Consider the following 72,089-nt stretch of genomic DNA (forward strand, 5'->3'; position numbering starts at 1 on the left):
TGCTCTAAACCTTTAACTATATTTTATTTGGTGTAAGTATGGTATCATGAATTTATGTGTAATAGTATGGCTGCGCTTCTGGTCCACTTTTTCACACAGACTCGGGCATGGATACTTTATTTGCGCAACTCTGCGAACCAAAATGGCGGCCATACCATCCTAAAATGGCGTGTGTGCAACTCGACTTTAACAGTCCACCCTTTGACAGTAAATATAAAACTGTCACAGTACAAACATTTTCATAACAATACAGAAATTCATAATCCTAACAGAGAAATTGGGATCAATGAATTAAACATATAAGGGGAGTAAACCATCTGCTCTTTGGCCGATCCAGGATCATGGATAAACGATGGGCCGCATTTATCGAACAATCTACTCAGGGTGACGAAGGATAATGTACAATTTTTGGAATAAAAATAAAAACAAGGGAGGTTACAACATATACGTTTTCACAAATATGGTATCTTTCAGTGGGTGGTGGTTTCAATTCTAGGGTCATATACCAAACCCTGGTCTTCCTCTGCATCTCTCGTTCTTACACTCATGATTTTAGTACGTTTTGTCTTTCCCCGGGTCACCATTTTTACACATTTAAACAATAACACAAAGACTATGATGGCACCACCGATACAGAGAAGGAGTTTTCCGATGTTAGCTATGATTCCTTGCGCCCATTCTCCTAAACCAGAGAACCAGTGCATTGGGTTCAACCAGGAGGTCCATTCGCTGACCTTATCACCTATTTCTGCCAGGCTGATATTGTGTTCCCTTCTAAATTCCCATTTAAGCTGAAGAATCTCATCCATCCGATGATCGATGATTTCTTCCGGGTCTTCAGTATTGTTGGTGATGTAGGTACAACATTTCACCCCAAACTGTGTGGAGAGGGTGACACAATATCCTCCTGTCATGGCTGTCAGATAGTTCAACACCATCCGATGTTGAACTAGCTCTCTCTTATATGCTTGTAACTCTCTCCCAGTGTATCTAAAGGTGTCATCATAAATCTCAGTGATGTTATCTACCAAGCTTGCTAATGCTTGGATATACTTAAAATTTATGACTCCCCTGGCGGTATGGGTGATGTCTAATGCAATGAGGAGTTGGATACCGAATGATTCGTGTATCAATTCAGAAGCTAGGGGTTCCTTCTTGATTGTTAAATCCCTTTTATGAATTTGGTCGTAATGGGTATGAGTGTAAGGAGGAGGTATACCTTTGTGTATGCTTACCATTTCATCATGCGTAAGGGTCATCACTTCGGGTAACACTCTACCTACATAACAAATTCCAACATAGTTCATGGAGAGCCATTTGTACGCCCTTTCATGATTTTGTCACACACTATCCATAAGAACATTCCCGTCCCCTTGTTCCTCACAGATTTCTGGCTGTAGGGTCATATTACAATAACCGGCGGATACTCTGACGGCCATCATTTTATTTTTTTTCACAGTGTAGACATATTTATAGTGTCTCCCACTGGTGCGGATCTTTAACAATAATTCCTTATCAATAGGCTCTCCATCTGGACGCTGGGAGTAAGTTATTGTCTGGTTGTGCCATGTCACTTCCCAAGTACCAATCTTTCTGGAACTAGCAAAGTTCATACATACCAGGGACTTATCCACTTGGTATGGGTGTAATCTAAGACTAGGGGACCTGGTATACAGGTATCTCTTATCCAGTGGCCTCCCTTTACTTAAGACGCTTATCTCAGAGATATTTAGCGGATATGGGACTAGGCCTACACTACTTCTTTTATGTAGTACTTGTGAACACACCCAGCATTCTGTTTGGTTTAAGACCTTACCCACTAGTGAGTGGTAATCACTCAAGGGATGTCGGCTCGTAGTTGCTTTACCCATCGACTGACATCGCTGGATGCATTCTTCTTCCATTTTTGGCTGACAATATCTATAGACACAGTACTCACCAGACAATAACTCATCACATTGCCCTTGAACTACGTTTTCCTCATACCTCTTACCCTCTCCTGTTATGGGCAAAGTATCAAGCTGGTTTAGGGATTCTACTTCACCCATATCTGGGTCCATTAGTACACTGTCAGAACTCCGCTCCGATCGCTCTAGAGTGTGGCAGCCACCGAGTATCCTTGGATGAAGAAGAGGAAACAGGAAGAAAACAAAGAAATAGATATATAACCATGAACCTGTTGCTTGGAGTCCTTCCATCATCTCTACCAGGGGACTTTTATTTGCTCTGCTCTTTGACTTTTTGCTCGTACAGGTTGCTTGACCTTGGCTGCCTTTCAGTCTTCCCGGAACAATGGGCCTTATTCGAGTTCACTCTTTCTGACAAAATCCTTCTTAGATGGACAAAACCATGTGCACTGCAGGGGGGCAGATGTAACATGTGCAGATAGAAATAGATTTGGTGATTTTTTGGTGATTCTTTGCAGGGTAAATACTGGTTGCTTTATTTTAACACTGCAATATAGATCTCACTTTGAAGTAAAACCCCACCCAAATCTAATTAGATCTGCACAAGTAACATCTGCTCCCCTGCAGTGCACATGGTTTTGTCCATCTAAGAAGGATTTTGTCTGAAAGAGTGAACTCGAATAAGGCCCATTGCCTCTAGCGATACTTCTTCTCTTTCGCTCTCTGCACACGGGAACTCTGGGTTACTGGCTTTCTTGCAGTGGGACCCAAGTCTCTCTCTCTGCGACTTTAATTGATGTAGTGCTGGTCAACAAAACTTGGTACGGTCCTTCCCAACGGTCTATCAAACAACCTGAGCGTAAAAAATTTCGGATCATAACAAAGTCTCCTGGTTTAAGATTATGACAGTTCTCAATAGGCATGTCAGGTGTCAATAAATTCAGCTCCTTTTGTTGTTTCCTCAGCTGTTTGTTTAGCTTTAGGATATACTGTACAGTTAGCTCATTGTTACACTTGAGATCATCCTGTGGGTCTATCATGACGTGTGGCTGCGACCAAACAATATCTCGAAGGGGGACAAGTTGAGCGGAGCCCTGGGAGTGGTCCTAATGCTATACAGCACAATAGGCAGTGCCTCTGGCCATAATAACCCTGTTTCAGCCATAACTTTACCCAATTTGTTCTTAATAGTACCATTCATTCTCTCAACTTTGGCGCTCGCTTGGGGTCGATATGGAGTATGAAGTTTACTATTAATCCCCAGGAGTTTACCCATGATTTGGAAGACCTCTCCTGTGAAATGAGTGCCTCTGTCACTCTCGATGACCTTTGGGATACCATATCTACAGACAAACTCTTGACATATTTTCTTTGCTGTAAAGGTAGCAGTGTTGGAGGCAGCGGGGAAAGCCTCCACCCAGCTGGAAAACATATCAACACATACTAATACATATTTCAAATTTCTACAGGGTGGTAACTGTATGAAGTCGATTTATATTACCTGGAAAGGGCCTTCTGTAGGAGGGATGTGGGATGGCTCTGTTGGGATGGCTTTTCCAATGTTCTTCCTCAAACAGGTGAGGCATGACATTGCCACTCTACCTGCTTGAGAAGCGAACCCTGGTGCACACCAGTAGGCCTTTACCAGCTTGCACATACCTTCCTTCCCAAGATGTGTCAGCCCATGGACGGCCTCGGCTAGACTAGGAAGGTATGCCCTGGGGGCCACTGGTTTCCCGTGTCCATCTCTCCAAAGTCCGGTGGACTCTTGGCCACATCCCTTCGACTTCCATACTGCTCTCTCCTGTGGGGAACACAAATTCTGCATGTCTATCAGTTTGGATGTGGATACCATGTTCAGTGTACAGAGGTTTGTAGGATGGGTGGAAATATTTACAGGGCATGCGGCCCTTTTCGCTGCCTCATCAGCGCGGCTGTTACCAAGTGACACCGGGTCCTTCTCTGATGTGTGAGCTTTGCACTTGATAACAGCCACTCTGTCTGGAAGCTGGATAGCTCCCAGAAGTTTTCTAATGTATGTCGCATGCGCCACTGGTGTGCCAGCCGCCGTCATGAAATTTCTGAGGCGCCATAGGGCTCCAAAATCATGTACTACTCCGAAAGCATGTCTGGAGTCGGTATATATGTTAACTGATTTTCCTTTGGCCAGTTCACATGCTCTGGTCAGTGCCACCAGTTCCGCTACTTGTGCTGAGTGAGGTGGTCCTAAGGGTTCAGCTTCCACAATACCTTCTCCATCTACTACCGCGTAGCCTGTGCACAGCTCTCCCGTCTCCGTTTGTCTATGACAGCTACCATCAGTGAATAAGGTTATGTCTACCTCACTTAATGGGCTGTCGCTTATGTCAGGACGTGCTGTAAAGGTCTGATTCAGGTAGGTCATACAATCATGTTTGTCCTCACCTTCACTAAACTCTGCCTTACCATTTTCAGCAACATTCCCATCACCCTCCACCCTTTGTGCCTTGGAGGGCACATGAGGTAGGAATGTGGCTGGGTTTAGTGTGTTGCATCTTTTTATGGTAATATTTACTGGGGCCATCAGCCCCAGTTCCCACTTGGTGAACCGTGCTGAGGACACATGTCGTGTTTGGGCAGAATTTAGGAGGGCAGAGACAGCATGGGGAGCATGAACAGTTAAATCGTGTCCTAACACCACATCCTCACTCTTGTTTACTAGTTGTGCTATCGCAGCCACACTTCGTAAGTAAGTTGGGAGTGAGCGTGCTACTGTGTCCAGCTGGCCACTGTAGTACGCTACTGGTCGGTTGGCATCACCATGTTTTTGGACAAGTACTCCTGCCGCACACCCAGCTGATTCTGTTCCGTACAGTTCAAAGGGTTTCCCGTAATCTGGCATTCCCAGTGCTGGGGCCTTTGTTAGGCTCACCTTTAGTTCCTCGAAAGCCAGCTCAGATTCCTCAGTATGAGAGACCCGGTCTGGCTTAGTTGAGGAAACCATCTCTTGTAGTGGTAATGCCAGAATAGAGAATCCTGGGATCCAATTGCGACAGTATCCACACATGCCTAGGAACGTACGGATCTGGTGCTGGGTCTGTGGCAGTACCATGTTTTGAATCGCTTGGATTCAGTCATCAGTGAGGTGTCTCAGCCCTTGGGTAAGGCCCAGATACTTAACCCTGGTCTGACATAATTGTAGCTTATCCTTTGATACTTTATGCCCTGTTTCTGAGAGATGCATCAGCAGCTGTCGAGTGTCATCTACTGATGACTCCAGTGACTCAGAACACAACAACAAGTCATCGACATATTGTATTAGTATCGAACCACTCATAGGTTGAAAGGATTGTAAACAATCATGCAAGGCCTGGGAGAAGATGCTGGGGCTGTCTATGAATCCCTGAGGGAGTCGAGTCCAGGTATACTGTACTCCTCTGTAGGTAAAGGCGAATAGATACTGGCTGTCAGGGTGTAAAGGGACAGAGAAAAACGCAGAACACAAATCAATGACTGTGAAATGAGTACAGTGAGGTGGGATTTGCATCAGGATGACAGCTGGGTTTGGCACTACGGGGAATTGGCTCTCAACTACTTTGTTTACCCCTCTTAGATCCTGCACTAGTCTGTAGCCCCTCCCCCCGCTCTTTTTCACAGGAAAGATGGGACTATTGGCCGTGCTGGAAGTTCTAACTAGGATTTCTTGTTGGAGCAATCGTTGGATCACTGGGTATACTCCTAGTTCGACTTCAGGTTTCAAAGGGTATTGCGGTATTTTTGGGGCTATCCTGCCTTCTTTTAAATGAATCTCTACTGGAGCTACATTTGCCATCAACCCAGCATCCTGTCCATCTTTAGTCCAAAGGGAACTCGGTATTTGCGCTGTAATTTCAGCTACCCTAGATGGATTTGACTCTACAACAGTTGAATACAACATTAGCCTCTGAGGACTGTCCAGCATATCTTGCACTTCTTGTGCAAGATCTCTGGGAGTGTCCAGAAATACCCCATCGGGGGTGCAATAGATGACACATCCCATTTTACATAGTAAATCTCTACCCAGGAGGTTAGTCGGGGCTGCTGCAGCCAACAGGAAAGAATGTTTGGTATGCAGAGGCCCGATTGTAACTTCTGCTGGTTTCGTCAGTGGGTAATGTTGTATTTTTCCTGTTACCCCAATTGCTGCTACTGATTGGTCAGTGAAACCCAAGTGAAGGGGAGTGTTGAGAACAGATCTGGCCGCCCCTGTATCAACCAAAAAGGTTTGCCTTACTCCAGCTATATCAACCTTTACCTGAGGTTCCTCTCTAAGGTGTTGTGTTAATCTAACTGGCTGTAGGATACAGGTATGACCTGTTTCCTATTGTCTTGCCTGGGTTGCCCTTAGTACAGTATCAGCCATCAGATGGGGAGGAGGCATGTTGCGTGACCTGTCTGTCTCCTCCCATTGTCTAGGGGTTGGGTATCTCCGCGTCTCACCCTGGTGAGGCTCCCAGTCTCGCTTATGTGTTTGGTAACTCCTGGGGTTTCCTGACCTGCAGTGTGATGAGTAGTGTCCTTCCTTATTGCAGTTGTAGCAAATTATTGGCTTTCTACCGGTGTCTCTGGTGTTGTGGGGTCTTGTTAGGGGCCTTACTGAAAGCTTGGATGCTAACCACCATCAATTTATCGGTTTGCAGCTCTCTGTGCTTCTTAATGTTACGGTCGTGGTCCATGGCAGATTCCCGTAGGGCATCTACTGTCATTCCACGCCAATTTGGGAAAGATGTTTGGACTCTAGCTCTCAGATTTTCTTTAAGCGCTTCCACCAGCACAGAGACAATCATTTCCCTCAGGTGGGGGTTGTCCTTAGGCTCGGAGACACCAGTGTATTTTGATACCGTTTTCAAGGCCCTGGAGAAATAATCACCAGCGGTTTCACCATCCTTTTGTTTGATGGTGAATATCTTGCTATATTCCACTGCCGCAGGAAAATATACTCCCAATTGTAAGTTGATTAGGCGTATATTTTCCTGGTTGATCTCATCATTTATTTCCCTGTCCGCTCTCAACCCACTATCCTGAATGAATTTCGGGATATCTATGTGGGTAGGGAGACAGGCCCTCAACATGATTCTCCAATCCTTGTTGGTGGGTTCATCAGAGTTTCCCAAATCCCTTACAAATTTCTGGCTCAGTGCCAGATCTTTCCTAGGATCAGGGAAATCTGAAATGATGGACCGCAGTTCTAACCGTGTCCATGGATTTAGCATGGTCATCTTTCTGGTAGGTATCACACCCTCTCTGTCTGCCTTACCATAAGGAACCTCCAGCGTACGTACAGGGTATGTTTGCACCACCTCCGCATTACTGGGACCTGGTCTGGAGTCGACTGTGTCTGTGCTGTGTGGTGCTATCTTACCTGAGTCCAACTCTATGCTGTTGGCATCAGCCGTCTCCTCTTCCTGTGCTGGAGCCCCAGCAGCAGGTTTTGCAGGTTCAGCCTTTCCTTCAAGCATGTTAATTGCATGGGAGACGGCCAATGCCAACAGCTGCTCGTTTTCTTCTCTGGTTTCCTTATAAGGGGATAAGACATGGTACAAGTTAGCAATGGTTAAATCTTTACGGATATTTTGCTTAGCAGTTATTAATCCCTCCGGCACATATGGAGGTGGGGGAGCAGTTGCGGTTGCATTCCTGTTGCGGCTGATTGTATCTGATATTGCTAGACATCCTCCCCATTGTTCCTGCCCTTCCTTCTGCCACAGTTTAAGAATTTCTATGTGCTTCACTCTCTTCTTACGACAGGAGAGTAGACATATTTCATCTTTTACTGCCAATAAGATTTCTGGATCAAAGCTACCAACACTGGGAAATTCTAACTTGCTGCCTTGTGTCATTCTTTTCCATTTCTTCTGGTAAACAACTGCTCGTTCACTGTGCTTACTGCACATAATGAAAGCTGCCGACCCTTTGGGTCAACTAGATTCCTCCCTAACTAGCACGGTATCCCTGTGCGACCCGTTATTACCCATGGTTACAGGAATAAACGTTCACAACTAGTAGACACCGGTGGGTCGTTTATATCGTGAGTAGCTCCCAAAACACTCCTCCTCAGCGACCTAGAACGGTCCCACAATCAAGTGAGGCGCGAAGGGTACAAGGTAAAATACTCAATCACCAAGTCTTTCGGCTAGTAGCGAACTACTATTCAACTTGCAAGGTGCGGCCAAATTTTTCCAGGACACAACAAAACTGTTTTTTCCTGTATCCCCAAAACCTGGTATTTCTAAAGCAGCTGATCAGATCACTGGGTTCCGATTTTGCTTCTTGTACCCTCCCGGTGGATCAAAATAGGTAGTTCCACGGAAGGGGCAGTTCCTATGGGCACGTCGTCACGTGCACCTTGTCCTACACCGGACTGTCCTACACCGGACTATGCTAACTGCGCTGAGTCGTGTCGACACACACCCGTTCACCTCAGTTTTGTTTCACACTGGGTGCTAGTTACACCTTAGTCTTACGCTTAAACTTGAAATATTTCTGTACAGAAAAATCTTCCCAGGTTGGTAGTTTCTCACTAGATACTTATGCAGGTATAAATCCCTTTTAAATGGCTATAGGAATCTATTAAAATAATGTTTGAGTTGTTTGCTTTGGGGAAAAATGAACAATAAAAGGAGAGAAAAAAACTTATTTTCTCTTTTTGATCACCGCCTTATCCACAGTATGTTACTATACTGTTTTAAATAAAGCTAGTGATTTAATACTGTTCACTTTTGAGTTCCTAGGTGTGCTGCATGTGTAGTGCCAGTGAACAGCCACGTGTGTACGTGCGTTTTGTTAAACCTGTTCACAGGCCGCCGATGAATCGGCCACCCACGTGTTCTACAGTGTATTTGCAAGGTCGCGCTCGGGTTTCGCTATACGCAGTAATTGCGCATAAATATGGAATAAATCCCTTAACTTCGTCCGAAAGTTACGTACAGAGATGCGAAATAAATCCCGCACTCAATCCGTAAATCACGTACAAAGATGCGAAAATTTCCCAATGCAAGCACGTGCGCGCGCACCTTGCGTAATACACAATAGACGCTTCACGTTACTGTAAAAAGGCCCAGAACTTATCGCCACGTGGCGGAGTACCTGGCCCTGCAGTAACTAACAATAAGAGTTATAGTTTTGCACAGAAGGGATCCTCTATGTACTATAATAAACACAGGCCTTTGTCTCCACGTGTGCGAACCTTATCGCAAGTTGCACATATACTGTAATGAACAAGCAACTCAAGACACTATACCCCGTTAAACTACTTGTGGCAGGAAGAAGTACAGTTTACTAAACACTTAAATATACTTTAAAACACGTGGCTTAATGTTTCCTTGGATTTCACTTATTGTACTTCGAGTTCAAACGCTAGCACCTCTCGAACCCTGCACCGGCGCGGACCTGGCCTATCCAGCAATGGAAAATAACTACTTCCACCCTTTTGCTGGTATAGGTCAGGCCGCGCGTTTGGTACTGAGCTCTAGAGTGTGAAACGGCCGGACGCAGCCCCCAATTATCAATGTCGATTTATTACGATCAAAGAACAATAAGTGAAAAGCGTAGGTTACGTATTATGTCCGTAACCTGCGTACCCTTTATTCCTAGTTACGTGCGAACAAAACGTAGCGCAGCGTAGCGTACCTTTATCGTGTGTTATACACGGTAGAACCAATGCATTAATAGGAGATCCCTTCGCAGTACTTTGTCTCTAATCTGCGAATACACCTTTAAGGACAATGTCCGTAATATACCTTATCGCTATATGCGAATAACAGACGAGACCACAGTATAAAGGTGAGGAGATAGAAACTCCGTAAATGATGTATTTAGTCCCTAATGGACAAAAGGGGATTACAGAAATAGGAAAAAACACAGTATAACACGTAATGCAGTTGTCTAACAAGGAATATACTAATTAAGCTCTACTTGGGAAAGAAAAACAGGCACAGGATACAATCAGCCAACAATACAATAAAAGTAAGTACAGTGAATGCAACCGTTTACCGTCTCATCAAATATGCGCAGCGCAGTCCGGTCGGAGCTCGCTATGTTCAGGTTGAACTATAGCCCGGTCAATGGTCAGGGAAAAGAAGCTGTGCCGAAGTGACCAAGGCCGCCCTGGGTCACCTATCTTATAGGGTCAGAAGGGGGAGGTCAAAGGCCATTCCTATTGGTCTGTGTTCGTATGTCAAGTCCTCTGTGATTGGGGCAAAATAATGCACCTGGTTCGGATAGGTGCAGGGGGAGTGAACTTTGGAGTCCTTTGTCTGTTGGCATCGTCGTCAGGGGTCGTAAATAGCAGTAAGAACCGGTTATAGCTAGATTCTTTTGTAATACACATTTTAACAGAAACTTGGGAATATGGATTTTGTCCGTAATTATCGGACCGTATGAATTGCCATTTATTCGCAATGACCGGAATACTGCGCATGAGAAACGGAACGTAACGGTACTAAACATTATACAGACGGAAGTATGTATTGCTGAATAAACTATGTGTAGTGCTCTAAACCTTTAACTATATTTTATTTGGTGTAAGTATGGTATCATGAATTTATGTGTAATAGTATGGCTGCGCTTCTGGTCCACTTTGTCACACAGACTCGGGTATGGATAATTTATTTGCGCAACTCTGCGAACCAAAATGGCGGCCATACCATCCTAAAATGGCGTGTGTGCAACTCGACTTTAACAGTCCTCATCGAAGTTTGAGTTAGAATCCATGTTTAAGGTTAATATTGAGATCATCTTCTTCAAAGTGGACCGTACAGCAACAGACTTAGGGGGTTATTCTAGTCCATTCTTTCTGACAAAATCCTTCTTAGATGGACAAAACCATGTGCACTGCGGGTGGGGCAGATGTTACTTGTGCAGAAAGAATTAGATTTGGGTGGGGTTTTTCTTCAAAGTGAGATCTATATTGAAGTGTAAAATCATGCAGTCAGTATTTTCCCTGCACAGAAACAAAATAACTCACCCAAATCTAATTCTCTCTGCACATGTTACATCTGCCCCCCTGCAGTGCACATGGTTTTGTCCATCTAAGAAGGATTTTGTCAGAAAGAATGAACTAGAATAAACCCCTTAATTTTTGCTGTAGGACTTGAAGAGCCGGAGCAATGCAATATGGGATTCAAAGAATCAGTATACTTGGAATATTCCCAGAATAAGTAAACAGGAAGGTAATACCCAACTATCATAGCGATGGATTCAGACTTATACATTGTTTTGATGATAAATGATCTTGGATGACTGATAAAGAATTGAAGGACTTGGCCACAGACAGACTTTTCACCATTTCAGGCCAGGACTGAATACTAAAAGATGATATTCCTGAAAATCGTAAGTATCTGCAAACATTGCCAACACCTATATATTTGTTTACATGATGAACACTGCAGTGGTTGCTGGGGCAATGCACACATCGTAATAGAACATTCTGTGTTCTTCTCTGCAAGCCTTGGGATAGCTCTAGGAGGTTCAAAACATGTTGGAATTAGAGGGGAGCCTTCAGCTGTGACGTGTAGACCACCATGGAGAGTTTTTGACCTGCAGAAGTTATTGATAAGAAGAAAGTCCTTACCTATTGCATAATGTTTTTCCATCTCCCTTTTGGTCCCATTCCTTGTGTGTATGTGTGCAGGGCAGTAGAGAGCTTGGCTGGGCCCAGCTGCTTGCAGGGATCATGTCCTAATTGTATGAGGCATGGACATGCACCCTTAGAATACAGAAAAAAATAGCATTTTAAGCACCTCCCTGGCACAATGTATGCTGGGCTGCAGTGTGTGCTTGGTTGTGCTGGGTTGAGAAAATCTGCTGCAGCATCTCCTGCCAGGTAATGGTGAGTCCCACTGGGCCACTCACTCAGACCTGAGCCCGAGTAATTAATACCCCCCCTTCTCTTGCACCACGGAGTGTGAGTGTGTGGGTGTGTATGAAGTGCACCCTTTATATATTTTTATGCTTTAATACTTTTATCAGTGTTATCTTTTTTTATTTTTGTATCAGACTTTTTTGTAAAACATATTCCCTCTTTCATTACCTATTTTTGGTCCAGTATTTCACAAGTGAAGTCATGAAAGAAACCTCTATACATTATCTTCAAACATCTTTGATTGTGAGCGGTGTACGCCCATCCTGATCTTACAAGATGTAAAAGAGCTTTTATACCTGTACGTGGGGTCTAGTCTTATCAGGCTAAAGAAACCTTAATATACACATTTCAATGTATCTTGATGTAAATTATATTATGCCCACTTTTGTAATCTTTGGACAAAGATACCTTGATACATACATTGTAGTTCATTTTTCATGTAGGTATGCTATACAGCTTACTAAAGTGCAAAGAAACCTCTGCAAATGTTCTGTAATTTCCTATGTGAGTATGGCATGCTACCATTTGCCTTTTAATGAGATGGTAAAGGAATCTTCCTCACTCGACACTCACTCGCCTTCTTCAGAAGAGCGGTCACTGGGACTTTGTATGTATGCAGTTAAGACTTACTACAACCTTTGGTTGCATATTCATCCTGGGCTAAGCATTTTTATATATACTATTCTGGATTCCAGTGATACAAGCACCACATCTTTGGCCTATTACAACTGAGTGCTTGCACTTAGTTTACCCCTTCATCTTATATTTCAGTATAATTTTACATCAGCAACCCTGCACCCAACCACCACCAGATGTGCAGGGAATAGTCCAGGCCCCATCCCACGTCTGGGGCATATTCGGGGGGGGGACTCATTTTATTGTACAGGTCCCAACTTCCTGACTAGTTAAGGGTGGATGTTTTTTTTTTTTTCATTTACAGTAAATCCTTGCTGCTATAAAATACTGTACATGAGCAGCTGCCCTAGGGCCCCAACATGCTAAGGGCCCAAAGTCTGCCAGCCCCATCGGCAATTTTAATACAGTATGGTGCCCTCAGCCCGCAGGCTGTTTGTACGTTGCGCCGCGCTCCCCATCAGGTAAAATTCGGCTCCCCAGCATCCCCTCGCTCTGTTAATCCCTTGATTGACAGCGCGCTTTGCCTGTCTGGTGTCAGCGCCCTTGAGCCTTTAGCCAGCGTGCTCAGCATGTGTCCCTGCACCCTGAGTGTATACAGTGTATACAGGAGATCCGGGCGCTGTGCAGCCTTTGCAGTGTGACAGTGGAAGAGCTGATAGCGCACCCTGTGAAGCTCCGGCTTACAGACCCACCAGAGGGTAGAGAGTGGAGCTGTCAATCACTGCCTCAAAATCCATGTGTAGCACCGCAGACTTCTACAGACAGCACACAGATAAGTACCTGTACCATACACCTGCTATCCATCACCCTCACATTGCTGTCACCCTTACACTGCTGTCATCCACTGCCCGTTACCCTCACCCCCTGCTCGTCAAACTCACGCTGCTGTCCCCAATGCCCGTCACCCTCACGCTGCTGTCCCAACTACCGGTCAGCCTCACGCTGCTGTCCCAACTACCCGTTAGCCTTACACTGCTGTCCCCACTACCCATCACCCTCACGCTGCTGTCCCCACTACCCGTCACCCTCACGCTGCTGTCCCAACTACCCATCACCCTCACGCTGCTGTGCCAACTACCCATCACCCTCACGCTGCTGTCCCAACTACCCATCACCCTTACGCTGCTGTCCCCATTACCCGTCACCTTCACGCTGCTGTCCCCACTACCCGTCACCCTCACGCTGCTGTCCCCACTACCCGTCACCCTCATGCTGCTGTCCCAACTACCCTTCACCCTCACGCTGCTGTCCCCACTACCCGTCACCCTCACGCTGCTGTCCCCACTACCCGTCACCCTCACGCTGCTGTCCCCACTACCCCTCACCCTCACGCTGCTGTCCCCACTACCCGTCACCCTCACGCTGCTGTCCCAACTACCCGTCACCCTCACGCTGCTGTACCAACTACCCATCACCCTTATGCTGCTGTCCCCACTACCCGTCACCTTCACGCTGCTGTCCCCACTACCCCTCACCCTCACGCTGCTGTCCCCACTACCCGTCACCCTGACGCTGCTGTCCCCACTACCCTTCACCTTCACGCTGCTGTCCCCACTACCCGTCACCCTCATGCTGCTGTCCCCACTATCCATCACCTTCACACTGCTGTTCCCACTACCCCTCACCCTCACGCTGCTGTCCCCACTACCCGTCACCTTCACGCTGCTGTCCTCACTACCCGTCACCCTCACGCTGCTGTCCCCACTACCCGTCACCCTCACGCTGCTGTCCCCACTACCCCTCACCCTCATGCTGCTGTCCCCACTACCCGTCACCCTCACGCTGCTGTCCCCACTACCCGTCACCCTCACGCTGCTGTCCCCACTACCCGTCACCCTCACGCTGCTGTCCCCACTACCCCTCACCCTCACGCTGCTGTCCCCACTACCCATCACCCTCACGCTGCTGTCCCCACTACCCGTCACCCTCACGCTGCTGTCCCCACTACCCGTCACCCTCACGCTGCTGTCCCCACTATCCATCACCTTCACACTGCTGTCCCCACTACCCGTCACCCTCATGCTGCTGTCCCCACTATCCATCACCTTCACACTGCTGTCCCCACTACCCGTCACCCTCACGCTGCTGTCCCCACTACCCGTCACCTTCACGCTGCTGTCCTCACTACCCGTCACCCTCACGCTGCTGTCTCCACTACCCGTCACCCTCACGCTGCTGTCCCCACTACCCCTCACCCTCACGCTGCTGTCCCCACTACCCGTCACCCTCACGCTGCTGTCCCCACTACCCGTCACCCTCACGCTGCTGTCCCCACTACCCGTCACCCTCACGCTGCTGTCCCCACTACCCCTCACCCTCACGCTGCTGTCCCCACTACCTGTCACCCTCACGCTGCTGTCCCCACTACCCATCACCCTCACGCTGCTGTCCCCACTACCCGTCACCCTCACGCTGCTGTCCCAACTACCCGTCACCCTCACGCTGCTGTCCCCACTACCCGTCACCCTTATGCTGCTGTCCCCACTACCCGTCACCCTCACGCTGCTGTCCCCACTACCCGTCACCCTCACGCTGCTGTCCCCACTACCCGTCACCCTCACGCTGCTGTCCCCACTACCTGTCACCCTCACGCTGCTGTCCCCACTACCCGTCACCCTCACGCTGCTGTCCCCACTACCCCTCACCCTCACGCTGCTGTCCCCACTACCTGTCACCCTCACGCTGCTGTCCCCACTACCCCTCACCCTCACGCTGCTGTCCCCACTACCCCTCACCCTCACGCTGCTGTCCCCACTACCCCTCATCCTCACGCTGCTTTCCCCACTACCCTTCACCTTCACGCTGCTGTCCCCACTACCCCTCACCCTCACGCTGCTGTCCCCACTACCCCTCATCCTCACGCTGCTGTCCCCACTACCCTTCACCTTCATGCTGCTGTCCCCACTACCCCTCACCCTCACGCTGCTGTCCCCACTACCCCTCATCCTCACGCTGCTGTCCCCACTACCCTTCACCTTCACGCTGCTGTCCCCACTACCCCTCACCCTCACGCTGCTGTCCCTACTACCCTTCACCTTCACGCTGCTGTTCCCACTACCCCTCATCCTCACGCTTCTGTCCCCACTATCCATCACCTTCACACTGCTGTTCCCACTTCCCGTCACCCTCACGCTGCTGTCATCCACCTATGGATATATATAATTTTTTTTAGATAGGGGACAACTGTACGGCATTGCCCGGGGGGCCCGTAATGCTGTTAAGATGGCCCTGTACGTGAGAACTTATACCAAGTCTCGTACATCATGCTTCTCGCAGGTTATTACATCCCCCCCCCCCCAACTCTGTTATAAATATGTTAGCTATATGGATGTTAAATGTCTTGTTTCTTGTCATTGCTAATTGGCCTACACGATCTTGTTCTAATAATAATGGTTTATTGATATTTATCTATTGATACAGTTAGTATAAGCTCTTTCATGTTGCTGTCCTCTACTTGTTTCCTACTCACTTATCAGCCTTTCACCATTCATGCACAATGTAAAAAACTATTATTATTTACTCTCCTAGTTTTGACAACAACAACCTTCAATTCAATTAATCTAAAATAAAAAAGATGTAACTTATAGCAGGAAAGGGATGCTGGATTATACATTCAGAGGCCTTAGGTGCAGTAGTGTGGAAATCTAGAAAAATTTTATTTCCAGAGACAAAATGAAATCACATTCCTTTATTGATGTATATTAACACAACACATTATAATAGAAAAGTAATATCAATAATGCAATTATTATTAAATGATATGCAAATACTTATAATAAATATGTATTACTGGAGTTGCATGCAAGTCAGCAGAAAGTACATTGGGGCAGATGTATCAACCAGCGTTAAGTGCAAAAATGCACTTAACGCTGGTTAACTGGGGGGGATTACGATTTTGCTAATGTATTACTAGCGCACCTAACGTGCGCTAGTGACAGCCCGCCGAGTTACGCTCGGCGGGGCTGTCCCTGCAATCCCCCCCAGGGATTAACGGCCGGGGCGATGTATTAACAGCCTTCAAGGCGTTAATTCGCCCCGGCCACTTCGCCAGCTCAGGGCTAGCGTTGTCCTATCCCCCACTATGGGGACAACGCTAGCCCTGCGTCTGGCTTGGGCTGCGCTGGAGATCTCGCGGTTTTAGCGAGATCTCGCGCATGCCCAGTAAGCCGGGCAGGGGGGGCGACGGCGAGTGCGCATGTGCGGGGCGGCGAGGGAGCCGATAAGGAGAGCCGTTAACGCTGGGGATAACGGCTCTCCTTATCGGCTTTGGGGGGGTTAATACATCTGCCTATAACGTTTGCCCGCTTCTCCACGTTATGCTGGAGAAGCGGGACTCGTTATTCTCAAACAGTTATAGGCAGATTAGTACATCTGCCCCATTGTGTGCAAACAACTGTGCAGATTTTTACCCGTATGCATCTAAGCCAGTGGTTCTCAACCTTGGTCCTCCGGACCCCCCAAAAGTTCACTTCTTTAGGTCTCCACACAGAATCACAAGTGAAGTAATTAGCTCCACCTGTGTCAGTGAGTCAGTCTGCAGCTGCTGCCAGTAAGGGGGGGGGGGGGGGCGGTGCGGGTGAAGCTGATAATGTTGATGACTATGACATCAGGTGTATGGACAGGGGCAGAGCAGTCGCTTAGATCAGTTGTTCTCAACCTCGGTCCTTTGGACCCCCCAACAGTTCACGTTTTCCAGGTCACCCTGCAGGTGCACATGTGCACTCATTATTCACTGACACATTTTATAAGATCCGCAGGTGTGGCTAATTACTTTACTTGTGATTCTGTGTGGTGACCTGGAAAAACATGAACTGTTGGGGGGTCCTGAGGACCAAGGTTGAGAACCACTGCTTTTAGTGTGTATAGGTCTTTAGGGTTAGGCTGTGGAAAAGGAGAGTCAGGGGGAGGGGAGAAGGATGGCATAATTACCCTACAATTGACGGGATTGTGCTTGTTGGGATGCCAGAGTCGATCTTCTAAAGTAAACCACCAGCATTATTCAGAATAGGATTTCATGCCCAACCCTGTAAACTATCAGATTTGTGTACCTTTCACAATACAACGTAAAATATGCCTCTAACTGGAAATCAGCTCTAAATGTCATTTATACTTCTAGCACCAATCAGAAATAAATTGAGTTCAGAGATGCAATTTTATACCATGGCAAAACTATGTTGCACTGCAAGAGCAGAACTAAGATTACATTTGTAGAAAGACTCACGGTTGTGGGGTGGCTGTAGTCTAACTCAGCTTTTAATTATATTGTATGTTAAAGTTGCCCAATCATTACTGTATGTATTTTCCATTCATGCAAAAAGATTTTTGATTGGAACACATGTAAATTTAGTCCCTGTAGCTGGCTGTGCTCCTATTATTCTTATAATATTTTAATATTTAATTCAACAACTTCAGCTCACAGAGATCGCTCAGATATTCCTCATTGTTAGGATCATATTTTAAGGCTATTTCATAACATTCAATTGCCTCTGAGGTTCTCCCATTAGTTTTATGGACAAATCCAAGCAAACCAATCCCCAGAGCATCTCTGTGGTCACGCTGAATCTTCCTTTCCGCTAGTCTTGTTAAAGCTCTCTCACAGTCATCTCGGTCTCTGCTTGGATCGGTTATCTGGAAGCCTTTTTTATAATGTTTTATTGCTTCACTTTCAGATTTCTTGTCATATTCCTCAAAACGTCCATAGTTGAGGTGGATCTGCTGTTTCTCCTCATCTGTAAGATTGGGAAATGACAAAACCATTTCAAATGTATCTTCTGCTTTCCTATATTCCTTTGCTGCACTGTACATTTTAGCTAGATTTGTGTATGCGTATACAAATGTCTTCTTGTATTGCAGTGTTTTTTCAAAGTAAAATATGGCTTTTTGGATGAGTTCATCAGTTTCTCCTGCGTAGTTATTTCCAAACATCCTCCTAATCTTAATGACCTTTGCTTTGTAACATTGTCCTATTTGGTGATATAGAAATCCAGAAGAAGGCATAAGATCTAGTGCATTATTTAGAACATGCAGAGCTTCATCCACCAATTCAGCTCTTCGGTAAAACATTGCCACATAGCGCAGTAGATATGGAAGGTTTGGAGCTTGATCAAGAGCTTCCTCCACATATTGTCTTCCCTCACCAGCTCTTTCCAGGTCTTGTAACTTCAATGCAAGAAGTGCCTTTAGTACCGGATCCTTAGGATTTAGTTCTACAGCACGTTGCAACAGTGGTAGCGATTTGCATTCTGAAGTACTCCATTTTCTGCTTTTGAGTCCATCCAATCGATAAACCACTGTTGCATAGCCAGTATTCCACTCTGGGTCTTCTGGTTCTAGCTCAAGAGCCTTCTCAAAACATTCTTGAGCTTTTTCATAATATTGCGCACAAAATGTAAGCAATGACCAACCTTGTTCCCCATAAATCTCAGCTGTGATTTTGCTGTTATTTGGGGAAAGTTGTAGTTCTTTATTAACTTGGTCTATCTTATCTATGTATTTCTGAGACTCTTCATATCGCTTTAAGTAGTAATACACCCAGGCGAAGTCCCCAAATGTCACCAGATACTTCCTGTCTGGTCCATCCGGAAAGTTCTCTTTAATATTTTTTTCAGCTTCCTCCAGATTGGCAATGGCTTTTGTGTAGTCACGTTTAAGGTGCATTATGTAGGCCAGTAGATTGTACACCATGTATTTGTTCTCAGTGACCATAAATGTCACCTGGTCATACAACTTGTCTTCTATTTCGTCAATATCGGTATCCTTTTCCAGAAGCCTCCAAGTGAAATGGCAATTCAGCTGTAGAAGACGTGATTTCAGTGTGATTTCTGGAAGCTCGCTATAGTAAGGAAACAAGAGAATTGGTCATTATTAGCAAATTGATATTTGAAGCCATGTGTGTGTTTATCAATCTGCTGCATTTTCAATGCATTCTCCATGCATCAATTTAGAAGAAGTGCGTTGACTATATCAACTCCCCACATAGGGGGTTATTCTGGTTCACTCCTTCTGGCAAATTCCTTCTTAAATGGACAAAACTATGTGGACTGCAGGGGGGCAGATGTAACATGTGCAGAGAGAGTTAGATTTGGGTGAGTTATTTTGTTTCTGTGCAGGGAAAACACTGACTGCTTTATTTTTACCCTGCAATATAGATCTCACTTTGACGTAAAACCCCATCCAAATCTAATGCTCTCTGCACAAGTTACATCTACCCCACCTGCAGTGCACATGGTTTTATCCATTTAAGAAGGAATTTGCCTTGAAGGAGTGAACCGGAATAACCCCCATACTGTACTGTATATTGCTGATGTCATTGACAGTTACACTAACCATCCAAAACTATAGTAGTGCAAATGCCTGATGGGTTTGCCAAATAAAAATACTTTGTATAGCTCCAAATTGCTAATTAATTTATGGAGCCAAAACTGTGAGCTTTAGATTTAACCCACATTAATGTTTTGCTACAAAGGTTCTGCAGCAATGTAGCAAAAAAGGCATTGTGGAAACTCAACTTTGTATAAAGAGTCTAATGCTGCTTTCCCACTGCAAAGCCGTTTAAAGAACCGGTATTTTTAAACGGTATTTAAAACTCATTGCAGTAGATTACCATTTTAAATACCGTTTAAGTACCATTCACATCACAGTGAAACCGTTTAATCCCCTCGTGTCCCCTGGTACCTGTCCTGTCCCCTCCCCCCCCCCCCGTACCTGCCAGCTGGTACCCTCGCTTCCCCCCCCCCCTGCCCTGGTACCCTCCTCCCTCCCCCCTGCCCTGGTACCTTGTACCCCCCTCCCCGCCTGCCATGGTACCTGATACCCCCCTCCCCCCCTGCCCTGGTACCTTGCTCCCCCCTCCTCCCCCGGTACCTGGCAGCAATCCATCCGGCAGCGGGGCAGTGCAGTAGGCAGCGGCATGCTGGGGCTCCTAGTCGGCAGGTCCCCCACTGATGCAGGAGCATGATTCACAAGGAGGCTGAAGCTAGTGCAGACAGCGGGGGCACTGGGGATCCGGGCAGGTCCGTGCTCAGGAGGAGGAAGCGGAGGAAGGTCCATTAGGAGATTGTAATTTCATCGGCGGGGGTCCCTGCCGCGAATGTGAAATAGCGGAGCCGAAAATTACATATGCGCATATCTAATGAGACGTGAATTAAATATGCGCATATTTAATGAGCGGCTCCGCTATTTCCCATTCGCAGCAGGGACCCCCGCCGATGAAATGACAATCGCCTAATGGACCTTCTTCCGCTTCCTCCTCCTGAGCACGGACCGCGCTGCCCGGATCCCCAGTGCCCCCGCTGTCTGTGCACCAGCTGCAGCCTTCTCCTGCATCAAACTCCTGCATGATGCTTTCATGCATCAGTCTGGGACCTGCCGACTAGGAGCCCTGGAATGCCCACTGCCTACTCTACCTACCGTGCTGCCCCGCGGCCCGGATGGATCGCTGCCAGGTACCAGGGGAGGGGGTTGTGGGGGGGTAACTGGGGAGGGGGGGACGGGGGGTACCATATGCAAGGTACCAGGGGGGGGGGCGGTACCAGCTGCAAGGTACCAGGGGAGGGGGGGTACCAGCTGCCGGGTACCAGGGGGTGGGTTGGGGGTACCAGCTGCAAGGTACCGGGGGGGGGGGGGGGATCAAGGGAGGCCAGGACAGGTACCAGGGGAGGGGGAAGACTAGTGTGGGCTCCTAAATACCGTTTCAGAGCCATTCTCACTGCATAGAGAACGGCTCTGAAACGTGTAGGACTCTGCTTTTTAAACGTGTGGAAATACCGGTTATCTTTAACCGGTAAATCAACTCTGGCACTTTCCCACTGCAGCCTTAAACGTTTAGAAATGGGGAAAAAATGGAAAATTACCGTTTAAGACCTGCAGTGAGAAAGGGGCATAAATAAATGTTCCACAACATGTATTGATATAAATAACTGTTGGAAATTAATTGCAATGCTACAGAAAGCATAATTTTGAAAAGGAACTAAGGCACTTGTTAATAGGTAGATGCAGATTATATTTGGGTTATATTTGCTCTGTCACATAAATTCTACAGATGTTTGTAAATTGAAAAGATTTTATTTGTAAACATGCAGGTGTTATTTTACTCATTAACTCTCATGAATAAACATAGTACAGTAGTGCATGCGAGAATTGGACCTTTTCAGTGTGCTGTACAGCTTGCTGGCTGAGTCAGTTACTCCCTCAAGGTCAATTCAGGTTAAAAAATATATATAGGGGGAAATTTACTAAGAATACGAATACAAAAATTGTATTCGTATTCTTGATACGAATGACTACGACTGCATACATCGTATGCAAAGTTGTGTTCCGGAGGGGAATTTACAAAGCAGTTAAATACGACTGCTTTGTAACCCTCCGATGTCGTATTAATTCGTATTAACGGCCGTATATACGGCAGCTTATACGAATTCCTATAGGCAGTCAGCACGGATCAGTCAGATCCGTGCAGGCTGCAAGGTGTAAAAAAAATTATAAAAATAAATAAATAAATAAAATGGCGTGGGGTCTCCCCCACAGCCGTAACCAGCACCAGGCTGAAAGAGCCGGGGCCGGTAATAAAAAATTAGGAAAACCGACAAATAGGGGTTCCCCAATTTTTTAAAACCAGCCCCAGGCTCCAGGTCCGGGGCTGGTTCCCAAAATACAGGGGACAAAATGAGTAGGGGTCCCCCGTATTTTAAGAACCTGCCCCAGGCCACACCAGCCAGCAGGGTAATGTCACAGCAGGACCCCTGGCCAGGCTGACTGGTCAGTAGGGTTAATGACCTTAAAAAAATATATACGTATACTCCAAACAAAAATTGTATTTTCATACGAAAATACGATTTTTTTTCACAAATTTTTGTTAGTAAATTTCCCCCATAGTGTCAATCACACAATATAAATGAATCTAGCAATGTTATTTGCAAGGATATCTGTTCAATTGTATGTCCAATAAATTGAACTGTGTATACCCATATATTGGATGGTTGGTTCAATTAGGTTCATATGCAGATGTTTCTTTTGGCAGTTGGCCATCTACAACTTTATGCCAATGCTGCTACAAATGCATTCCTGGTGTACATCCCTGTATATGACTGTGTGCGGACTGAGACTGTAGATGCTGTAATACCACTTATTATTGTACGTCTTTACACACCACCGTCAATCACAAAATTTAAACTTATATCAGATGGCATTTGCAGAATTTATTTATAGCTCAGTATGGCTTCCAATGTGAATGATTGAGCGTCTGTGTATGCAACCACAGCACTCCCAGAGAACACCCATTAGAAGTGGGTGTGGATCATTAGGTCACCCGCATGTTGGTCTATAGCCATTAGGTTGACACCATTAGGTCGACATGGGTTAGGTCGACATGCAGAAGGTTGACATGAGTCTAGGTTGACATGGGTTTAGATTGACAGGGTCATTAGGTCGACAGGGTCATTAGGTCGACATGGGGTTAGGTCAACAGTCAAAAGGTCAACATGGGGTCAAAAGGTCACATGTGCTGGAGTATGAGAGATCTGTGCGCCGTCACCTTACTGCTGGACAGTACATGTATGATCATGGGGGTCCATTTATCCATTTAATATTGTGACAATAGCAGGAGTGTGGGGGGGGGGGGGGGTGCATGCCTCAGGCATGTCTCAGGCCCAAAGGCAGGGGGCATGGCAGTATTGTTGACCCAGATACAACACTCCTGAACTGCAGGAGGCCGCTGCTACTGCCGCCCCTAGTACTGTCTGTTCTAGCCTCTGAGTCAAGCAGCGCTGCAGCATTTTGAATTTGCCGCTCTCCTGAAGTAAATCACAGCTCACAGACTGGCAGCCAATCAGGAGCGACTCCCTATCTGTGAGCAGTGATTAGTTCACGGACAGCGGCAGATTTAAAATGCTACAAGTTTGTCTCACTAGTGGGGGGCACGGGGATGTTTGTCAGGGGGCACGGGGGGGGTGTGTTTGTGTGAGGGGCACGGGGGGGGGGGTCCGCCGGGGGTCACGGGGGGGGGGTGTATGCCGGGGGTCACGGGGGGGTGGGGTGTTTGCCAGAGAGCGTATCTGTAGCAGCCGGCAGGAGGCTGGGGGAGGTAGCGGATGCGGTGATCAGCTGTGCATCTCTGGACACAGCCGCTGACCACCATACTTGTTTACTATCAGGATTCCTCCCTCGGCCAGTGACACAGTGCCAGAGCTAGGCAGCAGCGCAGCAGATAATCTCTCACCTCATAGTCTCTTCCGGACTTGTGCCCCGCCCCCCGCTCGCCTTCTTACTAACTTCTTTCCCTCCGGCGAGCAGCTCAGCCTCACACAATATCTAAGCACGGTGCAGGGGGCCCCCCCAGCCGCCAGGCCCCATGGCAGCTGCACCCTCTGTAGTTCCACCACTGTCCGGTGGTCAGGATGCCAGTGTTCAGTATACTGACTGCCCTCACAACACCAGTGCTGGAACTCTTAATTGATTGGGATCCACCAAAATCTTAATTGGTAAGTATGCGGGGATAGCTAGTGGTCAATCAGGGAATTGGGTTAGTTTTAGGTAGTAATGGGGGACTTAGGGTTAGGCTTTATGAAGGGGAAGGTTATGGTAGGTTGTGGGGAGTGAGGTTAGGTTTAGGAACCTACAAGGGGGTTAGGGATTGAGTGCAAGGCAGGAAGGGTGGGTTTAAGTATCAGCAGGGAGGGTTAGTGGGGTAGATGGGAGGGTAATAGTGCCTTTGCCTTCCCGAATCCCTGTCTCCATTTTCACTATAAATATGCCGTAGTCGATATTATGCAAAACCAGTGTGATTTTGCAGTGTAAATGATTGCCGCTTTAAAACTGGAGATTTCTTACCAAATCTCTCACTTTCTGAATCTCTCATCCTAGTAAATTTCACTCAATATTTAGTTGGACGAATGTAGTTTTCAATGGATATAAAGGGGAATTGCAGAAATAAGACAATGATAATTGAAGCAGGAATATATAATGACTGGAATGAAGATTCAGGCTGAAGCAGAAGCAGACTTGTAATACAAAGATAGGAAACTAAAGTTCATCAGGGAAAGACTTGATCCAGGCCATTCACCAGACACACTGGAGCGCACTTGTAATAGAAGCAAATGTAGACTAGTATTAGAAGCAGAAGCAGGTAGAAACTGGGTACTTACCCGACTCACTGAACCGGACTTGGAAACAGACTTGTAATGCAGCAGCTGGCGTGCTTGTAGCAGAGGCAATTGCAGACTGGAGCATAAACACAGCAGGCTAGTAACACTGAAGAAAACAGGCTGTGGCAATATCAGACGTACAGATGGAGCCCCTCTCTTCAGATAGGGTCCTGACGGGACTATTGCCATGGGCCAGGTCTGGCATGCATCCCATTTCCGGCAATGGGACGCGCAAGCGTGTGAGATGCTTGTGCATCTTAGCAGTGGCGTAAGTTCATTCCAGTTGCCCGGAGGCAAGATATATTTTGGTGCCCCCCCACACACATACAACCCTATATATAAAATATATATTTCTGTTCAGATAGATAGATAGATAGATAGATAGATAGATAGATAGATAGAGAACACATATATATTTCAGAACTCAGCCACAGAAGCAATATCGTTGGCTTTTAAATAACTGATTTAAACTTCCTGGGGGAGGAGAGGTGCCCCCTTGGGAGCAGGAGCCCGGCGGCAGATGACTCCATTGCCTCCCAGAGTTCTGCCTCTGCATCTTAGCCTCCGCCATCCACCAGCTCCACCAGAAACTGATATGACGAGCTGGCTGAGAGCAGCCCCATCTGTAGGCTTGTACACAGGAGGATACAGGCTGTGGCAGTAGCAGAAGTAGGTTTGTAACACTGAAGAATGCAGACTGTGGCAATAGCAGAAGTAGGTTTGTAACACTGAAGAATGCAGACTGTGGCAATAGCAGAAGTAGGCTCGTACACAAGGGAATGCAGGCGGTGACAGTTTACAATGTGTATAGTGCCAGATACCCAATTTCCTCCAACCGCTCGGGGCGAGCGACTGATGTCACATGACCTCAGCACCTGCCCTCAATTCACAGAAGACCGTGCAGCCAAAAAGTAAGTGCTAGCTGCATGCAGAGGGAAAATCCTTCCATAGTAAGTAACCATCAAAGCATTTTTCGTCTGTGCGTGCACTGGCAAGCTGATGTGTACGTCTACACATCCGCTCGCAGCGTAGCAAGGGGATTCGAACGGCATGGGGGAGCGTGCGTTCGGTGGGGCGGTGTTACCTGCTCACTATGCTCAAAGTAAATGCAGCCTAGTAATCACATTTGAATTACCCCCTTAGTGTGATTATTTTTTGTAAATAGGCAAATTTGGGGGTGTAAATAATAGGATCAATAATCAAAAGGTCAACAAGCATAAGGTCGGCATGTGAATAAGGTTGACATAGAAGTTGGCGACACATAAAAAGGTCAACATGTATTTCTAGGGGGTTATGTGTCATTATTGCTGAAACGCATCCCCTTACATAATAGCTCGCCCACTAACCAGGCTTAACTCTGCTACCACTGCACTTAGAACACTACCATTCCTCATTGGAGTCAAACCATGAAAAAGTCTGAAAAAAACTAAGAAAAAAAATGTGTTGACATTTTGGGGGAAATTTACCAAAATGGATTCGTAAAAAATAGGTGTATTCGTAGGGAGAAATACACCTATTTTTTGCACATTTGTATTTTCGGGATTTACAATCCCGAAAATACAACAATTCGTATTCCTAATGATGGGACATTCGTATTTGTATTTACAAATACGAATGTCTACACCATTGATAGAATACGACAGGAATCCCCATTCAAAAGAATGGTGGTTCCTGATTTACTGAGCAGCCGCATTGATAATAGGCTGCTAATTGGTGTAAAACAGGCACGAAAATACAACAGGAAAATACACCTTGATTTCCCTGTCGTATTTGCTTTAAGCCTGCTTGATCAGTCAGATCTGTGCAGGCTTTTGTGTAAAAAAAATGAAAAAATAAATAATTTTTTTTAAAAACAGCGTGTGGTCCCCCCCCCCCCCCCACAGCTGTAACCAGCACCAGGCTGAAAGAGCCGGGACGGTAATTAAAAATCAGGGAACCCGACAAATAGGGGTTCCCCGATTTTTAACAACCAGCCCCAGGCTCCAGGTCCGGGGCTGGTTCCCAAAATATGGGGGACAAAATGACTAGGGGTCCCCCGTATTTTAGGAACCAGCCCCAGGCCAAACCAGCCAGCAGGGTAATGCCACAGCCGGGGGGAGACTTTTTATACAAGTCCCCCCGGCCAAAGCATTTAGCCCTACCGACCAGTCAGCCTGGCCAGGGGCCCTGGGGGAGTGGGGACCCCCCAATAAAGCCCCCCCCCCTCCAGGACTTACTTGACCAAGCTGAAGCCTGGTGCTGTCCCTGGTGGCCCTGTGCGGTGGCCATCGGGCTGATCTTGGTGTAAAAAATAGAACAATAAACTATTGTTTTAAACTGTGGAACTATGAGTCCCAGGAAGCCTCCCCTGCAAGCTGGGACTTGGTGAACCACAAGTCCCAGCATGCGGGGCATTAAAGGGCCCACTGGGTCTTGTAGTTCCACAGTAAAAAAATAGTTAAATAAATACACACTGACACCTGAAAAATAAAAGTTTAATACATACATAACACACACACTGATACTTACCTATCTTGATCCCGTAGGTAGGTCCCAGAGACTTGATCCGGTGCCCTGTCCTGGTTCCGGATCATGTTGTCTTTCTTCACCATGTCGATCTTCATGTCGGCGTCAGGTCCGGGTCCGAAGAAATCCATGGTGGACCTGTGGAAGGAAATCCTACTCACCCAGGTCCTCCATGGAAGTTCTTCTGGCTTGGCCCAACGTAGTCCAGGCATTCTTCCATCTTCTTCCATCTTCTGGCTTCTTTTTCAAGCTGCCGGGCGGCTCCGGCAGCTCCCCGACTGTCAGAGCCGCAGAGATGTTTCCTCCTCGGCGTCTGGACTAAGAATGAATTCTGGCCAATCAGAAACAGTCGTATGCAGTCGTAGGGAAAATACTAATACGAAAAACTAGGTTTGTCTATGTCAATCATATGGTTTACTGTCGACCGATCATCCGGATTACTTGCTGAACAATAACACAGTGAATACAGTAATGTCCTCTTTAAACCACACAGCTAAATACGGTAACTGTATCAAACCTGATAATGAATCAGTGCTGGAGCTTTTTTAAAATGTCATTAATCGTAAAAGTTCTACATTGCTTCCAGATCACTGTCATCATATATGCATTTAGAAATACTGTAACTACCTAAATAATGATAAAATCTATATATATGAAAAAAGGTATGTATGTATTTGTGTATATGTGTGTGTGTGTGTGTGTGTGTGTGTGTGTGTGTGTGTGTGTGTGTGTGTGTGTGTGTGTGTGTGTGTGTGTGTGGGGGGGGGGGGGGGGGGTCTGTATGTTCCAGCATAACTCTTGAATGCCTGCAGCGATTTACACCAAAGTTGGTCCGGCCATTACACAGAGTGGTTCAGGGAAGCAATATATGGCAAAGCTGCATAACATAGAGGAGGTAGAGGACATTGATTGGGTTCAGATTAGGTTCATGGCCACTTACACCCCCAATCCAGACCCCACCATGGCCCAATAAGGGGTCCAGCTAACACAAAGTTGGTCAGGAAAGCAACATATGGCAAAGTTACATAACATAGAGGACATTGATTGGGTCCAGATTAGGTTCACAGCCACTAATACCCGCAATTCCGACACCGCCAAGACAAAGTGGGTCAGGGATGCAAGCTATAGAGTTGCATAACATAAAGGGGGCCAATTTAGGATCGCTCGTTGTGAACCGAATTCGATCCCAGCCCTGATGGTCGGCCTTTGTCAAAGGGAGTATTTCTTCATATGTGCAAACCCCAGCAGTGAATGGATTTGGCAAGTTCCAAACTTGCCGGGCCATTCGCTGTGGTGAGGGAAGGCCGGGGGACTGTAGGGGGCGGTAGCAGGAGAACGCCCAGCATTTTATGGGCATCCCCATAAAAATGCTGGGCAATCCCGTGTAGAAGCAGGCGTGGCGATGCCTGCTTGGGGTGGTCGGCTGACATCACATGATGTCTTTGGTGAACAGTGGAAGTGGAGAGAAATCATTGGATGGTCAGCGTATGACTTCTCTCCCCTTCGGCCACCACAGACAGGTGTATGCCGGTCACACCATCGGCATGGTGAGCGATTAATCTTAAAACAAAAGAAGGATAAAGTTCAAGTAACGCTAATTGCACAACCAAACCTGAGCAACGCCGGGGACCTCAGCTAGTATAAAATAAAATACCTACACAGAATGTGGGAAAAATCATAAAGGAAACGGGTTATATTGACCATACCTCATTCTGTCAGGTTCTATGTGACCACAATCTCAGTAAGATAACAGGATATCTCCTCAATGCTCTGGGTAACAATTGCTTACTACTGTATGTCACTGCTTTTATAGTTTACTTTATATATGCGTAATATCAATAGGAGGAGTAAATAGAGAAATGAAAGTCAAGGAACACAAAAGAGTAAATCAGATACCTGATTCAACAACATTCGGAAAGGGCCGAATTCAGACACGTTCCAATACGTTAGCGAACACATCCCCCTTGCATGAACACAAATACACAAATAAAGGGACCCCTGGGCGCTTCACTGATGTTTGACAGTTTTTTTTACATCAGCCGCCCGACCCCGGATTCATATTCTCACCCTTCCATAGGGATTCACAGTGGGCGGCTGGATGGACCAGTCCACATAAAAACATGCAGACCATGAAAACTTTGCTGTGGACAGGATCCGGTGGATGAGCTGAATTCCAGGGATGCCTGGCTTTTATAACAACCGTATTGTTATATGTAAAGACAATCCAATCGCTTAACTGTGTATTTTTATAACAATTATCGCTGCTAGTTTTTTCTTCTTTTTGGTATTTCTGGTTTATACAGGACTAACTATCCTGTTTATAGCAGCTGCTGGATTTAAAACCACTCCTGTTGAAGCGCCTCAAGTACTGTATCTTCCCACCGTGGTGGATTAGTCAAGAACATTAGAGTCTCTAGATTGAGAAATAGGTGCCTCTCAGGTCCTCAACTGGCAGCTTCATTAAATAGCACCAAGGCTTAAAGTGGTTTGGGAGTGGTGGTGGAACTAATTTCTCATGTCACTGGACCACCCCCCATCTCCCTATTAGGTGAAGCCCAGGCCAGTATATTACATTTATTTACATCTTTATATATATTTACCAATTTTTAATTTATTATTTAAGCACCAGAATTTGTAGTTTGGAAGGTGATATCCCAACCACCCCCATCCTACATACCTCCGTCCTAAGTGCCAGGGGTTTTGGCGTCCCTGCAAGCTACAAAATTTGTGCCCTACCTCCTATACTTTATAAAGGGACAGTGGCTTCACAATTGTACCCCCATTTCAAGTTATACTACACGGTAGCACAAATCATATTCACATTACACTGCATGTAGTCACCCTGATTCATATTACACCACAAAGTAATGCCCCTTATTCACATTATGACACACAGCAGTGCCCCTCATTAAAGTTATGCTACCCAGTAGTACTCTTTATACATTTATGCCATGCAGTAGTGTCACTTACACATAATGCCCACAGTAGTATTGCTTATACACATAACACCAACAGCGGTAGTACCAGTTACACATATCGGTCTCTGTTTCTCCAGCAGCTTCCCCTGGGATTGGCATGCCATAACATACGACATGCCACAGAGGGGAATTGCTGGGACAGAATTTTCTGTTGGAAGTATTGTGCACTGTGGACGAGGTGGAACTGAGTTCCCCCTACCAATAGAGGTGGTGGAACTCAGTTCCACCCAGTTCCCCCCCACTTTAACCCCTGAATGGCACCCGCAGTGGCGTAACTAGATACATGTGGGCCCCATAGCAAATGTTTGTAAGGGCCCCTATTTATCACCTAAATGCTGAAAAATGTATACAGCACATTATACTTTGACAAGCACAGTGGGCCCCTCTCAGCTCTGGGCCCCATAGCAGCTGCACCCCCTGCACCTATGGTAGTTACGCCCTTGGGCACCCGCAAAAAAACTTGCAGCTTACCAAGCCAACCAGAACCATCCCCTTAGTGCTAAAAATCATACCACCAAAATAAATATTTATAAAAATGATCACCTTTTGTAAAAAGAAAACCAAGTAGGTGAAATATCACAACAATGTCCTATTGTTTTGAATGACATCTGCTAATGGAATAGCAAGGGCTATGCTCGACCTCCCATATGATTAAGCCCCATATACAGTATATTGATGTTCACGGCTTACTTACTTTGTATTTGTGTGGAGCCTCCAGAGACCTGATCACACCATTAAGTGTCACAGTGTATAACTAAGCCTATCAGAGGCAGCGCAGTGATTTGATCCTGCTATTAGCCTATATACAGTACCTGGTCAGGGGTGCCTGTTTTAGCCCAAAAATCTGGAGAGAGAGAGAGAGAGAGAGAGAGAGAGAGAGAGAGAGAGAGAGAGAGAGAGAGAGAGAGCATGGCTGTGGTAGAGCCTGAAGGAACTAGAGGTTTCTTCATTGTGGCTGTTTCTTCAGAAGGAGCGTGTGACCATGTGCTTAGGTCAGGTATATGTTCTATAGCCCCACCAATAGAGGGGGATCCATAATTATAATATTCAGGTGTGATTATATTTATAGGTTATACACAGGTGTGTGATCAATTCTTATGATAGATCAGTCACTGCATAATGTCAAGTATACCATATGAATTAAAGTAAAAAAAAATTGTTTTATATATTATTACAATACAATCACCTACTGTATATTAAAAAGCATAAAAATCAAACATAAAAATCATAATACTGTAACACGGCATCACAAGTGTCTCAATGGGCGGTATTCAATGTGAATACCTGCGAGGTGCAGCGAATCCTTTTTTGGATTCGCTGCACATTCGCCACGTTCCGGAGCCGGCGGGCTCCGGTATTCAACGAGTCAGGGGCAGCGAGCCCCTGACTGGCGAATATGAGCTCCTGCAGCGATTGCCGCAGGGAGCCTCAGGACGGTGCCAGGCAGAGAGATGGTAGTCTCTCTGCCTAGCCCAGACCTTTGTGGGGGGTTAGGTGTGCTCCCCGGGTGCCAGGCAGCACAGGCTGCCCCCCCCGGGGGTTCCAGCAGGCGAGCGTATATTCACTACACACGATCAAAATGATCGTGCAGTGAATATATGAATATGTAATGAGCGGCTCCGCTCTGGCGCCACCTGCTGGATGCTGTGTAAAAAAAAAAAAAATAATAATAATATTATTTTTAAAATTAAATATATATTCATGTGCTTACAGCACATGAATAAAAATAGCATGCCCCTCCTCAGAATAAAATTCCTGATTTTTTTACACCAAATGTAAAAAACAAAACACTTTATTTTAAAAGTTCACATTCCACTTCACCATAAAAAGATAGCGATTGCTACTCGGTGAATCATGGTGAAAAAAACCTAGAAATGTATTCGCCATGTGGTCATTGAATAGGGTGATTCACCGTTTTTGACAGAAATTCGCCAAACAGCACAAATTCGCCATAAAAACCTGGCGAATCAGGCTCATTGAATACCGCCCAATATCTAAATTAAGTGACAGCAAGATTTTAAGTATCAAAATACTTGTGCTTGCTCCCAAAGCCATAGCTATAGCCTAGAAGTTAAGAACGAGAACTAGAGACCATAAGGACCGTAGATTGATTCTAGAGGACAATCATTTATAAAATATTAATATCATATAAGAAGGATGTACAGTAGCTGTACCTTGCTACAATAGCTGAAGCTAATGTCTAGTGGTTAAGGACACGGAGTAGAGACCACAGGTCATGAGTTTTAAATATTAATATAAATTGTCTTTCATTTCTAAACAGTATCACATAAGAGAAATGTAGAAATAATTTACTACAATAGCCCAATCTATAGTCCAGTGGCAAAGAACAAAACCTAGCAGTCATGACAACCCTGCTTGAATCCAAACATCAGTCATACTTATTAGTAGAGATGAGCGGGTCCGGATTCCCGAGATCCGACAGATCCGAATATCGGGGATCCGGGCCAGATCCGAGCCGGCTCGGGAGTTCCCGCCTGAATTCCGGACCAATAACGAGGCCGAACGTCATCATCGCGCTGTCGGATTCTCGCGGGAGAGGGATCTTATAAAAGACGCACGCGCGCCCCGCCATCTTCACTCCAATCTTGGAGAGGGAAGAGGGTGGTTGGGAAGCTCCGTGTGCTCCGTGCCATGTGCTCCGTGACCTGACCTGTGCCCTCACTGCCCTGTGCTGTGCTCCGTGCCATGTGCTCCGTGCTGTGCTGTGCTCCGTGACCTGCCCTCACTGCCCTGTGTTGTAGACTTGTGACTGTTTATAGGCCTGAGCCCTGTAGTGTGATTTAACTAACTAGGTGCTGCAGTGCTCACACGCAGGGGCTGCAGTGTCCACTGTCCAGGGGCTGTCCTGTGGCCCATGCCCTGTTGTGATTTATTTAGCCCTAAGCCCTGTGTTGTGATTTATTTTATTTAGCCCTGAACCCTGTGTTTTTTTTGTGATTTAACTAACTAACTCAGTGCTGCAGTGCTCACACGCAGGGGCTGCAGTGCTGCTGAGTAGTACACTGTGTACAGGGGCAGCATTAATACAAGGGGCTGTGTCCAGTTTGACGGCCTATATCTTATCCATTGTCCAGTGTCACGAGTCACTCACGACATATATCCTGTGTCCTGTCCTGTGTGACGACTGACGACATATCCTGTGTCCAGTGTGACGACATATATCCTGTGTCCAGTGTGACGACATATATCCTGTGTCCAGCGTGACATATATCCATTGTCCAGTGTGACGACATATATCCTGTGTCCACTGTGACGACATATATCCAGTGTCCAGTGTGACGACATATATCCTGTGTCCAGTGTGATTATTATTAAACTGCCACCCTGTCTGCCCCTGGAGTGCCGCTCTGCTTCCAAGATGTGCCAGGTTGGAAGTGTAAGGTCCACATGTATGTGATGCCCACTGCTGTCACCTAGCTTAGTCATCCAGCTACCTCGGGATAACCTTATGGCCCTATTACAGTATATGAAAACGATTTTGTGAGCTGTGAAGTGATCAAAATTGTCTAGAAATGAGTGGAAACTAATGTTATTGAGCTTAATAACACTTTAGGGGCAAAAACAGGCCCGAAAACTATTATTTTTAGCATTTTTCCAAATAAATCCAGATCCAAAACCAAAACCCGCAAGGGTGGTTTTGCCAAAACCAATCCAGATCCAAAACACGAAGGGAGATCCAGATCCAAAACCAAAACCCGAAAAAGTGGCCGCCGCACATCTCTACTTATTAGAGATGTGCAGACTCGGATTCCAGAAATCCGAGCCCCCATGAACGCCATCATTCCGAGCCCGGTTCTGAGCAGCGCTCAGACATTTCCGCCTGACTCGGGTCCGTCCGCGTGGTCAGAACGACATCTCCCGGCGCCGGATTTCGCGAGGCTTTAAATAGTGGCTGCTGCGCCCGCTATCCTCACTCCAGTCTAGTAGTGGGTTGGGAGAGGGTGTGTTGGTGCTGCTGCTGGGGCTTAAACTTGAGCTTGACCTTAAACGCAATATTTTTTATTCGCTGGGGCTGTCTCTCAGTGCTGCTGTGTAGTCTAACTGTGTACTTGTAGTACTACTGTCTCCTCTGTGCGGTCTACCTCTGGTGTGCTGTGCTGTAATTATTTTATTCGCTGGGGCTGTCTCCCTCCCACCTTTTGTGGTGACCCCTGGCAGTGCTACTGCCTGCCTGCCTACCTACCTTGTAGTTTCTTTTCTCTACCTACTAGGCTGCTATATTATTAATACTTAATTAATTTAATTATATATTGTCCACTGGTGCTGCCTGCACTGAATACTGTGAATAGAGGTTGTCAGTATTATTTACTCAGTCCACTGTTGCCACTGGCAGTGTTACTGCCTAAGTGTACCTACCTAGTACTAGTACAACTACATACTAGGCTGCTATATCTAATTTAATAAAAAAATAATACTTGTGCTGTGTGGGACTGTAAAAAATAATTCCATGCTGCTGGTGCACTGACGTGTGCCACTGAGTGCCACTGAGTGCCACTGCCAAGTAGTACCTAATAATAAAATTAATTATTATAAATTCTGCTGGTGCACATACTAGTATTGCTGCCGTATCTACCTGTTTGGTTCCTAGTACTGCCGTATCTACCTGTCTGGTCTGGGGCCCACTGCCTTATACTGCCGTATCTACCGTCTGTTTTGGGGCTTACTGCCTAATACTGTCGTATCTACCGTCTGTTTTGGGGCCCACTGCCTAGTACTGCCGTATCTACCGCTGCAGTACCACTCTTATATGAGCCACATGTTTGTGCCGCACACTTGTGTGGCTTAGCATAGTTATCCAGCTACCTCGGTGCAACCTTTTGCCCTAAAAACAATATTGGGAGGTGTTCAGAATAGACTGGAAATGAGTGGAAATTAATGTTATTGAGGTTAATTTAGCGTAGGAGCAATAAATCCCCAAAATTCTGCGATTTTAGCAGTTTTTATGCTTTTTTAACAAAAAAATTAGAACCCAAAAAATCCAAACACAAAACACTTAGGAGGTGTTTTGCCAAAACCCATTAGAACCCAAAACCTCAAGGTAATCAAAACCCAAAACCCGAAAAGTGTCCGGTGCACATCCCTAATACTTATCACATTTGTCTATCATCAATTCAAATCTAAACATCAGCTATTATTTTCTCAGTGAATATAAACAATCTGTCCTATAAATGTAGGCTTCAAATAAGAGAAATATACTGATGAAGAGTATAGCTCTGCACACCAAAAGACAGACCAGCAGCACCACAGCACTGAGTTTGCAGTCCCCTCACACTTCATCAGCCAAGCCTAACAATTACCACAACAAATTGAATTTTGTAAATTTCTCATTTATCCTAAACTTTATCCTGTCTTTTCTTAGTTTAGAGTCTTAAGTAGCTATGTGCTTAATTTTAGCACTATAATAAACATAAATTAAAGTTAAACAATATACAGTAGGTGTTGATCCCTCTAGACAGGGCAGCCGAGAGGGGGGGGGGAGCAGGTACTAATTACCCGGGCCCAGGCTTGCTGGTGGGGCCATTGGTCCATGCCCCCCCCCCCACACACACACAAAATTCTCCCTCCGTCTCTCTCTCTCTCGAGCAGCACACACATACAGCATGTGCTGTGTTGACATCAGGCTCAGCATGAGTGTCTCACTGACAGCGTGAGAGCTCATGCTGAGCCTGCTATCAGCACAGCACATGCTGTGTGTGCTGCTGCTGAGGGGGGCAACAATAACAATCCCCCCCCCCCCTGTCCGTTGACTTTAAAGTGTGTTTTCAACCCCCTAAATGTTTTGGGGGCTTGGCCTAATCGCGGGGGTTGCCACGTCTCCCGCAATTAGAGCACACACCCCAAATTTTACCGGGCCCCGGCATAACTGCCTCTAGAGAACATATTTACTTTAGCATATGAGACATGCTGTACCTATATTAACCAACATCTTCAAGAACAAATTACTGAAGCTTTTGAGATTATGTATACATCATATATTATTAATTTCAAAATTCTAAGGGGATAATCCTGTTCCAAAATTGCAGCTGTAAAATATGTATACAGGTCGAGTATCCCGTATCCGAATATCCATTATCCGAATTATTCCGAAATACGGACATTCCAGAAAGTGAAAACATTTTTTTTTTTTGCTAAAAACTCACTGGGGACATTTGTAACAGCATCACTGGGGACATGATATGTAACTGGCACTATATATGTGCAAGACAATGATTGCTTGGCATTCAAATTCAGTGCTGAGATAGTACACACATTTTGTTTCACGTTTTGAAACCTTGTTTTTTGAACAATTAAAATATATTTGTGTGTATTTTATGTGGTAATAAAATATATTTGTGTTTATTTTATGTGTTTATACAGCATAAATGCAAGATACTACAAAATACATCATTGAAATATTAAAATATTCCAAAATACGGAATAATCCGTTATCCAAAATTCTCCTGGTCCCGAGCACTTTGGATACGGGATACTCAACCTGTATTGTTATTTCATGTGTGTCAAAGTAGGGCAGTTTCTATGCCTTAAATATTGACTTTGGTATATTATTGAGCAAAGATAAGTTTTGACAGCTATGATAATTTAATAATTTATTGCAGTCTACCTTCTTTTTGTAAATTCAGGTTACTATGACATCATTAGTCACAACTAGGATAATATCCAACAAGTCACAACAAGGGCAATATCCAACAAGTCACAACAAGGGCAATATTCCTTGTTGTGACTAATGATGTCATAGTTACCTCCACTTACACAAAGTAGGTAGATTGCAATACATTCTTGAATTATCATAACTGTAATCATTTATCTTGGATCAATAATATACTAAAGAGTCAATACTTAAGGCATAGAAGAAACTATGCCACTTTGAACCATTTTGAACAACATTATTGAACAACCTTACAGCTGCAATTTTAGAACAGGATTATCCCTAGAATTTTGGGGAAAACATGTGAGTTAGCACAAAATATAAACAGAGAAGATCTTATGATGCAAAATTCTCATAAAACAAGAAGGCCCCCAAGGTTGCTGAACATAATCCTATCTACATATCAAAGTTTATAATTCGTGTTCCTAAGAAATAAATAAAATAATTAATAAAAGTATTTTGGAATTTGTTTTTGTTTAGTTTTCTTGTCTGTTCCACTTCACTCTCCTCCTTCTTTTTCTTTTCTATTCTTTTTCTTTCTCTTTATTTCTTTGTCTCTTGCATCAACTGTTTTATTCTAACCTGCAAAAATGTTTTACACTTGACAAATGCATAATTTCATAACTTGACATGTCAGGAGTATTAATGACCGCCTCAAATGGTCCCTAGTAATTAAGCTGCTTTGTCAATATGGCCCTAATATATCTTGCTTGACTGAAACACATATAGTGGTAAGAAAACCCTTGCGCTTAAACGCCTTTGGGTACATTGGGGCAGATGTATGAACCAGCGTTAAGTGCAAAAATGCACTTAACGCTGGTTAACTGGGGGGGGATTACGATTTTGCTAATGTATTACTAGCGCACCTAACGTGCGCTAGTGACAGCCCGCCGAGTTACGCTCGGCGGGGCTGTCCCCTGCAATCCCCCCCAGGGATTAACGGCCGGGGCGATTTATTAACAGCCTTCAAGGCGTTAAATCGCCCCGGCCGCTTCGCCAGCTCAGGGCTAGCGTTGTCCTATCCCCCACTGTGGGGACAACGCTAGCCCTGCTTCTGGCTCGGGCTGCGCAGGAGATGTCGCGGTTTTTGCGAGATCTCGCGCATGCCCATTAGAGCCGGACCCGGGGGAGAAGCGCACTGAGCATGCGCAGGACGCCGGGGGAGCCGATAAGGAGAGCCGTTAAAGCTGGGCATAACGGTTCTCCTTATCGGCTAGGGGGGGGGGGGTTCATACATTAGCAAATAACGGGTGCCTGCTTCTCCTCGTTATGCAGGAGAAGCGGGACCCGTTATTTCAGAAGCGCAAAGGGGGGGTTAGTACATCTGCCCCATTGGGCCTACCACTCCAAATATACTTCCTCTTTCAGGGGGTTTCTATTTTAATCAATAAATATTTCGGTACTTGTTTCCTAGAACGGCCACAATCGTGAGTGATCGTGGCTCTTAATTAAGGGACACGATCCTCACGATGTGGCCGATTTTTTACAATTTTTTCACTTTGAATGACAGAAATCGGGTCAATCGGTCGGTCGCGACCAATTAAAATCGGCCGCGATGCGACCGACCGATTCACCCGATTTTTCCATAGACTTCAATGTTAAAAAATCTTTTAACATTGAAATCGGGAGGATCGCGTTGGTCTTGTGCCATTATAATGGCACAAGATTAGATGGACTTGATTAAGTCCATCTCACATAGGGAAAAATGATAAAAAAGGTGAAATGGGCCAATATGACCCATTTCACATTTTTTATGTGCCCGCCATGACCCCACGATAGACGTCAACCCGAAGCGTGGCGAGCGCAGCGAGCCTGCGAGGGGCGGCGGTACGCGTCCTCCGACCTTTTCATTCCCCTACTATCCACGTCGGCGTGGAGTTGAGAATATATAGTGTGGCGAGCGCAGCGAGCCACCGAGCCCGAAGCGTGGCGAGCGCAGCGAGCCCCGCGAGGGGACGCGTATACCTGTGAAGTTATACGCGTCCGCTCGCCACGCTTCGGGCTCGGTGGCTCGCTGCGCTCGCCACACTTTATATTCTCAACTCCACGCCGACGTGGATAGTAGGGGAATGAAAAGGTCGGAGGACGCGCACCGCCGCCCCTCGCGGGCTCGCTGCGCTCGCCACGCTTCGGGTTCACGTCTATCGTGGGGTCTAGCCCACTTAGTAACATTTGGGGGGGCAATTGAAAAAAATCTGGTGAAAAAAAAAAAAATCGGGTGAAAAATCGGTCGATCGGATCGGTCGCATCGTATGCGACCAAATCGCATGCGATGCGATCGATCCGATTTTTTATCTTACGACCACAACGATCTAAATCGTTGTGGCCGTGCTAGGAAACAAGTACCAATATTTCCTATTGTATTGGCCGGCTTGCGGCCCCTGATTGGCCGCTAGGCGCAACAAGCCCGCCAATAGCGATATTCGGGGGGGGCAGAGCCGCACGATGTAAACAAAGACACCATGCGGCTCCTGCTCAGTCCATCTTGGTTCGGGTAGCCGTTTCATTTTTTTGCCAAGACCCCTGGACTACTGCTGGATTGAAGAGGACCGATCTTCGCCATAGGACACTTGTAAGTATAATTTCCTTACAAAAGTAACCCTATGGATTTTGTCAGATACCGGACACCGGACCCCCGGACCAGGACACCGGACCTGGAGCCCCAGGACAGGACTCCGGACCCCCGGACCAGGACCGAGGGCTACCTATGGGCTCAAGATAAGTAAGTATGGGTCCCCTGTATTTTAAGAACCAGCCCCAGGCCAAACCAGCCAGCAGGGTAATGCCACAGCCGGGGGGAGACTTTTTACACAAGTCCCTCCGGCCAAAGCATTCATCCCTACTGACCAGTCCCCCCCTCCAGGACTTACCTGGCCAGGCTGAAGCCTGGTGCTGTCCCCGGTGGCCCTGTGCGGTGGCCACCAGGCTGAATGAGTGTAAAAAATTATTTAAAAACTATTGTTTAAAACTGTGGAACTATGAGTCCCAGCAAGCCTCCCCCGCAATCTGGGACTTGGAGAACCACAAGTCCCAGCCTGCGGGGCATTAAAGGGGCCGCTGAGTCTTGTAGTTCCACAGTAATAAAAATAGTTAAATAAACACACACTGACAGATAAAAAAAAAAACTTTAATACATACATTACACACATACTCTCATCAGAATGATTCTATATGCCGCTTAGCGGCCAATCAGAAGCCGCGCTAAGCGGCCAATAGAATCATTCTGATGAGAGGCGCGGAGGATGAAACATCTCTGCGCCTCTCAGTCCAATGCGGGGAGCCAATGGAGTCACCAGCAGCTTGAAGAAGCTGGAAGAAGTCCAGGACTACGGCAGATCAAGACTTCAGATCTTCCATGGAGGACCTGGGTGAGTAGGATTTCCTTCCACAGGTCCCCCATGGATTTCTTCGGAACCCAGACCGGACGACGACACGGACGATGCCGACATGGACATCGACATGGAGCCGAATGGCGGCATGGATCCGGGACCAGGACAAGGCACCGGACCAAGACCCTGGGACCTACCTACGGGATCAAGATAGGTAAGTATCAGTATGTGTGTAATGTATGTATTAAAGTTTTATTTTTCTTATGTGTCAGTGTGATTTTTTTTAACTATTGGTTTTGCTGTGGAACTAAAAGCCACAGCAAGCCCATTAATGGGCCGCATGCTGGGACTTGTGGTTCTCCAAGTCCCAGTATGCATTCCAGGCTTGCTGGGACTCATAGTTCCACAGCAAAACCCAATGGTTTATTCTATTTTTTACACTTAATCATTCCGGTGACCACAGCCCAGGGTCACCAGGGACAGCACCAGGCTTCAGCCTGGTCAGGTAAGTCCTGGAGGGGGGGGGGGCTTTATTGCGGGGGTTCTTACTCCCCCAGGACCCCTGGCCAGGCTGACTGGTCGGTAGGGTTAATGTTTTGGCCACGGGACCTTACATAATAAGTGTCCCCCGGCTATGGCATTACCCTGCTGGCTGGTTGGGCCTGGGGCTGGTTCTTAAAATACGGGGGACCCCTACTCATTTTGTTCCCCGTATATTTTGGTAACCAGCCCTGGCCCTGGAGCTGGTTTTAAAAAATCGGGGAACCCCTATTTGGTTGGTTTCCTGATTTTTTATTACCAGCCCGACTCTTTAAGCCTGGTGCTGGTTGCGGCTGTGGGGGGGGACCCCATGCCATTTTTTTTATTTATTTATCTGACTGATCCGTGCAGACTTCTGCCAAATATGTCAGGAAAATAAAGTGTTTTTCCTGGCGTATTTGGCCGGAAATTCGCAGCTGTTTTACGCTAATTAGCGGCCATATTTTCAATACAGCCGCTTAGTAAATTAGGAATCAGCCATTCCTTTGAATGGTGATTCCTGCCGTATTCTATCGATGGTGTATTTGTAAATACAAATACGAATGTCCCATCAATACGAATACGAAAAATCATATTTTTGGCATAGTAAATGCCGAAAATACGAAAAAGCCAAAGCAACTCCTATTTTACTATGAAAATACGATTTTTTTTTTATGAATTCATCTTGGTAAATTTCCCACTGTGCGAGAACACAAGACTGTGCCTTTTCACTAACCTTTATTTCAGGAATATTGTATCAAAATATCATACAGGTATTGACAGAGGGAGTTTAAACATAAGCATTAGCCTATGCTGGACACCTATATGAACACAGGGACAACATATAACATCTGCATGGAGAATGATGTAGTCAGAATGAAATCCATTATTCCAATGCATTCAGACAACAGTTTTTAATGCTATACCAGTTTTGGGTCCAAAAATCGGGAACTTGACGATTCAGAATGCCCACAGTGTGATCCCAACAGATCACGGAAAGTATATTTTCCAACTCCTAATTCTATCCTGTAACTATAACCCATCCCTCCTACAGCCTTATCCTAATTGTATCCCCACATTGAAGCCTAACCCTAACCCCAAAGACAGTACTTACATTCAGGGTCCATCAGGATTCTGACCTTTGGGATCCTGTTGTCGATGTTCTGACTGCCAGCATGCTGACAGCATCCCCTGCACTACTATGCCAGCTTTTAACAAATATGTAGGTGTCAAGGTTAACCAAATAATTTCTTATGAAATGTAAAACTTAGAAATAGCAGGCAGATAACAATATTGTTACAAATACAATAAGAAAGTTCCAATAATACCCCTAACTTCTGGTCTGCCAGAGATATGGGGCCAGATATATTGCCATGTGAGTCTAATGGTGTGTACACACGGTCGAGATGCTGTGTGATGCGAGTCCTGATGCGATCTGATCGCATCGGGACTTGCATCGCATGGCATGCAGGAGAGAGAGAGAGAGGACAGTACCAATACCTGTAAGTCACCATCCTCACACACGCAGTGCCGCCACTGCAGGCAGTGGCAAATGCAGGATTTTCAGAAGGGGGTTTCCAGAGGGGTGGAGCAAAGCACGGAGATGGACACTTAGGTGACCCAGTATATGCCGGGTCAGTTAAAGTATTATAGATAGACCAAATGTTTATAAATAATAATAATAATTTAAAAAATATATATACATACATAACATACATACATACATACATACAGGGGTGTCAACAGCAGTGTAGACCCCTGGGCATAGCAATGTATTGGGTCCCCTACCGATCCTCCAGCGGTAGGGGTGGAGGAAGCTTTGATGTTGAGGGGATATTGGGGGACATTTACCAAAACGGATTCGTAGAAAAAAGGTGTATTCGTAGGGAGAAATACACCTTTTTTTTTTACGAATTTGTATTTTCGGGATTTACAATCCCAAAAATACAACAATTCGTAGTCCTAAAGATGGAACATTCGTATTTGTATTTACAAATACGAATGTCTACACCATCGATAGGATACGACAGAAATCACCATTCAAAAGAATGGTGGTTCCTGATGTACTAAGCAGCCGTACTGATAATATGACAAGACAACAAGAAGTGGATTTCCACAGCGCTACCTCCGGAAGTGTTTCTTGATTCCCTAAGTAGGATCAAGTCTCCAATAATATGGGAAAGAAAAAATAACAACAGTACAGATTTATGATTAGTGAGGGTCCATATTCTAGATCTCAACTTCTTCCAAATTCCAAAGTGACTCACCTAGTCTAGCTAGGAGATGTTCCCATAAAGGTTTCTTTATAGATAATAAGAAATGGGGACTCACCAGAGGGCAATGCCCTATATTCATCCAAAGGTATCTTTTATTTTCAATCCAAAGCGACAGGACAATGTAGGTAATCCAAATATAACGATTTTAATTCCTTAAAAACAGGACGTTCACCCTCCCACTGCACAAGAAACGATCCTCTCCCACCCGGAATGGAAGAGATACAGTCCAAGTAGTGTAGATGGCAACACACCAGTGGATAGGGGGTCAGTCCAGAATAGGATGATCCTTTAAAACACCAACGCGTTTCGAACTAAAACAGTCCTTCCTCAGGGTGAAGAGTATAAAAGCAAAGTGTACCTGGTGGGGTATTTATACCTAAACAGTCCCGGCCTTTGCTAAAACATGGATTCAACAATAAAAATCATTCACTATAACATTATAATTATCAAAGCATTCCGTTTTTCACCATAAGCATAGTGCCTAAAAACATACATATACACTTAATTACATACATATAAACACATTAAAACCTGTTTGTACAGCCTCCCCTAATATCGCTGGGTAGTCCATTGCGTGTATTTCTGTAGCCAGCTGCTGGACGCCATGTCCGGCAGCTTTTTGCATCACTTCCGGGTCCGGCTTCTGGTAACATGGAACGCAACTTGCGTTCCAAACGTCCGGACATCACTTCCGGTATGACGCATTTCCGGACCTTGGACCGCACGTAGTGTGTGGATTTGGTCCGCAGCGTGGCTATACCATCATAGGGGATATTCATCTCGTTGTATTTTTAGCAGGATTTCCCCATATTTAGATCCATGTGGACATACACACATAAACAGAAAAAGGAATAATTAGAAATTCAATTCTTCACACAATTCCCCAAAAACATCAGGAATAATAGGCAAACAGTGACATCTAGTGGTCAATTTCAATAATAACAGGAGTCTGAGAGAATGAATAGCACAGTTCATAAAAAACATTTGAGCTCAAATTTTACATTCAAGCCCCTAGGTGTTAATGTTTTAAGCTCATAAATCAGCTTCATTTCTGTCTGTGATAGTCTAAGCTCTCTATCATTCTTCCTCCAATTTGCCTGCACAACCCTAATCCCACAAAAAGAAGTTATGTGGCTAGGATCACTTCCATGTACATTTTTAAAATGAAGGGACACATTGTGGGTCTCTACTCCCTTTCTAATGTTGCGAACGTGTTCTGCTAAATGAATTTTCAGGGCTCTAGTGGTTTTACCCACATATTGTTTTTCACAAGAGCAGGTCAATAAATAGACACAGAACTTAGTGTCGCATGTAATGAAATCCCTTATTTCAAACACCTTGCCCGTCTGATTGGATTTATACGTGGTTAATTTTGTATCTTTGGATTTGCAGATTCTACAGACACTGCAATTGCCGCACCTGTGGAATCCTTTAGTTTTTATGCGGTTCCCAATCTTAGGCGTGTTAATAGCACTTCTTACTACTATGTTCTTTATGTTGTCTGCTTTCTTATAAATGAACTTGGTGGTAGGACCTATATGTTTTTTCAGAAGCGGATCCCTCCCGAGAATTCTCCAATGCTTTTTAAAGATACTCTCAATTTGTTTATGCTGGGAGTTGTACTTGGTTATAAAGGGGACTCCTCTATATCCCTCTTTGTTCTTTGTTCCGGACTCTTTGATGACTTCCGTTCTGTCCAAACGTTCCCCTTCTTCCAGGGCTTTCTCCACCAAAACAGGGTCATATCCTTTTGCTATAAACTGTTCCTTCATAGTATTCGCTTGTTCTTTATAAATTTCCTTATCGGTGCAGTTCCTGCGAATCCTGAAGAATTGGCTCTTTGGGACCCCACGTTTCCAATTGGTGTGGTGGTTACTATCGTATGGGATATAGGAATTACAATCGGTACTTTTGGTGTACCCCCTGGTTTTTATTGTACTTATTGTTTTTATTGTACTGATAATACGCCTGCTAAGTGGTGTAAAACACCCACGCAAATACGACAGGAAAATACACCTTGCTTTCCCTGTCGTATTTGCTTTAAGCCTGCACGGATCAGTCAGATCCGTGCAGGCTTCAGTGTAAAAAAATATATAAAAAAAAAAATATTTAAAAAAAAAACGGCGTGGGGTCCCCCCCACAGCTGTAACCAGCACCAGGCTGAAGGAGCCGGGGCCGGTAATTAAAAATCAGGGAACCCGACAAATAGGGGTTCCCCGATTTTTAACAACCAGCCCCAGGCTCCAGGTCCGGGGCTGGTTCCCAAAATACGGGGGACAAAAGGACTAGGGGTCCCCCGTATTTTAAGAACCAGCCCCAGGCACAACCAGCCAGCAGGGTAATGCCACTGCCGGGGGGAGACTTTTTATACAAGTCCCCCCGGCCAAAGCATTAACCCTACCGGCCAATCAGGAGCCGCTAGGCGGCCAATAGCGGCATTCGGGAGGCGGAGCCGCACGATGTACACAAACACCGTGCGGCTCCCTCTGTCCGGCTGGTTTTGGGTGTCGGGTTGTTTTTTTGCCAAGACCCTTACCTGGACTACGTCGCGCTGGGACAGGTGAGTATGGTTTCCTTCCACAGCTTCCTCCATGGATTTCGTCAGATCCGGACGCCATCGCCGACAGCGACGTCGACTTGAAGAAGGACGTCGACATGGATCCAGAAGACACAGGACCAGAAGACGACACAGGACCAGGGCTACCTACGGAAAGAAGATAGGTAAGTATTAGTATGTGTGGGCTTTGTATGTATTAAAGTTTTATTTTAAGTATGTGTCAGTGTGTTTTATTGTACTATTTTTAATACTGTGGCACTACAAGACCCAGCGGGCCCTTTAATGCCCCGCAGGCTGGGACTTGTGGTTCTCCAAGTCCCAGCTTGGGGGGGTAGGCTTGCTGGGACTCATAGTGCCCCAGTATTAGACAATAATTTAATCTTTTTTTTACACCATTTATCAGCTCGATGCCCACCGCCCAGGGGCATCGAGGACAGCACCAGGCTTCAGCCTGGTCAGGTAAGTCCTGGAGGGGGGGGACCCCTTTATTGGGGGGGTCCCCACTCCCCCAGGGCCCCTGGCCAGGCTGACTGGTCGGTAGGGTTAATGCTTTGGCCGGGGGGACTTGTATAAAAAGTCTCCCCCGGCTGTGGCATTACCCTGCTGGCTGGTTGTGCCTGGGGCTGGTTCTTAAAATACGGGGGACCCCTAGTCATTTTGTCCCCCGTATTTTGGGAACCAGCCCCGGACCTGGAGCCTGGGGCTGGTTGTTAAAAATCGGGGAACCCCTATTTGTCGGGTTCCCTGATTTTTAATTAGCGGCCCCGGCTCCTTCAGCCTGGTGCTGGTTACAGCTGTGGGGGGGACCCCACGCTGTGTTTTTTAAAAAAATGTATTTAATTTTTCTATTTTTTTTTTTACACACTGCAGCCTGCACGGATCTGACTGATCCGTGCAGACTGCCAGAAACATTCGTATTAGCGGCCGTACATATGTGCCGCTAATACGAATTGTTACACCATCGGAGGGTTACAAAGCAGTCGTATATGACTGCTTTGTAATTTCCCCTCCGGAACACGACTTTGCATATGACTAAAACAGTCGTATGCAGCCGTAGGGGAAATACCAATACGAAAAACTAGGTTTTTCATATTGGTAAATTTCCCCCATTATATCAACCGCTCAGCATGTAGGGCCTGCATCAGTAATTTCCTCTAATTACCCCTTTACTGCACAGATGGTGGGAAATGGAGTGGGAGAAGGGGGCATTGGGCTGAATTAAGGGGCCCTGATACATAACTTCCAGGGTGGTAGAGGATGTTTAATATGCAGAGGAGGGGTGTATAGTGGAGTGGGCTCATTATTCATAATTTTCTGGTGGGAGGACAGCTTGCTTGACTGCAGATATCTCCAGTTCCTGGAAATAAATTTCTTAGATTTGAATGGAATTAAAAACTAGAGAATCCCTCCTACAAAATGGTACTGGGGACTAGGGGATTAGAGTTCAGGAGGCAGAGCAATCTGCCCACGAGTATATAATACTACATACCAGGTGTGTGGAGCTGGAGCAGTAACCAGCTGCTGGAAGGCTGATATATCTGGTTCTGGGAACAGTAGAGACAAGCTTCTAGTGTCATTCAAAGGGGAAGAGTCCCTGTTTTTGGAATATACCCTCAGAAAAACTCTAAGTCAGACAGAACCTGAAATATCTGACTGGGAATAACAATTAACAGGCTTGGATGGGGACCACTGCTTTGAAGTCAGATATCTCCAGTTCCCAAGGGCCGATTTTTACAATTCTTATACCCATGGAAAGAGGGGACCCTCAGCTTTCAGCTAAGAGCCCTCAGTCTCCTGGGGGGGTTTCTGGGTACTCCCCCCCTGCGTGTGCTACTGACTGCAGGTGCTGGGCAGGGGCACAGATGGCAGGGTGTTGCGACTCACAGCTGGAGCTGAGTGCCATTAGCACACCCGGGGCCACGGCACAGTTCCCCAAGGTACAGAGACTGCTTCCCCCTGCCGCCCCCCATGCATACAGCAGAGGCCAAACCCCCCCCCCTCTATACGTCGGATAACTTCCGCCCCAGGTCACTGCACATCAGCCCTGCAGCCCCGGGAGAAGCCCCTCTGGCCGCCGGGGCTATCTGCACTATATAGTCTTGCCTGCCCTCACTATTTCACTGCCGATTTGCCCTTTTAAAATAACCTTGGCACAGGCCTAATTCAGTCTTGACTAGAGATGTGAAAATTCGCAGTGGACTGTGAGGAGAAAGGCGCCGCCAGACAGAAAGAGAAAACACCTCTTGCTAAATAGTGTGTAAGTGTGTATGGATCGCTAATGGCTATCCACTCACAAATCCATACACAATTTGCCATCTGTGTAAATGGAGGTCACTTTCACTAATCTGCAGCTGGGACAGGGTGGAAGTGGTCAGTGCTGGCATCAGGCACCCTCCTCACAGACGCCTGGGTACGCCTGAATTTTTTCCCAACACAACCAAAAAAATGTCAGGTTTCCACAGGCAAACGCCAGCTCGCTGTCACTGAATCTGCCACACCTTTGCGTGTATGATCCATATGCATTTTCAGTCATTAATTCCCCTCGTGCATGTGCTATGCATACGGTACATTTGCGCAGTAATTCGATAATCGCTCGATTTGCAAATTCTCTAATTAGCAGTCAACTCTGAATTAGGCCCTACATCCAGCCAATGGACTCTTTTCTATTTATCAAATAACAAATCTACAAAAGCAAATACCAACATTTAAACCAAAGAAAAAAAGATATATAAAAAAAGATATTAAAGGCTAATGTTATTTAAAACTTTAGCATACTAATATAATTTAGTGCACATACTTATATTTGTACACCCATCTGTACTATATTTCCATTAGTGGAGTAAGATGGTACCAGGGGCGTAACTACATTTTGGGTGCCTCCCCGCCGTTAAAGGGAGGACACCCGTGTGACCGCCCGCTCACCCCGCCGCATCAACCCCGCCGCATCAACCCCGCCGCACCAACCCTGCCGCATGAACCCCGCCATCCCCTGCAGTCTTACCTACGTTCAGTATGCGGCGCTGGTCCCGGCTCCCTTCTTCTCCTATGAGGACTACCACAAAATGTCCGCCCCCATACAGCAGACAGTTTCAGAGAACTGTCTGCTAAATGGGGGCGGACATTTTGTGGTGGTCCTCATAGCAGAAGAAGGGAGCTGGGACCAGCGCCGCATACTGAAGACAGGTAAAGACTGCGGGGGATGCCGGCGGGGTGTAAATATAGCACTGCAGCCCCCGGCGCCCGCACATGCACAGCGCCCCCCCCACGGTCGCGGGGGCTGCGGTGCTATAGTTACGCCAGTGGATGGTACCTATCTAAGGACCCCGAACTGGCCAGGGAACCAGGACAGACCAGGTGCCCGCCATTATTGCAACCCTAGGCCTTTCAGTGGGAAGAGTGAAGCCAATGCATGGATATTTGCAATGGAGCATGGCTACGTCTCCACATGCTTGGACCACTCCCCCCAATACTAGTTATCTATAGTTCTCTTGGCATTGCTCTGCTGTTACCTCACTATAGATCCTTATTAGATACACTGTAGATCTGGGGTAGCCAACTCCAGTCTTCGAGAGCTACCAACAGTTAATGTTTTCCAGATCTCCTCACAGAATCACAAGTGAAGTAATTAGCTCCACCTGTGGATCTTTGAAAATGTGTCCGTACTGAGTACACCTGTGCAGCAACTAGGTTGTCTTGAAAATGTGAACTGTTGGTAGCCCTCGAGGACTGGAGTTGGCTACCACTGCTTTAGATGCAGCATGTTCAGTCTGTCCAGCAGATGATGTTAGCAGGTGAGGGCTGATCCTTTATAGTGATCCCTATTTAAATTTTGGACTACGCTGCCACACGCCTGGAACCATCACTGCTCGCAGTAAATATATAAACTTAAATGCCAAAATAGAGCCAGTTCCTGCAACTTGCAGGCTATTAAATAAAGGCTTGGCCTGCCAGATCTGGCTGAAACTTGTAGTTCTAAAATAGCTGTTGAGCCTTAGATTTCGCTCATAAATGACGACCCACAAAATATGCTTGAAATGGAATGTAAAACCAATTCATTAAAGTGCGTACACAGCACAGTATACACATACAGTTACATATACTGTAGTACTGATGTTCTACAAGGACATACATGTTGATGTACTGCTATAGATTGAAATACATTTATGATAAATGTGGTTTCCAGTCATGTACTTGCACAAGGTTTGAGATTGTCGACATCAGAATAAAAGGGTGGGATTTAATAGAGTGCGATTTTTTGACTTTTGCGATTTTTTTCGCAAAAAAAAAAGGCTGAATTGTCAAATTTTTCAAAATGCACACATTAAATTGGATGCGGATTGCGCTAAAAATCGCACTTTTTGGGGTGAAAAGCGTCAACCTGTCAATTTTTATTCTCACACTTCCAATTTGCATCCAGATGTTTTCCCATTATAAAGCAAGCAACTCGCAAATTTAATAGGGTGCGATTTTTGGTAAATGTACCTAAAAAAAAATAGACCAGGTTCTGACAGGCGAATCTGACAGAACCATGCACAGATCATTGAGCGCGGGGGGCAGCAATTTGGCGGGGTGGCAAGGAGTGCAATCTGGGTCAACCAGAATGAGGGCCAATGTACGAATCAGCTCCAGCCATTTTTCAATGCCTGTAAAATGACAGAAGCTGATTGGTTGGAACTTAGGGGGAAATTTACCAAAATGGATTCGTAAAAAATAGGTGTATTCGTAGGCAGAAATACACCTATTTTTTTACACATTTGTATTTTCGGGATTTTCAATCCCGAAAATACAACAATTCGTATTCCTAAAGATGGAACCTTCGTATTTGTATTTACAAATACAAATGTCTACACCATCGATAGAATACGACAGAAATCACCATTCAAAAGAATGGTGGTTCCTGATGTACTAAGCAGCCGTACTGATAATACGGCTGCTAAGTGGTGTGAAACACCCACGCAAATACGACAGGAAAATACACCTTGCTTTCCCTGTCGTATTTGCTTTAAGCCTGCACAGATCAGTCAGATCCGTGCAGGCTTTAGTGTAAAAAAATATAAAAAAAAAAATATTAAAAAAAAACCCAGCGTGGGGTCCCCCCCACGGCTGTAACCAGCACCAGGCTGACGGAGCCGGGGCCGGTAATTAAAAATCAGGGAACCCGACAAATAGGGGTTCCCCGATTTTTAACAACCAGCCCCAGGCTCCAGGTCCGGGGCTGGTTCCCAAAATACGGGGGACAAAAGGACTAGGGGTCCCCCGTATTTTAAGAACCATCCCCAGGCCAAACCAGCCAGCAGGGTAATGCCACAGCCGGGGGGAGACTTTTTATACAAGTCCCCCCGGCCAAAGCATTAACCCTCTGACCAGTCAGCCTGGCCAGGGGCCCTGGGGGAGTGGGGACCCCCCCAATAAAGGGGTCCCCCCCCTCCAGGTCTTACCTGACCAGGCTGAAGCCTGGTGCTGTCCTCGATGCCCCTGGGCGGTGGGCATCGAGCTGATAGTGGTGTAAAAAATAGAATAATAAATTGTCTAATACTGGGGCACTATGAGTCCCAGCAAGCCTCCCCCGCAAGCTGGGACTTGGAGAACCACAAGTCCCAGCCTGCGGGGCATTAAAGGGCCCGCTGGGTCTTGTAGTGCCACAGTATTAAAAATAGTAAAATAAAACACACTGACACACACTTAAAATAAAACTTTAATACATACAAAGCCCTTACATACTAATACTTACCTATCTTCTTCCCGTAGGTAGCCCTGGTCCTGATGTCCTGATGTCCTGTATCGTCTTCTGGTCCATGTCGATGTCGCTGTCCATGTCGGCGATGGCGTCGGCATCCGGAGTCCGACGAAATCCATGTGGGAACCTATGGAAGGAAACCATACTCACCTGTCCCAGGGCGACGTAGTCCAGGTAAGGGTCTTTGCAAAAAAACAAACCGACACGTGAAACCAGCCGGACAGCAGAGAGCTGCACGGTGTTTGTGTACATCGTGCGGCTCCGCCTCCCGAATGCCGCTATTGGCCGCCTTGCCGCCTAGCGGCCAATCAGGAGCCGCTAGGCCGCAAGGCGGCCAATAGCGGCATTCGGGAGGCGGAGCCGCACGATGTACACAAACACCGTGCGGCTCATCTGTCCGGGCTGGTTTCGCGTGTCGGTTTGTTTTTTTGCAAAGACCCTTACCTGGACTACGTCGCCCTGGGACAGGTGAGTATGGTTTCCTTCCATAGGTTCCCACATGGATTTCGTCGGACTCCGGACGCCGACGCCATCGCTGACATGACAGCGACGTCGACATGGACCAGAAGACGACACAGGACATCAGGACATCAGGACCAGGGCTACCTACGGGAAGAAGATAGGTAAGTATTAGTATGTAAGGGCTTTGTATGTATTAAAGTTTTATTTTAAGTGTGTGTCAGTGTGTTTTATTTTACTATTTTTAATACTGTGGCACTACAAGACCCAGCGGGCCCTTTAATGCCCCGCAGGCTGGGACTTGTGGTTCTCCAAGTCCCAGCTTGCGGGGGAGGCTTGCTGGGACTCATAGTGCCCCAGTATTAGACAATAGATTATTCTATTTTTTACACCACTATCAGCTTCAGCCTGGTCAGGTAAGTCCTGGAGGGGGGGGGACCCCTTTATTGGGGGGGTCCCCACTCCCCCAGGGCCCCTGGCCAGGCTGACTGGTCGGTAGGGATGAATGCTTTGGCCGGGGGGACTTGTATAAAAAGTCTCCCCCCGGCTGTGGCATTACCCTGCTGGCTGGTTTGGCCTGGGGCTGGTTCTTAAAATACGGTGGACCCCTAGTCATTTTGTCCCCCATATTTTGGGAACCAGCCCCGGACCTGGAGCGTGGGGCTGGTTGTTAAAAATCGGGGAACCCCTATTTGTCGGGTTCCCTGATTTTTAATTACCAGCCCCGGCTCCTTCAGCCTGGTGCTGGTTACAGCTGTGGGGGGGACCCCACGCCGTTTTTTTTTTTTTTTTATTTAATTTTTCTATTTTTTTTACACCTTGCAGCCTGCACGGATCTGACTGATCCGTGCAGACTGCCTGTACAAATTCGTATTAGCGGCCGTATATATGGCCAGCTAATACGAATACCTACGACATCGGTGGGTTACAAAGCAGTCGTATATGACTGCTTTGTACATTCCCCTCCGGAACACGACTTTGCATACGACTGAAAGTCGTATGCAGTTGTAGGGGAAATACCAATACGAAAAAAGGATTTTGCTTATCAGCTTGTTGCATTTCATTTGTGGTCAACAAGATGGCAGTAGAGAACCAAATGTTAAATGGACAACATAATACTTGATCATGGATTTATTGGGAAAAAGAAACCAAATGCAATTTACATCTTGTCACCAATTATCCTTCCTCCAGAACATAATTTTGCTCTCAATGTAAACCCCATTTAAATCCACAGGGACATTTTTCTAAATATACATTGTAAATATTATAAACCTTTCACATCCCTCAAATAATAACCTCGGTCAAGGTGCAGGGTGAAAACACCAAGTGAATACATTTGCCCTGACAGTTCAGCCAGACATTGGTAAAATGAGTGGTGTGGCCAATGGCAGGAGGTGTGGCCAGACCGCCTCATTAAAAAGAAAATTAAGGTTATGCAGCTGTAAGTGCTGTGCAGCATGTTGCTGGTGTTTAATCTGTGGTGTGATCACACCCACACGCAGGGAGAGAGGACAGGCTTCCCATTATAAAGCAAGCAACTTGCAAATTTAATGGGGTGCGATTTTTGGTAAATGTTAAAAAAAAAAAGACCAGGTTCTGACAGGCGAATCTGACAAAACCATGCACAGATCATTGAGCGCGGGGGGAGGCAATTTGGCGGGGTGGCAGGGAGTGCAATCTGGGACTCGGTAAGCTTACCAAGTCAACCAGAATGAGGCCCAATGTACGAATCAGCTCCAGCCATTTTTCAATGCCTGTAAAATGACAGAAGCTGATTGGTTGGAACTTAAACTCTATTTGCTTGATCTCTCTCCAAGTTTCTATAAGTAGACCCCTGTATTTTAAATTGTTTCTTTTTTTTTCTATCTATATTAATAACACTGTAAAGGTTTTAATAAGGCTATTTGGTCCATTCTGTAGTATGTGCTACTTAAGAAGGATTTTGCTTATCAGCTTGTTGCATTTCATATGTGGTCAACAAGATGGCAGTAGAGAACCAAATGTTAAGGGGGAAATTTACTACGAATATGAATGCAAAATGTTGCACTAGCTTTAAAGTCCAGTGATTCTGCTGCATAAATTCAGTCCAATGTTACTGCAGGTAACCCCTTACCGACACAGCCTGTTTTTGCCTTCCTGACAGAGCCCTTTTTTTCAAATCTGACATGTATCACTTAAGTGGGGATAACTTTTTTTTGCTTTTACTTATCCCAGTGATTTTGAGATTGTTTTCTTGTGACACATTGTACTTCAAGTTAGTGGTAAATTTTGGTCGATACAGTCTGTGTTTTTTTGTGAAAAATACCAAAATGTCGTAAAAAAATGGAAAATTTAGCAATTTTCAAAATGTTAAATTTTCTGCTTGTGAGACAAATAATCATACCACTCAAAATAGTTAATAACTAACATAGACCATATGTCTACTTTATGTTTCCATCATTATTTCAACCTCCTTGGACACTAGGAGGCTTAAAATATGAATAGCAAATTCTCAAATTTTCAAGAAAATTTCAAACACTGATTTTTTTAGGGACCAGTTCAGTTCTGATGTGACTTTGAGGGACTTGTATGTGAGACACCCCCATAAATGATGCCATTTCAAAAACTGCACCCCTCACAGTATTCAAAACAGCATTTTGGAAGTTTGTTAACCCTTTAGGTGTTTCACAGGAATTAAAATAAAGTGTAGGTGAAATTTCAAAATTTTATTTTTTTTGCAGATTTTCAATTTTAATACATTTTTCTAAGGAACACAGTAGCTTTTACTAGAGAAATGTGACTAAAAATTGATTCCCCCAATTCTTTTGTTTTCATAAATATCCTATATGTGGCCCTAGTGTGCACGTTGACCAAACCACAGGCTTCATAATAGAAGGAGCACCTACTTGATTTTGGAGCCTCCTTTTTATGAGATTATTTTTTAGGCACCATGTAGGTTTCTAGGCACCATAAGATGCTAAAAGTTAGGAACCCCCCCACAAGTGACCCCATTTTGCAAACTACACCCCTCAGGGAATTAATCTAGGGGTATAGTGTACATTTCAAACCCCCAGGGGTTTCACCAATTGTGGTACAACTGGGCTGTGAAAATGAAAAATTACATTTTTTACACAAAAATGCAGTTCTGGCTCAAAATTTTTCATTTTCACAAGGAATGAAGGAGACAAAGCACCCCAAAATCTGTGCCCCAATTTCTCCCGAGTACGGGAATGCCTCATATGTGACCAAAAAATACCATTTGGGTGCATGGCAGGACTCAGAAGGGAAGGAGTGATTTTTGGATTTTGCAGCACAGATTCTGGTGGAATGAATGGTGGGTGCTATGTCGCATTAGCAAGACCCCCGAAGCACCAATACAGTGGAACCCCCCCACAAGTGACCCCATTTTGCAAACTACACCCCTCAGGGAATTCATCTAGGGGTATAGTGTACATTTCAAACCCCCAGGGGTTTCACCAATTGTGGTACAACTGGGCTGTGAAAATGAAAAATTACATTTTTTTACACAAAAATGCAGTTCTGGCTCAAAATTTTTCATTTTCACAAGGAATGAAGGAGACAAAGCACCCCAAAATCTGTGCCCCAATTTCTCCCGAGTACGGCAATGCCTCATATGTGACCAAAAAATACCATTTGTGTGCATGGCAGGACTCAGATGGGAAGGAGTGATTATTGGATTTTGCAGCACAGATTCTGGTGGAATGAATGGTGGGTGCTATGTCGCATTAGCAAGACCCCCGAAGCACCAATACAGTGGAACCCCCCACAAGTGACCCCATTTTGCAAACTACACCCCTCAGGGAATTCATCTAGGGGTATAGTGTACATTTCAAACCCCCAGGGGTTTCACCAATTGTGGTACAACTGGGCTGTGAAAATGAAAAATTACATTTTTTACACAAAAATGCAGTTCTGGCTCAAAATTTTTCATTTTCACAAGGAATGAAGGAGACAAAGCACCCCAAAATCTGTGCCCCAATTTCTCCTGAGTACGGCAATGCCTCATATGTGACCAAAAAATACCATTTGGGTGCATGGCAGGACTCAGAAGGGAAGGAGTGATTTTTGGCTTTTGCAGCACAGATTCTGGTGGAATGAATGGTGGGTGCTATGTCGCATTAGCAAGACCCCCGAAGCACCAATACAGTGGAACCCCCCCACAAGTGACCCCATTTTGCAAACTACACCCCTCAGGGAATTCATCTAGGGGTATAGTGTACATTTCAAACCCCCAGGGGTTTCACCAATTGTGGTACAACTGGGCTGTGAAAATGAAAAATTACATTTTTTACACAAAAATGCAGTTCTGGCTCAAAATTTTTCATTTTCACAAGGAATGAAGGAGACAAAGCACCCCAAAATCTGTGCCCCAATTTCTCCCGAGTACGGCAATGCCTCATATGTGACCAAAAAATACCATTTGTGTGCATGGCAGGACTCAGAAGGGAAGGAGTGATTTTTGGATTTTGCAGCACAGATTCTGGTGGAATGAATGGTGGGTGCTATGTCGCATTAGCAAGACCCCCGAAGCACCAATACAGTGGAACCCCCCCACAAGTGACCCCATTTTGCAAACTACACCCCTCAGGGAATTCATCTAGGGGTATAGTGTACATTTCAAACCCCCAGGGGTTTCACCAATTGTGGTACAACTGGGCTGTGAAAATGAAAAATTACATTTTACACAAAAATGCAGTTCTGGCTCAAAATTTTTCATTTTCATTAGGAATGAAGGAGACAAAGCACCCCAAAATCTGTGCCCCAATTTCTCCCGAGTACGGCAATGCCTCATATGTGACCAAAAATGGCAGGACTCAGAAGGGAAGGAGTGATATTTGGATTTTGCAGCACACATTCTGGTGGAATGAATGGTGGGTGCTATGTTGCATTAGCAAGACCCCCGAAGCACCAATACAGTGGAACCCCCCCACAAGTGACCCCATTTTGCAAACTACACCCCTCAGGGAATTCATCTAGGGGTATAGTGTACATTTCAAACCCCCAGGGGTTTCACCAATTGTGGTACAACTGGGCTGTGAAAATGAAAAATTACATTTTTTTACACAAAAATGCAGTTCTGGCTCAAAATTTTTCATTTTCACAAGGAATGATGGAGACAAAGCACCCCAAAATCTGTGCCCCAATTTCTCCCGAGTACGGCAATGCCTCATATGTGACCAAAAAATACCATTTGGGTGCATGGCAGGACTCAGAAGGGAAGGAGTGATATTTGGATTTTGCAGCACAGATTCTGGTGGAATGAATGGTGGGTGCTATGTCGCATTAGCAAGACCCCCGAAGCACGGTGAAATGATGAACCTAATAATCCATAGATGTGTGGTATATTTTAAAGCACTCCTTCATACATAGGCCGGGTTTGTCGGGGCAAGTTTCACAGTGGAAAATAGTTTGCTTTCGTATTCCCTTTTTATAGCAACTTTTGCACCTTTTTTGTGTCCTGCCCTTTTTTCCAGTGGAGGGGATTTCGTTTGGAAAATGCTGCCCTGATACAATACGGGGGCCAGTACTAAAAGTACTGGGGCCCTCTGCCTGCTGGTTACCAAATATTAGGCCCTTTATGACTTCCTCTTGAAAGTGCATAAATGTCCCCGTCTGGCTGGTAGAACGGAATAGTACGTAAGCGTTATACAGTGCCATCTGGATGATATACACGGCCAGCTTCTTGTACCATATTTTTGTTTTCCGCAGGGCACTGTACGGCTTCAGTACCTGATCTGAAAGATCCACTCCGCCCATGTACTTATTGTAATCTAGGATACAAATAGGTTTTGAGGTGTGGGTACTGGTACCTCGTACAGGGACGGAGGTGGTACTGTCTCCGTGAATTGTTGTCAGTATAAGGACATCCCTCTTGTCCTTATATTTGACCAACAACATATTTTCGGTGCATATTCCCCTGCTTTCACCCTTTCTCAGTAATTGGGCAACGTGCGTTTTTGGGAGGCCTCTTTGGTTCTTGCGCACAGTACCGCAAGCTGCTGTACCTCTTGAACCAAGGGCCTTAAACAGGGGGATGCTGGTGTAAAAGTTATCCATATAGAGGTGATAACCTTTATCCAGGAAGGGGTGCACTAAATCCCAGACAATCTTTCCACTAACACCTACGAGGGAGGGGGGGCATTCTGGCGGTTCAATTTTTGTGTCCTTCCCTTCATATACCCTAAACCTGTGGGTGTACCCTGAGGTACTTTCGCACAGCTTATACATTTTTATGCCATACCTTGCCCTCTTATTGGGAAGGTACTGGCGGAATTTAACCCTTCCTTTAAAATGTATAAGTGACTCGTCCACACAAATGAATTTTTGGGGGATGTACATCTCAGCAAATTTGGCGCTGAAATGATCAATGACCGGCCTGACTTTGAATAGCCGGTCAAAGGTGGGATCATCTCTGGGTGGGCACTGTGCATTATCGTTGTAATGCAAAAATTTAAGGATTGTCTCAAAACGAGTCCGGGTCATGGCCATACGATGAAGTGGGGTGCTGTACAGAACATCTGTACTCCAATATTGCCTAATTTCTGGCTTTTTAACTATGCCCATATGTAACACCAGACCCCAAAACGTCATCATCTCTACTGCATCTACAGGGGTCCACCTAGCAAATGATGACGTGGGGTTTTGGGCAATAAACTGCTGGGCATATAAATTACTTTGGTCCACCATTAAATTTATAAAATCATCAGAGAAAAAGACTTTGAAAAAGTCGATTTCTTTGAGGCCTGTACTATCAAATTGGATTCCTGGGTTGGCCAAAAACTCAGGAACCTGGGGCTCAAAATTGTCTGGTGGTGGGGTCCATACGAGATCAATCATTGGGGGGGGGGGGGGGGGGTCTCAGCTGCTCTACGGGGGCGTCTTTGAGGGGGTCCCTCATCACTAGAGGAGGAAGAGGAGCTTAAGACAAATGCCAATTCATCGCTTACTTCACTGGCTGTGTCAGTGTCAGAGGCAAGAAGGGCATATGCCTCCTCCGCTGAAAACAGTCTTTGCGATGATTGGGACATTTTTATTATTTTTAAGTGTAGTGTATAGTGTAGGGGGGGGGTACACACTTTATTTCAACACGGGGGGGGTATGTAGTGTGTATGTAGTGCTTTAACACGTGTTAGTTTAAAAGAAAAAAAAAAAAAGCTCCTGCGCCAAAAATTGAGCACAGATGTTGGTCAGTAACGTCCGTCACTGATCAGCGCTCAGCGGGCACAGGACACCCACAAAAGCACCGTGGGTGCAAAAACAATTTAAAAAAAAAAAACCACAGCACTCTCCAAAAAAAAAACAATTTAAAAAAACTGCAGAAAAAAAATTATATCAACCCTGTGCCAAAAATGCTGTTCAGTGATGTACGTCACTGATCAGCGCTCAGCGGCCACAGGACACTGTGGGTGTAAAAGCACCGTGGGTGTAAAAACAATTTAAAAAAAAAAAAAACCACAGCACTCTCCAAAAAAAAAACAATTTAAAAAAACTGCAGAAAAAAAATTATATCAACCCTGTGCCAAAAATGCTGTTCAGTGATGTACGTCACTGATCAGCGCTCAGCGGCCACAGGACACCCACAAAAGCAACGTGGGTGTAAAAACAAAACCCCACTGCACTCTCCAAAAAAAAAAACTGCAGATCAGTGATGCAGTGATGCAACACTGATTAGCAGTGAGGGGCAGCAGGCACACAACTGTGGGTGCAACCTGACAGGGTATATATAAAAAAAAAACCTGCACCCCCAAAAAGTTGCTGATCAGTTAATTTATACTGATCAGCACAAAAGGGGGGGCAGCAGGGGGGGCAGCAGTCAGTTGCACAGGCAGCACAACCTTTGGTGCAACGGACAGGTATATATATATATATATAAAAAAAAAAACCTGCACCCCCAAAAAGTTGCTGATCAGCACAGATATACTGATCAGCACAAAAGGGGGGGCAGCAGACACAAAATATAGCACTCTCTGTCACTCTCTCTCACTATCTCTCACTATCTCTCACTATCTCTCACTATCTCTCACTATCTCTCACTATCTCTCACTCTATGACACTGCAGCAGCAGCACACAGGAAGTCACAAGATCCAGGAAGCATCCAGCTGCTGGCAGCACGCTACCAGCGGTGATCAGGTAAGTATCAGGCAAGGATCAGGTCAGTATATCACGACAGATTGGCACGGTGACCGCTCTGTACGCAATTCCAGACCGGAATGGCGTCTGCAGCGCAGTCACCGTTAGTTTAAATCACGCGCCATGGCTGTGATTGGTCCGTCGGTCCGACGGACCAATCACAGCCTTGGGGGCAGGTGGGGTGAGGTGTGGTCATCACCGGTGACCCCCTCACACCCGGCGGTGATTGATCCCTGTGTTACTGAGCGTCTGATTCGCGGTAACACAGGAAAACGCTGCGATTGGCTGTTCACATTGAACAGCCAATCGCAGCGATCGCCGACGGGGGGGAGGCATCGCCGCCCCCCCTGGGCATGCTGGGACATGTCTGCTGTCAGGGACAGCAGACATGTTTAAACTGTCACCGCGTCTATAGACGCGGTGACAGTTTAAAGTCATGACGTATATATACGTCATGTGTCGGGAAGTACATCCCGGCCATGACGTATATATACGTCAAATGTCGGGAAGGGGTTAAAGTCCAGTCCAGTGATACTGCAGCATAAATCAAGTCCAGTGATACTGCCATTAAAGTCCATTGGTTCTGTCCTTAAAGTCCAGTCAAGTGATGTTACTGGGAAGTGCATAATCCCAGTAACGTTATACTATTGCAGGGTTGCCTACTTTTGAAAAATAATTTCAGGGAGAAAAGTAAAAGTGAAGGGGGCGGGCCTTGCATCACCAGGGGGTGGGCCTAATATGTTTCGCAACCAATCAGAAAAATATGTCTTTGGATCGCCTGCACTGTAGTCCTCAAAGGGTTATATGGTTTTGCAATGTGCCCTGAATATATGAAGCTCAAAACATGCAACTTACAGTACTTTCCGGAGGAGGAGGGAGGAAAACAGACTCAAGCAGGAGGAGAGGGTTTTATTGCGGCAACTCTGCTGCTTGCCGGGCACTGTTTACTTTTAGCCAAGTGATTAAGGGGATATCTGCTGTCCTAGCTAGTGAAGTGTACACAGACGCCAGAGCTGGGAACTCACACTTAAATTCAGACAGCACACGGAGACTGGTTTCCACACTGCAGAACTACGGTAATTGTATACTCATCTAGGCTAAGTGTGAGTTCCCTGCTCTGGGGTCTGTGTATCACACTTCACTAGCCAGGACAGCAGATATCCCCTTAATCACTTGGCTAAAAGTAAACAGAGTATGCAATTACCGTAGTTCTGCAGTGTGGAAACCAGAAGTCTCTGTGTGCTCTCTGAAGGCTGGAGCCGGCTGTCACTGTGTGCTGCTGCTGGAGAGTCGGAAGCTGCTATCACTCACATGTTGCTGCTACTGATAGCTTCACTTCCTGTACTGTGTACCCGGCCGTACGGGGAGGTCTCCTAGCTACTGCAGGACAGGTACTATTGCCGCGATGTCGACTGCGCGGCTTCATCATGTCAGCGGCGTCACTCAGCGGCACTCATTGGGGAAGCAAAGCAGCAGCTGCGGGAGAAAGGGGCCCTCTTCCGGGAGTCCGTGAGATGTCCCATGATTCCGGGAGTCTCACGGACATTCCGGGAGAGTCGGCAACACTGTACTATTGGTGCATAATTCCAGTCCAGTGATACTACTGGTGCATAATTTCAGTCCAGTTATACTACTGGTGCATAATACCAGTCTAGTGATACTACTTGTGCATAAATCCAGTCCAGTGGCAGAACTGGTGCATAACTCCAGTCCATTGATACTTTTGGTGCATAATTCCAGTCCAGTGATACTTTTGGTACATCATTCCAATCCAGTTATACTACTGATGCATAATTCCAGTCCAGTAATACTACTGGTGCATAATTCCAGTCCAGTAATACAGCTGCATAATTCCAGTCCAGTGATATTACTGGTGCATAATTCCAGTCCAGTAAAATAGCTGTAATTTCAGTCCAGTGATACAGCTGCGTAATTCCAGTCCAGTTATACTACTGGTGCATAATTCCAGTCCAGTGTTACTTTTTGTGCATAATTCCCGTCTAGTGTTACTACTGGTGCATAATTCCAGTCCAGTGATATAGCTGCGTAATTCCAATGCATTAATACTACTGCAGAATTCCACTCCAGAAAGATAATGAGAACCAGAATTTGGAGGATAAAATAGTGAAAGAAGAACATGAACCACTTCCGCCTAGTGCTGAAGCTGCTGCCACTAGTTATGACATAGAGGATGAAATGCCATCAACATCGTCTGCCAAGGCCGATGCCCAATGTCATCATAGAGAGCATGCAAAATCCCAAAAGTTCAGTAACACTAAGAAAATAAAAATGTAAATCGTTTGAGGAGAAACGTAAGCTTGCTAATATGCCATTTATGACACGGAGTGGCAAGGAACGTATTAGGCCCTGGCATATGTTCATGACTAGTGGTTCAGCTTCACACGACGATCTAAGCCCTCATCTTACCCCCACTAGAAAATTTAAGAGAGTTAAGCTGTCACCAAATACACAGCAAACAACTGTGCCTTCTAAAGACATGGTATCACACATCCCCAAGGAGAGTCCAAGTGTGTTGGAGGTTGCGATGCCTGACCTTCCCATCACTGTACGGGAAGAGGTGGCTCCTTCCACCATTTGCATGCGTTCTACATATGCTGGAAGGAGTACCCACAGTGCAGTTCCTGATATTGATATTGAATGTGTCAATGTTGAAGTACACCAGGAGGAGGATATTGATGTAGCTGGCGCTGAGAAGGAAGTTGACGAGGAGGATGCTGCTGATGGTGATGTGGTATGCTTAAATAAGGCACGGGGTGAGACAGTTGTTGTCTGTGGGATGCACAAGGCTGTCACCATGCCTGGTCAGAAGACCAAAAAATCCACCTCTTTGGTATGGAATTATTTTTATCTACATCCGGGCAACACGTGTCTTGCTATAGGTAGCTTATGTAAAGCTGCAATTAGCAGGGGTAAGGACGTTGGCCATCTAATCCTCCCTTATGCATCACCTTAAGATCATTCATAAATCACTGTTTAGTTCAGGAACTGTGGATATGACCATGAGCAGTTCAGGGACACCTAAATCCTGTTGTATCCAAGCACCACACCAGCATGTCACTCCTCATCAATTTCCTCCTCGATCCAGATCAGAGGCAGTCCAGCAGGCCATGTCAACTGTGTTACGGATTTGGGTGTTACCCACGGATGAAGTCCGGAGACAGGGACGTGAGGATGCTGGTGTGGTGCTGCAGGAGGCAGGGAGCTGGAGATCAGGCGTGAGCCCGTAGCTGGGACCGCTGTTTAGGACGGCCACAGCGAAACCTACACTAACTCTGTTGAGTCCCCCGGGCAGATGGAATACCCCTGCGGTAGTGCTAGGCTTCGCCTGTAGCCGCCGCGTTCGAAAGAGCCAGTTACGCCGGCTCTGACCCCGATGCAGCCAGGTGTTACGTGGAGACAAGGGGTGAGCGATCGCCAGGGGGTATCTCAAGAGGCAGCTCTAACTAACGGGCCTAACTGAAAAAGAACCCCTATCTAACCGGCACCAGGCCAAGGACGGGACAATGCGACCGAGTCGCAAACCCAACAGGAGATAGGGAATCCTCAGAACCAAGAAAACAGAAAACGGATATTCCCCAAAACCGGATGCAGAGAGGAAAGGGGAAACCCCTACCTGACGGAGACTAAGGAACAAGATAGGGGGAAAAATAGAAGACAAGAATAAACCGTAACCTGACAACAAGAGAAAACAGTCCCGCGGAGGGGAACGGCCACGGCGGGCCACAACAGAGATGAAAGAAGAACCGGGGCTCCACAGGAGCACTTACGTGACCCACGAAGAGAGGGAGAAGGTGGAATACACGTGGACTCCGTCCCGGGACAGGAACACTGAACGCAGGAGTGAGGAGACGCCGACACAGAAGACGTCGACACAGGGAACACAGAAGATGCTGACACTGAAGACACTGACGCAGGAGATACAGGAGGCGCTGACACTGAAGACACTGACGCAGGAGACACAGGAGGCGCTGACACGGAAGATGCTGACGCAGGAGACAACTGGAGCCACAGGGAGAAACCCAAACACTCCAGGGACCAAGGTAGCATATAGAACGCTAAATGCAGGGCTGCAAGAAGCTGAGCTGCAGAGGATATCCTGGGATCCAGACAGGAGACCGAAACAAAGGACCAGACAGAAGTTCTCTGCACATGCAGCAGGAACTTTAACCAGGAAGCTGACAGGAACTAAAGCTGACAGGAAATGAGCTATCACTGGCCCAGATCCCCAGGAGAGCATGGCTTATAAAGGCCTCAGGTGATTCCAGCAAGTGCTAGATTAGCTTAATGTCTCACAGCCTAGTGAATAAATTAAGCTCCCAGAACACAAAGCTGTAATGGCAACAGACCTGCCACTGGAGGTCACCAGTGAGCAAAAATGCCAAACAGACAGAAACTGGTTCCTGACAAACTGCATGACTGACTCCTCTTCTATCTGGGATTCCTCCTACAGTGCTACGCCTACTGCTGCTGCTGCTGTTGCTGCTGGGAGTCATTCATCATCCTAGTGGGGAAGTCAGAACACCACTACTTCTTTCACTAAGCAATTGACCATCCAACCAGTAGCGCACGCAGGGGGGGGTTTCTAAGTACCCAGAAACCCCCCCATGAGTCTAAGGGGCCTAGGCTGAAAGCTGAAGGTCCCCTCTTTTCATGGGTACAAGAATTTTAAAAATCGGCCCTTGGGAACCAGCCCTTGGGAGCAGTGGTCCCCATCCAAGCTTGTTAATTGCTCTTTCCAGTCAGATATTTCAGGTTCTGTCTGACTTAGAGTTTTTCTGAGGGTATATTCCAAAAGCTGGGACTCCCCCCCCCCCTTTTGATGGACACTAGTAACTTGTCTCTACTGTACCCAGAACCAGAGATATCAGCCTTCCAGCAGCTGGTTACTGCTCCAGCTCCACACACCTGTATGTAGTTTTATATACTCGTTGGCAGATTGCTCTGCCTCCTGAACGCTGATCCCCTAGTCCCAGTGGCGTAAGTTCGTTCCAGTTGTCCGGAGGCAGGATATATATTGGTGCCCCCCCCCCCCCCCCCCACACACACACATACAACCTTATATAAAATATATATTTCTGTTCAGATAGATAGATAACACATTTATTTCAGAACTCAGCCACAGAAGCAATATCGTTGGCTTTTAAATAACTGATTTAAACTTCCAGGGGGAGGAGAGGTGCCCCCTTGGGAGCAGGAGCCCGGCGGCAGATGACTCCATTGCCTCCCAGAGTTCTGCCTCTGCCTAGTCCCCAATACCATTTGGTAGGTGGAATTCTCTAGTTTTTAATTCCATTAAAATATAAGAAATCTATTTCTGGGAACTGGAGATATCTGCAGTCAAGCAAGCTGTCCTCCCACCAGACAATTATGAATAATAAGCCCACTCCACTATACACCCCTCCTCTGCGTATTAGACATCCTCTACCACCCTGGAAGTTATGTATCAGGGCCCCTTCATTCAGCCCAATGCCCCCTTCTCCCACCATCTGTGCAGTAAAGGGGTAATTAGTGGAAATTACTGATCCAGGCCCTACATGCTGAGCGGTTGATATAATACCCCCTACCACCTGGGGGACATCAAAGCTCCCCCCACCCCTACCGCTGGAGGATCGGTAGGTGCCCCAATACATTGCTGGGGCACTGCTGTTGACGCCCCTGTATGTGTGTGTGTGTGTGTATATATATATATATATATATATATATATAATTATTATTTATATACATTTGGTCTATCTATAATACTTTAACTGACCCGAGCTATACTGGGTCACCTAAGTGTCCATCTCCGTGCTTTGCTCCACCCCTCTCTGGAAACCCCCTTCTGAAAATCCTGCGTTTGCCACTGCATCCAACAGTCGTTTGCAAAGAGGTTGAAGTACGACAGCAGTCATCCTATGGTAAAGCAGATAACTCTGGCCTTGGTGGAGTGGGTTTAAGATGATTGATGGAGGTATTGTGTCCCCTGTACCAAATCCCATCTAGATTAAACTTCACTAGGCAGGCAATACCCAGGATGTGAAGAGATATCTAAAAAAGTGTCCTCAGTGTCCAGAAAAATGTGGTTGTACCCACTGTCCACTTAACCACAAACATGTGGAGAAGGGGTACAGGGCAAACTAAGGACTATATGACTGTGACAGCCCACTGGTTAGATGCATCTTCTTCCGCAACAGAATCTATGAAATGCCAGCTCTTTCCAAGGCAGGCTACTCTGTGTATCACTGGCTTCCATAAGAGGTACAATGCCGACAACCTCTTAGAGAAACTGAAGGAAATCCTTGCACAATGGCTTACCCCACTTAGACTCACCAGGTGATTTGTGGTATCAGCCAATGACAATAACCTTGGTGGTGCAGCATATCCTTAAAAGTGACAGGATGCGTGCAGGAGATGATTGCGGTGGCCCACAAAATTGCAGGTCACTTACTGCCTGCCGAAGACTGGAGCACCTTCAAACCCATCACCTCAAACAAAAAAAACTATACACTTGTGACCGAAGTCACACAAAAGCGCCAGTACCAATAACTTAGATTATTCAGTATTAAGGATAGTGGATCACGATGTATATCTCTAAAAAGCAGAAAGCAGCACAGACAAGACTAACATGTAACAATTAAAAGTCACTGGCGTAAATGGCTATGAGGCTAGAAATAGCTCGTATTTCTTTGGGCATAAATATGCAGATTGGTGAGGCAGAACACCTATAGTTACCAGTCCTGCTCTTGGTGGATACTCCTTGGCAATATTTGTAATCCTGGAATGGAGATGGTATTTGCCAGGTTGCAGTTTTCTCAACCTAGCCAGAGTTGCCTTACAAATAGCTGTAGTGATGAAGGCACTCCTGCACCAATTAGAGTCCAGCAAGCCGCCCTTAAGCAAGTGTAGACAGCCGTAATTTGGGCAAAGTACAGTTCAAAACGCGTTTTTCCACCTATGCATCACACATCAGCGGCTTCCTCAGTTGAACTGTAATGTTGTATACTAACGGCTTTTATAGCAGCCGCTTTCCCGCGGCTTGTTAATGCCACACTTCCGGGTATGTGTTCCAAGCCTCGTTCTGGTTCTCATCTATCTGTAGCCTCTCGTGGCCATCTTAAATATGCATTCCACACCTCGTTGTGGACTCAGGGTCATTCCCTTTTATATTAGGCTCCGGCGGCCATTTTCAGTCTGCGTTCCATGCCTCTTGTATGGGAAATACCTACTTCCTTATGCCGTCCAAGCCTCATTTTGGATAGCGTCTATTGCCCAATCAAGACAGATCCCTAGAGCCAAGCTCTATTTAAGCCTTATTTGTTATTAGAAACCATTCCTAGCTTCTTTATTTATTACCAGGTTTCCACCTCTTTATATTGCGCCATTCTAGCCCAAGCCAAATTTTTACCATACACATATTTAATTCATATATTTTTAGCAGTGATAACATGATGATTCTGCGTACATAACTAAGAACATATACATAATTATAAAAATGAAATAAAAATGAAAATAAAAATAAAAAAGATCAGAATTTTACCCATTGCAATTCAGGTGCCCCTTTGTTGAAAACTTTTACAAAGTAACAATGGAACAGTTTAGAGCTCTGTATAATAAAACAGATCCCCCCTCCCCTCAGGGATAATCTATCGAGAAAATAAATCTTGAAAAAGACCTTTAGTGGTAGAAACGCGTCGACCAGACACAAGGGAGCAGTGCTGGAGTATACACCAACTACTCCGAGAGGTTTACAGACATCAGTGAACCTTGGAAGGGTATCCTGACAACTTGTGAGCACCACGGCAATATAAGAGATCAGAGTTTCCGTGACCCCGCCAAGCTGCGAGTGCAGGCAGAAGTTGGCTGGGAGAGCAGCGCGTGCCATGTCCTTGCTCTAGGGTTAGGGTTGGCGAGCGGACGCGGATTACTTCACATGTATTCCGCGTCCGTTCGCCATGCTTCGGGCACTATATAAAATCAACTCCACGCCGACGTGGATAGTGGGGGTATGAAAAGGTCGGAGGACGCATACCGCCGCCCCTCGAGGGCTTGCTGCGCTCGCCACACTTCGGATTGGTGTTGATAGTGGGGGTGGTGTTAACAATGGGGGTGCATTAAACATAGTAATCACCCATCAGGGTGCCCGTACAATTAAAAATCGCATTGCATGCCATTGTAATGGTATGCGAAGCGACGCGATATTAAAATTGTACAGTGCGGGTCTTAGTGGTATGTGATGGCATACAATGGGTGCCTTGCTAGGAAACAAGTACCGCCACGTGTTTGTGGTGCCCACTTGTGTTGCTTATTATAGTCATCCAGCTACCTTGGTGCAACCTTTTGGCCTAAAGCATAAGAGCAAAAAAAATAAAAAAATTATGCGATCGTAGCAGTTTTTATGTTTTTTTTTTTTTTTTTAAATACAGATGCAAAACATGAAACCCAGAAGTGGGGTGTTTTGGAACAGATCCAGACCCAAAACACGGCCGGAGATACAGACCAGAAACACGAAAAAAGTGCCTGGTGCATACCCCTTAATATGTATCACAGTTATTACAAACAGTAGGGAGAGACTACATGACTAGTCAATGAGGAGCAATCCACAATTTTCTAATTTTCCAAAAATATACATAAATAGAAAAGGAGGCATAACATGGTCTGAGCAATTATGTATAATCAGCAATATCATAAGTAAAAATATAGGTAGCATTGACTATTAAGAGATGGGAGTTACCAAATATAATCAACGATATATAAAAAATAAAACACAAAAAAAAAATTTAGCATTAAATTACAAACAATAATAAACAAAAAACAGCCCGTTACTAGTTCCAAGCCACCAACCCATCCATGGACTGATCCAGCCATCCAGCGAGAAACAGAAGGGAGAGAAAAAAAGGGAGATGAATAAGAGGAGGAGAGCACATGGAGGAGAATTACGTGGGTTATGATATTTAAATAATGATAGAAGGTTTTATTTTGGAGAAGCTGTAGATTATACCATGAAGTGGACTGGATGCATGTCTGGATTGCTGTTTAAGTCCTGGGAGACAAGATCTGAATATACTTATCCCAACATTGGAATAGGACTGCGGTCATGGAATCCTTATGGACAGATGCCTCCAGCCAATCCATAGTAAATAGGAAGAGCAATCTAGATGTTGCCATCTCCAGGGAGGGGGCTAAAGCATGTACCCATTGCTGCAGAACGTCTTTCCTGCCAACAGCTGACAGGACGACCAAGAGTTTTTTTCCTGTTTGGGAATAGCAGTCTGGTCCGCAACATACCCAAATAGCGCCCAAGATTCATTACAATGAAAGGTCAGTTTCAATGAGGAGGTAGCAAAGCTATGTAGGGCGTTCCAAAAAGTTTGGATGTGGGGGCAGGACCATAGACAGTGGTATAGGTCAGCGTCATGAGAGTGACGTTTGGGGCAGAAGAATCAGCAGTACCCATATAACAAAGTTTATGGGAATAGAAAGGCCTAGGTAATTTTGTAAGACATCTCCTGATAAGAGCTAGCAGGAATGAGCTTGAGATGTAAGAGGAATGTGTCTAAAATGGTTTCAGGGTTAAGTGTTGTGGTCTGCGAGGCCCAATACTCTGAAATGACATGGTCTGTACATAGGCAGGGCGGATCGCAGCAGGGATCGCAGATACATTGGGGTGATACTTAATATTTGCGGCTAACCCCCGAAAACGGGTATATATTACTTGACTAGGTGATTCATCGCGCCCTACGGGCGCTCTTCACACCGGCGTAAGGGGCTACGCCCCTTAATTTGTGCAGCTTCTGCCAGTGGGTGAGGGTCCAGCGTGGCAGCACAGAAATACAGGAGTCAGTGTCTCCTCCGACTGGGTGGGAGTTAGGGTGCATGAGAGCAGGAGGCTGGGCGGTAAAGCATGATAGGGGAATGTGGGCAACACAGGGTGAGCGGGTCTCCACTGGCGGAAGTTACGGGGCAGGAGAACAGGAGGCAGGGCAGTGTCCTCCCACATTGATGGCAAAAGTATTCAACATCGGCCATAAACCATCGATTATTTGAAAATCATTGATGGTCGATGGGCATCCCTAGAACTGGAGGAGGGTGAGGGACAGTATGCAGCTCCCGGCAGTGGGTGAGCGTCTCCTCCCATTGGGAGGGAGTGAGCGTGCATGAGAGCAGGAGGCTGTATAATAGTGGTATGTGGGCAAGACATTGATAAAAGTTGTGGCGCTGGTGCAGAGGGCAGTGGGGAAACCTGCAGTGCGGCAGCCAGGGCCGGATTTCCCACCTAGGGGCGGTACCTGCTTGTGGTGGTACAGGATCCCCCATTGTCACGGGGGTACGTGAAATGTGGGAGCGGGGGCCACGGTGGTCCGCTGGGGGGTGGAATTGCCGGAAGGGGGTCTGGGGGGTCTGCAAATTGCGGGAGGGGGGGTGGTGTGTGGGGATCCGCGGTTAGCGGGAGGGGGGGGGGGGGTCCGCAAATCGTGGGCGGGGGGGCTTGAATCGTGGGAAGGGGGGTCCGCAAATTGCGGGAGGGGGGTTGTCGGGATTAGTGAATTGCGGGAGGGGGGGTTGCGGAGGTCCTTGAATTGCGGGAGGGGCGCGTGGGGTGCCGTGAGTCAAGGGGGGGTGGTGCGGGGGTCCGTGAATCACGGGAGGGGTCATGAATCGCAGGAGGGGGGGTCGTGGGGGGCTGCGAATCGCAGGAGGGGGGGGTGTGGGAGGTTGACGTGAATTGCATGAGGGGGGCGTGAATCAAGGGAGGGTGGGCGCAGGGGGGTGGTGCGGGGGTCCGTGAATCGCGGGAGGGGGCATGAATCGCGGGAGGGGGGGTCGTGGGGGGTTGCGAATCGCAGGAAGGGGGGTGTGGGGGGTGCCGTGAATTGCGTGAGGGGGGCATGAATCGCGGGAGGTGGGGTCCCCGAATGTGTGAATTAGGGGGCGGTCGCAAATCGCGAGAAGTGCCGAGGGGGCCCGCAAATCGCGGGAGGGGGGCGCTACGGGGGGTTCCGTGAATCGCGGGAGGGGGCGGCGCGAATTGCGGGAGGGGGGTCGCAAATCACAGTAGGGGGGGGGGTGCCGTGAATCGCGGGAGGGGGGGTCGTGGGGGGCCCTTTTAATGCCGGGAGGGGGGGTTGCAGGGGTCCCGCGAATCGCGGGAGGGGAGGATGCAGGGGTCCTGTGAATCGCGGGAGGGGGCTCGCGGGAGGGAGGGGTCGCTGGGGTCCCGCGATTTTCGGGAGGGTCGCGGGGGTCCCGCGTTTCGTGGGAGGGGGTGGTCGCGGAGGTCCAGCGAATCGCGGGAGGGGGTGGTCGGGTCTGGGACGGATATTAGACAGCACTTACATCGACAGCCATTACATCAACACCATTAGTTCGACAGCTCAATAGGTCGACATGGTTTTAGGTCGACATACCATTAGGTGGACATGTCATTATGTCGACAGCTCATTAGGTCGACAGCTCATTAGGTCGACAGCTCATTAGGTCGACATGTTTTTAGGTCGACACTGCCATTAGGTCGATAGAGTCTATGTCGACAGTCAAAAGGTCGACATGGGTTTTTCCAGGTTTTTTTGGCCGAAATGTCGACACAGTCGACATGGACACAGTTTGAAGTGTACCGCAGCCGCTCGCTATGCTATTTTATTCTCCCACCACGCCCTAGTGGATAGTAGGGCATGAAATACCGCCTGTCGGCACATGTTGGCTCAATAATCAGTGAAAAAACCCATGACGACCTTTTGACTGTCGACATAGACACTGTCGACCTAATGGCAGTGTCGACCTAAAAACATGTCGACCTAATGAGCTGTCGACCTAATGAGCTGTCGACATAATGACATGTCGACCTAATGGTATGTCGCCCTAAAACCATGTCGACCTATTGAGCTGTCGAACTAATGGTGTCGATGTAAGTGCTGTCTAACAATAGTCCGGATACCGGGGTGGTCGCGGGGGTCCCGCGAATCGCGGGAGGGGGGTCGCGGGGGTCCCGCGAATCGCGGGGGTCCCGCGAATCGCGGGAGGGGGGGTACGCGGGGGTCCCGCGAATCACGGGAGGGGGGGTCGCGGGGGTCCCGAGACTCGCGGGAGGGTGGAAAGCGGGGGTCCCGCGAATCGCGGGAGGGGGGGTGCGGGGTCCCGCGAATGGCGGGAGGGGGGGTCACGGGGGTTCCGCAAATCGCGGGAGGGGGGGTCGCGGGGGTCCCGCGAATCGCGGGAGGGGGGGTCGCAGGGGTCCCGCGATTCGCGGGAGGGGGGGTCGCGGGGGGTCCCGCGAATCGCAGGAGGGGGGGTCTCGGGGGGTCCCGCAAATCGCGGGAGGGGGGGGTCGCGGGGGTCCTGGCAGAGGGTAGGGATGTGCAGGAGTAATGGTG

The 72,089-nt window shown here is 46.5% G+C and overlaps 1 protein-coding gene across 1 annotated transcript; it reads right to left on the minus strand.

Moving 5' to 3' along the window:
- Nucleotides 1-17,142: 17,142 nt before the first annotated feature.
- LOC146009716 (interferon-induced protein with tetratricopeptide repeats 5-like) lies at nucleotides 17,143-44,609 on the minus strand. The gene is made up of 2 exons (XM_083150174.1): nucleotides 44,257-44,609; nucleotides 17,143-19,255 (listed from the first exon to the last, which is right to left on the minus strand). Exons 1-2 carry the CDS (start codon nucleotides 44,607-44,609, stop codon nucleotides 17,818-17,820), a joined length of 1,791 nt encoding a protein of 596 aa, XP_083006300.1. The 3' UTR covers nucleotides 17,143-17,817.
- Between the last annotated feature and the right edge of the window lie 27,480 nt (nucleotides 44,610-72,089).

The sequence above is a fragment of the Crinia signifera genome, chromosome 6 (genome assembly GCF_055691185.1).
Source record: "Crinia signifera chromosome 6, ASM5569118v1, whole genome shotgun sequence".
Taxonomy (NCBI): Eukaryota; Metazoa; Chordata; class Amphibia; order Anura; family Myobatrachidae; genus Crinia; species Crinia signifera.

Coding starts and splice junctions, on each gene's coding strand:
- LOC146009716 (XM_083150174.1), bottom strand. CDS start 44,609: ATGAAGGAACAGTTTATAGCAAAAGGATATGACCCTGTTTTGGTGGAG. Junction 19,256..44,256: donor AAAACTAAAGGATTCCACAG/GTGCGGCAATTG, acceptor TCCTTACTATAG/CGAGCTTCCAGAAATCACAC.